The sequence below is a fragment of the Lampetra planeri genome, chromosome 1 (assembly GCF_965212315.1).
Source record: "Lampetra planeri chromosome 1, kcLamPlan1.2.h2, whole genome shotgun sequence".
Taxonomy (NCBI): Eukaryota; Metazoa; Chordata; class Hyperoartia; order Petromyzontiformes; family Petromyzontidae; genus Lampetra; species Lampetra planeri.
This window is the reverse complement of record NC_136107.1, coordinates 5,109,413-5,181,501: the sequence shown is the minus strand read 5'-3', so window position 1 is coordinate 5,181,501 and position 72,089 is coordinate 5,109,413. Positions and strand designations below refer to the sequence as shown.

Genomic DNA, 72,089 nt, shown 5'->3' with positions numbered 1-72,089 from the left:
GATGGCCGCCGGTGTCGACGTCTCCCACCGCGTGGCGACCGCGCCACACTCTCCGTCTTGCCCAGCGTGGCCTCCTCGTGTTTCACTCCGTCTCAACTCCTCCTTCCCCTTCCGGTTCTCTCCCTAAATCCTCTCCCCCCACGTGACCCTAACTCCACCCACTCCCCACGTGACCCAGACTCCACCCCCCCTCAATCCTTGCTCGCATTACACATGTATTGCTATGAATTCGCAACAGTTATTGAGCCTTCCTCATGGTTGAGAAAAACTGTTGTTTTCCTGCTTTTAGTAGCTTTGGTTGAAAATAATATTCGTAACATGATCATATTCCCCCTGAAAAAGCCAGCTCACTTTATCGAAGAGCTAACTTAAGTAAGGAATACAAAATATATCAGGTAAAGGGATAACTCAATCTAGATTTGAGGTTTTCGTGACTGCAGGGATCCATACTCTTTGGTTCTTTCGGTAAAGTCACGTAGGTAGAAAACAAAATAAATTAAATCACGACGTTTCGGGCGCAACACAAGCGTCCGTCATCAGCTGGGACAACCACAGCAGGAAACAACTGCTGAAGTGGGCAGAAGGACTGCCGTAACACGAGGCTATATAGGCAAGAGACGGGGGGAGGGGCCAGGGAGGAGAGATAGAGAGGGGGGGAGAGTGGAGAGCTGCTGAGTGAAGACCAGCTAGAAGGGATTAAAGGGAATTGTTGGGGGTGGGGAGGGGAAGAGAGCGTGGCTAGGAGTCGGGAGCTGAGGAAAAGCAAAAGGAGATGCGGATATGAAGGCAACACCATAAAGCATTTCAGGTTTTACCTGTTTAATAACATCCTTCCAATGATTGTTCTGAAACAAGGCAGAACCAACTCCTCCGCCGTGGCTGACCACTGCTATAACGCTGTGGGCTCTCATGATATTGTTTTTTCCGAGACCAAGGTACTCTGCAAACCGTCAGGATACTATCAAAGGTTTGTTCATGAAGCTATCCAGATATATAAACATAGACATAACTTCAACCGAGAAGATGGATACAAGTTGAGCAATCATTTGGAAAGATGTTATTAACCAGGTAAAACCTTGTGTTGCCTTCATATCCGCATCTCCTTTTGCTTTGCCTCAGCTCCCCACTCCCAGCCCCGCTCTCTTCCCCTCCCCACCCCCCGACAATTCCCTTTAATCCCTTCTAGCTGGTCTTCACTCGGCAGCTCTCCACTCCCCCCCCCCCCTCTGTTTCTCCTCCCTGGCCCTCCCCCCCTCTCTTGCCTATATATCCTCGTGTTACGGCAGTCCTTCTGCCCACTTCAGCAGTTGTTTCCTGCTGTGGTTGTTCCACCTGATGACGGACGCTTGTGTTGTGCCCGAAACGTCGTGATTTAATTTATTTTGTTCTATACCTACGTGACTTTACCGAAAGAACCAAAGGGATAACTGTCTGACATTGCTTAATATTTTATTACTTATGGGTTAGTTCGTGCATGCCAACGTTCAGCTCTACCCTAAGACACCCAACGAAGCCAATCAAGTCAAGTTGCCACGTGGGCTACGTATAACATTAACTGACAGTTGGTCAACATTTTTGGCCAGGCACAATATTAATGTCAAGTGGTTTCTGAATCAATTCTAGGCCTCCCCTAAGTCAACTCAGCCTCGTTCAGTGTGCGCACATAAACAGTGGGGATTTCAAGGTGGCCATGCATGCTTGGTGTTGCTCGCTAACACTTGTTCCAGCAGTTCGTTATACTACAAAGATGTGGTGTTACGTGCGACAATAAAGCATCAATGTTGAAATTGCTTACAACAAGTGAGAGTTAAATGCGGCGTATTTGTGGGGGTTCAATCCCGATACAATGTCCACGAGGTGGACAAGGTATTTGAACGAGGGGGGTTAGTGAACTGGCAGAGGAAGAGCTGGTTCTGAGTTCGCCAAATGATGGAAATCATGAGCCTCTTTAGGGTGGCCAATTCATCAGCGGTGCAGCAAGCGCTTTGAGTCAAATAATGATTAGCGGAGGAATCGCGTGGTCTCATTTGAATTGAGAACGCGTGGAGAAAGACGCGTGCGTTGTTGTATGCAGAATAGATGCGGGGCTTAATTGTATCAGGTAATTAACCAATGAAACATGCCAAACTCAGCTCAAATTTCATACAATAACCGGGGAACACCTCCCACACAATGAAGATGCGGGAAGAGATAACAGCAGCAGGACACCACCCAGCTAGCAGTGGAGAGAGGAGCGATCCGCGAAGAACAGCCAAGCCGAATTCTGTAAGTATCCAGCGCTACCCTCCGTAAGTATTCGGCTTGCATCACAAGTGGCCTCTGCCTCTGGTCCTATAGTTCTGAAACTACTGTATATTTTTCGATTTAAAGCTTTCGTGACTGCAGGGATTCATCTTCTTGGTTCTTTCGGTAAAGTCACGTAGAAGGGAAATAATAAAATAATAATAATAAAACATAAAATACAATTCTCAGGACGGCTGCTTGCGTTGTGGCCGAAACGTCGTGAGAATTGTATTTTATTATGTTTAATTTTTATTCTTTTATGATTTCCCTTCGACGTGACTTTACCGAAAGAACCAAGAAGATGAACTACTGTATATGTTGATTTCCAGCACGCCAGGGTCGGAAATTAATAGTCCCCTGGTGTGGTTTCCGTGGTCGTCTGGTTGGGGAGCAGAGACGAGCGAGATCAACGGACATGTCTCGGCAGTGGGGGTCGAGAGCAAGGAGGCTGCCTCTACCGCCATCCTGCGGGGGGGGGCCCTTGCCTGAGAGCGTCCAGAAGTCAAGACTCTGCTGCCATTGTTCTGACTCGTCGTTCACAGTCCGACATTGCACCGTTTGAGCGTGGTGACTTTAATTAGGAGGGGGGAGGGGGGGCGGCCGTGTGCCGCATCCCAAGAAGACCTAAATCGTGGCGAGGTGACAAAAAATTGCCTGAGGGCACAAGCGATAGTGGTGCTGAGTGCCATCTCCGAGAGTGCAAAGCTGACGACAAGTAAGGCCACTTGGCACCCAGTGGGAATGCTGTGTATGAACGTAATTTGGCACCGTATGTAGACATTCCATGCGAAGCTGAGGTGCGGGGAAAAGGACCCATTAAACACGGTAGTGCTAACGAAATTGGTTGTTCAATTTGCCCCAGCGCGATTATGTACTGCACATTGGGTGGCGAATGGCAATGTCCCCGTTATCCGGACGGATAGCCTAAAGGGCCAACGGTGGCCAATGTAGCCTTTAATCGAAAATGTGCCAAGACCTGGGTGTGCGTGGATATGTTTGGTTACTTGCGAAATACTCTGCTGATTTCTGTACGAAGCTTTCTCTACCATGTGGAAAATGTGGAAGATGACTAGCCTTGTCTCTCCTCGCGTGGGGAAGTTGCCTCTCGCACGACTTAACCCATCGTACGAGCACGAGTGACCTGGCTTGCCAAAACAATCGTTACGCCGCCAACTGTTTTGGAAATGTGTTAGTCGACATCGCAGGTCGTGTCATGGCTCGCAGGTAGTACATCCTCTGCTTGTTGCAGAGGCTCGCGGTCTGAACCTGACCGGCTGCCCAAGTTAATACTGGGGGTGTATTACTGTTAAATCCATGCCATCGGCTTAACAGTGAATGAAATATCGTATCATTTCCAAATGAGTAGGCCATTGTATTGTTATCTGGTAAAAATTTCATGGTTTACCTGCGAATTGCTCTTTTTTTTGGATTGCAGGTGCAACTTTGCCCCCTAATTGTGAACCTTATAGTGCAGTGCTATCACGAAGGTACTATATTCCATATGTGCTCCAATAATTATTGCAAAGGAATTTACGCATGTAAATTAATGCGCAGGCAGACGCACAACAATAAGTAAACCTGCATGTCACTGATAGGCAAGCTGCTTGACACCCTGAGTAAATTCTATTCCAATAAACTGTTGCAGCCAGATGCATGGCTTGTGTGATACACCTTTCCCAGTATACGTATTGTATTTTGTCGCTCAACCATGCAACGCCTGTCGGGCAAAAGCAATCGTCCCTTCTGGCGTTGGAAGCCTTGCATTCACTGCTTACCTTGGCTCGTAAGTCACGGCTATTGAATTCGCCTTTTTTTTAAAACCTGTGATTGAGTGACTTCAAAGATTTTGAAACGATGAATATGGAAGCTTAGTGTAATGACTTTTCTCCCCATAACATAAAGCCATTTGTAGTCGGCATTGGTCTGTGTGGTGACTCTGAGATGGACTTGGTATATGTCCACTGACCGCCTACAATATGGGTTTGCAGATGGTAGTACAATAAGTCTGTCCTACCTGGACAAACATTGCAGTCCCTCCCATAAGTGATGTTCTACACTTCAGCTTTACCACCATGCAAAACTACTCTTACATAAACTGACCATGCAACCCATTGGGACGTTCCGAAAGTCTCAACTGATGCTTTTCTGGGTATATAGAAAGAAACTTTAACTGTTAAAATAAAACGTCAGTCTGCATGTGCATGCTTTCGTTGGGTTTAAAGCATGTGGTCATTCCACATTCCTAATAGTAATACGCCTATGCAAATCAACATTGGGTAAGGTTATCATTATCGACCACGGAGAGATAATGGCTCTTGGCTCGGCCAAGATTTGAACTGAAAACGTCCCAGCTGTGAGCTGAGCACTTTGGCACACGCAACCCGGTTGGATAAATCTCCAGCTCGTGTTCCACTAATGAGTGGCATCGTTCTGCATTACTCATGAATAACTTCCCAGTAACATAGCACTTTATAAGATCCTGCATTTGCATAAAATGAGATGTCAATCCCAAAAAAATCGTGGATTGTTTTATTAGACTTGCTTCTAATCTCACAGGTATCGCCACTTTCACTCATTACTAAAACATACGCATTTGTAAATTTATTTAAAGAAACGTGAGACCGAGATATCATCTTGCTCCAATAAAATGTAGCTCATGGTTATTTTCAATGGTTCTGATCATGAACAGAAATTCCACTTACTGTGGCAGTGTCATAATGCAAGGATTAATTGTTGACGTCCTAAAAATCAGTACCCAATTTATCAAACCCAAGCAATTCCATTCCTTGGGGGATTCAAGATCACAGGCTTGTGATTTATGTATCACGCACTTGCTCCACAGGATAGTTTTTGGTTCGATTAATTTTATTAAGTAAAATATTCAGGTCTCCCTTAGAATAGTCCCCTGGTCTCACTGGACTCTTGCCCTACTTTATAAATAGAGGTAATCTATTTACCTGACTTAAATGTATGTAGTGGTAAAATGTGTATCATATATATCTGTGTGCAGGCTTCTACCCCTGTGCTGATGGAATATTGACAGATGTGATCTCATTGGAATGAGAATTACTTTCAGGATACTTAATTAGTATGGCTGATATAAATTCTTGGAATGATAAAGTATAGATATAAAAAATATTACAAAATTATCTGGGGTCTAGCATCACAAACTTCGAAAAATCGACACTAATTTCCTAATTTATTAACTGCTTTATTTTCGTTCCTCGCGTTGACTGACTTATTTTGGAAAAGGCTTTTTCCTCTTACATGTTATTTGACAACCCATAATGCTGAGCAGTTTAACAATCTAGAACGGCTGCATTGTAGTTTCCACAGATTGTTTGGTCACAAGAGCATCTAAGAAACTAGCTTCTTTGCCCGTCCTAGGATGGAAGCTGTAATAGTTACGAAAAAAATGAGCAGAGTATAATTGTATTGTGTAAATTGAATGGCAGTGAATCTTGCACGAAAGGTATGTCATAAAACACTTCACTGCATTTCACTGTAGCACTGTATATAACTGACCTTAAATGTGTTCTAATTCACTGCTCTGATACTTTATTATCTTCTGATTTCGATCGCTGGGGTTCGAATAAATAGGATTGCAATACAATATCTGGAAAATCACCGAGAAATGTCTATTTAACCAAAATGTAGAAGTATAAATTAGACTTATATTTCGTCTCAAGTGCTGAAAAAAAAATTAAAGACCCCCAAATACACTTTGTTGTTGCGTAGAAATATTTATTAGATTCACTTTCCATAAAGAAACGTGAAACTTAAAGCGAATTTGCGAAAAAATTTTTATTTCTGCTCGACATTCTTAATGATGGGGGGGTGCGGCATGTGGAGTGATGTCATGCACGGGACAAACTCAATAATCATGAGCGGATGACGTCACTCCACGGGCTATAGGCTACTTTTATCAAAATTTAGAAGCAAAAATTCGACTTACCTTTTGTTTCAAGAGGCTAAAGAAATAAATGAAGACGCCAAATACATCTTCTTGGTTCTTTCGGTAAAGTCACGTAATAATAAAATAATAAAAATAAAACATAATAAAATAATTCTCACGACGTTTCGGCCACAACGCAAGCAGCCGTCCTCAGGTGAAGAACAGGTCTGTCAGAAAGACGTCTGAATGAACACCACCAGGCTTGGCAGCGTATATTTAAGCTGGGTTGGAGAGGGAAGAGTGCCTTGACAAAGGAATTTGCATATCAAGAGGAATTTAGCATATTTATGGGAAATGCAGGTAAGTGATTAGTACTACTTGTGAAATGCGTAGGAGGTGGGCGGGGGGTTTCAAAGTCCTATTATGCCCGTGCATTATGCAGGATTAGCAGCATCAAAGGGAGGGGATAGGGGTAGCATTAATAAAGGGAAGGAGTGTTAATAGTATGTAGCTGCAGTAACTAAAACCACCACGTAAACAACTAAAGTATAAACTACATAGTATCATTAGTATACTAAATATACTCTACAATAAGCTGAGTTACTAACAGTAAGTAATACATTACAATTCTACGTCGTAAAAAATATAATATGCTTCCATCTAAACTTTATTCTCTTACATCACACGAGTCTACACCGTACTATATACTGCCATAGACAAACCCAACATTAAATTATATACTGTATTGCTATAAACCACCCTAAACCTTATACATTGTAATATTATACTACGTATTATTCTACCCACCCTAATGTATATCACACTGCTGTATATTCACTATACAATTACGATACTATATATTACTTTGTACATTGTATTAAGCATATAAATTTTATACTATTTGTTATTATACACTGTACAATTGACCGTCGTGTGAAAGATACTAAGAGGAAGCAACGAAATATGTCAATGGGAGAGTAGTGAGAGGAAACTTGCAGCGGAGCAAAGAATCCATTCCCTGCAAAGAATACAATGCCAGTGAGTGGAACGTGGTCTGAAAGTCACCGTAAACGTGAACACAATCAGTTAAGATCCGAAATGGTTTATTACGTCCTTCCAATGATTGCTAAGCCAGAATCCATCTTCTCGGTTGAAATTGTCTCTGTGTTTGTATATGTGGATCGCCTCATGAACGAATCTCTCATGGTAGCCAGATGGCTTGCAGAGAACCTCTGTCTTGGAGAAGTCAATATCATGTGAGCCCACTGAATTGTAACAGTATATATATTACAATTATGGCCTTGAATTTTACTGACATAAAATTCCCCGGAATTGAATGCATACCGCTACATGAATTTGGACGTGATACAACTATTGTTTTATTACAATATATCTCTATCCCTGTAGCTCATAAGTTGCCAATTAAAATTCCACCATTATAATAACACCCAATCACTTTTCTAAATCACTTTGTCCTAAATGCAAAATCACTCTTAATTTACAAAGGAATTGGCCTTCAGGATCCACCTGATAAAGTCTCTAGATATTTTCTGGATACAAAAAAACAAAATTGTTTTTTTTAAAGTGCATTATATTGAAAAATGTGACTCGAAGTATTTTCCGAAAAGTTAAATGCCATGTTTTTATTTCCCCACTATTTAACAGACGTGTGTAGGTGCAGTGACGTACTGAATGTTTCAACTACAGTCTCGTATGACACGGATTTTCACCTTCGAAACCTACCCACTCCGGGGTCCACAGCTGTGAGCTGTTACTGGTCTTTAAATTCCCCAGGCCAGGTGTGGCTCCAAAGGGTCATGGTTGTCAAAAAAAGTTATCAAGGAAGCCGGTACAGATTTCTCCCGTGGCCCCCATCTGCGGTGGGGAATTGGCTGTAATCGATCACTCTGCTTGTTATTAATGGGGTCTGGGACAGGCGCTTAAGTGTGCATGAGTACGTATTAATCCATGCACATGTGGCCATCTCTGCATGAATGTACATGGCTGCCAAAGTGAGAGGTGCGTGTACATATTTTGATTCGCTACGCCACGTGGTCTAACAGTGCACCTAGCGACCACTCCTCTATCAAGTTGAATGGTCATGAAACACCTTTACAAATGGTTCTGACGTGAAGATACACGTATGGGCGACAGGAATGAGCCAAAAGCATATGGAGTGCTCGGTGCTTGTAAATATCCCTCACGGTACACAACGATTCACACATCCACTCCCACCCTTCTCAGAAATTCAATGAGTTATCATATTTTATTGAGTACATAAATGATTCAACCATGAATTCATTTTTGTCTAATTTTTATGTTCTCCTTTGTGGTGTTTCTCTATTTTTATGTCATTTGTATTAATTTGTCCGCTACGCGAGCCTACATATAACAGTAAATAGTAGGGAATGCATTGTAATGTTCATAATTTTCAGAAATCATTGTTGAGTTTCGCATAATAACAAATGCGTGCACATTAGAGCAAAAGCAATGTTAACGGAGTCACCGAAGCATCTTTGTATATCTATTCCTTAAACGAAGACGGATACTCTTTACCCAACATACGTTTGTGTGCCATTCTCTGCCAATTTCCAACGTATATAGAATAATCCACCTGCCTTTCTCCTTGGGCAGTGTCTGGAGTATGCACAGTTGGTGAAACGCTCGTCGTCTAAAAATAGCGACACTCCTTGCTGGAAGTAGTTTCCTTTGCGAACCCTGCAGAATATAAAAAAAAAAAATTAAATGCCAACTTGCTCTAAAGTCACAACTTGAAGTTAATCTATTTTATTTGCCAACATCAAACTATAACAAAAACAATAATAACATTGAAAATGTTCGTCCAGTTGGAATCCATCCGGTTTGATTTGTGTGGATGTGGGGAGGTAAGGGCTAGGGGAACGGGTGGGGAGGTAGGGAAAGTTGCGTGGGGTGGGTATGGGAAAGGGTGGGGGGCACCCCACTTTTTTTTCCTGGAAGTGTTTAATTCCACGGACGTCATGATACCAAACTTTTTCTGGAAGGGCGTCAGTAAATGGCAGCCAGTTTAACGATTTTGTTTTAAGTGTGTCTCTTCGAGAAACGGCAGTTACTGGCAGCGTTGGAGATAAATGAACTAAAATTATCACAGAAGAAACTAGACTACTGGTGCATCAAGATTGGAGAAGATCAGAGTACCTGGAGAAAACACACCCATGAGGGAATATCACTCTTAAATATTCAAGCTACTATATGGCTTCATGTTACACTGCTCTATTGAAACATAATGACAGGATTGTTTGCAGTAAATTTAACAAGATACAGGCGTTCTAAAAGAATGGGCATAGATTTGATAGAGACCAACCTAACATACGTTTTACGGGGCATCAAATGGAAAAAGATCATGATAAAAGGGGGAGTGCCTGAAAGGCAAGCCACAGGGTAGGCAGGGAAATTGGTCTGAGCAGGAGTGTGTACACGTGATTCAGATAAGGCACTTTCCTGCACGTTTTGATTGCACACTTCAACAGTTGTGCAGGCAAGCTTGACTGGCGAAGCCTTAGACAAGAAATATAATCTCACGGAGCATAAGAATGTAGCCTAGATTTGAAGCTTTCGTGACTACCAAAAGAACCAAAAAGTATGGATTCCTGCAAAGTCATGTAGGTAAAAAAAACGCTGTGTTCTTCCTGGTTCAGCAGTTCCACTGCTGGATTATTTTTTCCGCCTGAGGACGATCGCTTGTGTTGCGATCGAAACGTTGTGATATATATATATATTTTTTCTACCTACGTGACTTTACCGAAAGAACCAAAGAGAATGTAGCCTAGGTGGAGGAAAACATTCATTTCCATAATAAAGGTTTTTGGGTTAGATCGCGTTATTTATAAATTTGTCGCAACCCTCCACCACCCGACACGGCCAATCAGTAAAAGATGTGTCACGTTGACAAAAGACAAATAGTTCACTACTTTAGCCCATGTTTCGCTGGTAATTATATCCAGCCCTTACCTCCCCACACCCACACAAATTCTGGCAAATTGCCCGATGATGCTGGATGTAATTACCAGTGAAACGTCGTACTCAAAAATTTAAAATGTTGTGGATTCACTCTTCAACACACCGGTGGACTAAAGTAGTGAACTATTTGTCTTTTGTCAACGTGACACTTTTTTACTGATTGGCCGTGTCGGATGGTGGAGGGTTGCGACAAATTTATAAATAACGCGATCTAACCCAAAAACCTTTATTATGAATAATATTGGTCGCGAAAGCCTACGAGTTAAACTGATATTCATTTCCTTTGCAGAAATAGATATTGCATCTCAACACTTGGTTCGGCATAAAAATACTGATTCATTGATTGATTAATATGAACATTCACAAAGCGAACGCCCTGTGAAGGCATCCTACATCCTTTCTGAATTCATCAGAGTAACAAAAGGCTGAGAATATTGCTTCATTTATAAATCCCAGCAGCTCTGCTCTATTGCAAAGGACATATGGGGAGTGGTTTCGATACCCTCGTTGGATAAGTGCAGAAAGCTTTCTGAGTCTGCAGAAAGCTTTCTGAGTCTGCAGAAAGCTTTCTGAGTCTGCAGAAAGCTTTCTGAGTCTGCAGAAAGCTTTCTGAGTCTGCAGAAAGCTTTCTGAGTCTGCAGAAAGATGGGCAGTGCTGTATGCATTACTTTGGAAGATATCCTCGTGAAGGTTGAATTGCATATTCCAAAACAACTCGTTATATAATAAACTGACCAAATAATGTCCATAATGTATCCATTAAGTTACATAGCAATTAAGTGTAATATACATAAACACAATGTGTCTACTTTATAAATCATTGCCCGTAATGTTTGTTCTGTAATGTAATCGCAGTTTGAGCTGGACTGCGTATGTATGTTGAACTTCTTTCGTGCCGTGTGCGTAACCAACCCTGCTAATCGGAGGTGCGGGGGAAGGACAAAAATTAAACACAAAAAGCAGTTTTTAAAGAAGTGAGTGTTCATTTTAGATTTAAAAGTGCAAAGCTCCAGTGGCTTCCTAATAAACAGACTCTTGACGACTACATGTACAGAAAATAAGTATAACCCGTAAAAACAAAGTTTTTCACTATAAATCCTTTATATGCGTGGCAGCGAACTTAATAGAAAGGATTTAAAAATATATTCGCCTGTGGAGGACGCGGGGATCGATTCCGCGACCTTTGGCATGGGAAGCGAGGGCGCTACCAACTGCGCTACTCCACCACGGCCTGTGGAGGGGTTACGCTCTGGGCTCTTATACTGTGAGGTTCAGCCAAAGCGATGAATGAGTTCTATTTGAATATATGTAAAATATTTTTTTTGCCTAAAAGTGTAAAATTTTGGGAATTTTTTTTTCACGAACATTAATTGTCTGGCACAACGAGTCTGTGTGGAAAATGTCAGCTCGATTGGATCACGGGAAGTGGGTTAAAAAACGAGCGAAAGATTTGCACGCAAGCAAGCAAGCAAGCGAACTTAATATAAAGGATTTAAAAAGACAAGTTTCATACAACCATGACAGGATGTTTGATTTACGAGAATTTGGTTTAGTATCACATTGCCAGCTTTGAAGGGTCGTTGGTGACCTCACATTAGCCCAGAGTTCATTGCTATCAATTTAAATTAGCCAAGCATCTCCCAAATCAAACAGTGGCGAATCGCACATGTCTGACAACCCTGTACCGCTGCTAGAAATTCCACATTCTCTTGGCAGGGGGCCAGTCATGCTGTAGGATGACTACAGTTGACTCCCCACGAAATGTGACTACAGAGGAATGACGGGCTAAGCTGACCTCCAGAAGGGATTTGAACGATTACACTGTGTATCAACATTTTTTTTGTTCCTGGGTAGTAAGTGTTATTTTCTAATAGCTTATGCTTCAAGTACAGAAAATGGATATTATTCCCCATAAACTTTGCTTTTGTGACCAGGACAGTGATGTTTAGAAATTTACCTATTTTCCAGAACATTCCAGATAGATTCAGTGTTGAGTAAACTTGGAGGAACTTCTAGAACATTCTAGAACTTCGCAGTAATATAAATAGCAGAATAAATACAGGAGCATTAATCCCACCGGTTAAGTTTAGTTCCAGCTGCCGAAGTGGATACATATCTGCATTTTTCTGAGATGGCATCAAGAGGCTGCAAGCATCCGGCAGACGCATTTTGCTATGTCTGCGGCTAATTTATCAAGACCAGAGAAAAAGTACTCTGTGGAAGCATCTGCAAAGATGTGTGAGGCCTACAAGGCATATTTCGGCATGCCTGTCGGGGATTAAGACAAACCCTGGGCACCTCATTTCACCTGCGAGCAATGCAAAAAAACTCTGGAAGGTAAGATGGACAATTGTTGTTCGGAATTTTACGTTATAAAATGTGTTACAATTTAAAAAATTGGTAAGTTTTCAATTTGAATTTTTTTGCGATTTTCAATGTTATTAAAAATATATATATATGAAAAATGTTGCGAGAATCTCTTACATATTAGTCATGGGTGAGATAAATGTATTTTTGAAGGATGGTACAGAGGGGAAAAGAGAGCCATGAAGTTCGCTATTCCACGAATTTGGTGGGAACCCACTGACCACTCAAGCAACTGATATTGCTGCATGGTGTACCCTTCCAAACGTCGGACTGGCAAGAATGCGCCTGCTATTACGTATCCCGACCTTCCTTCATCCATCGCCCCGGTGCCACACTGCCATGAGCTCCCCGTACCCACTCCTCCGGGGAGAAAGCAGCCATCTTTAGAAGAGAGCAGCAAGTCGGATGACAATTTCAGAGGTGGAGCTGAGCAGAGAAACCCATACTACCCCAAACAAAAAGACCTCAACAACTTGATCAGAGATCTTGGTCTCACCAAGTACAATGCCGAGCGTTTGACGTCTAGGCTCTATCAGTGGAACTTGTTGGATGAAAGTGTGCAAGTCGCAGATCAGAGGAAGTGTCACCAACCTTTTTGGAGCTTCTTCACCCGTCAAGATGGGCTCTGCTTCTGCCACAATGTGACCAGTCTGTTCGAGGCAATCGAAATCGCTTGTCACCAGAATGAGTGGCGCCTATTAATTGACAGCTCATCCAGGAGCTGCTCCATAATGGTAACAACTACCCATCTCTTCCCCAGGCTCACTCGGTGCACCTCAAAGAGGATTACAACAGCACCAAGACCTTGCTGGATGCCTTGAAGTATGATGAGTACGGTTGGGAGGTCATCGGAAACTTAAAAATGGTGGCATTCCTGATGGGTCTCCAAGGCGGTTTTACCAAGTTTCCCTGCTATCTTTGCCTTTGGGACAGCAGGGACACCAATGTGCACTACCACAGGTAGGACTGGCCACAGCGGACCGAGTTCTCTGTGGGGAGGAACAACGTCAAGTGGGAGCCACTGGTGGACCCCCGGAAGGTGCTGATGCCACCACTGCACATAAAAATTGGGCCTTATGAAACAATTTGTCAGAGCTGTAGATAAGGAGACGGCAACCTTCAAGTATCTTCAAGACTTCTTTCTTAAGCTGTCTGAGGCAAAGCTCAAAGCCGGTGTCTTCGTCGGACCACAGATAAAGAAGATCCTGGAGTACAATTAATTCCCCAAGAAGCTCACTAGTAAGGAAAAAGCAGCTTGGAACAGCTTTGTCCCAGTGGTTTGTGGATTCCTGGGCAATCACAAGGTCGAAAACTATGTGGAGCTGGTTGAGACTGGTGAAAAACTGCAGCACAATAGGCTGTAGAATGTCCCTCAAAGACCATATCCTTGATTCTCATCTTGATAAATTCAAGGAGAACATGGGAGCGTACTTGGAGGAGCAAGGCGAGCGCTTCTACCAGGATATACTGGACTTTGAACGCCGCTACCAAGGACAGTATAACGAGAACATGATGGGAGACTACATTTGTGGGCTGATTCGTGAAAGTGATTTACAGTATAATCGTAAATCTCGAAAAACTACTCGCTTCTAAATCTGTTGTAGTCCTTTTTGTATTACTGTATAAAAACATGTTAATTTTGATTCATATGTTTTTTTCTGACGTTACGTGAACGAAAATACACATTCGCCCGTTTTCTCATTGAAAATAGGTAAATTTCAAATATCACTGTCCTGGTTACAAAAGCAAAGTTTGTTGGGAATACTAGCCATTTTATATACTTTTTATACATAAGCAATTACGAAATAATACTTACTACCCAGGAACAAAAATTGTGTTACATAGTGTTATCCTTTGAATTGTGAGTCCGGAATATTAACCACAGCACCACCTGGCCGGATAATATTGACTAATTGACATCCTTCCAAATAACCTGTTTGCTTGCGTGTGGTAGTGGATATATTGCTGAGCACGCGTACTCAACCATTGTCTGGTTGCCTGTCCTGCGGGAGCACCGAGCACTCTATGCGTTTGGTTTAGACCTGTATATTTCCCGAACCATTTTGTACATGGCCTTTCGGTGTGTGGGAGAGCACACTGTTAATCACTGTTAGAGCCATTACTGGTTAGACGTGGTGTCCTTTTATAATAATCATTTATGTGCCACAAGTGAGGAAAAAAATCAAACCTCTGGTAACAGTAGATTAATGGCATTGAAATAAAAGAGGGCGTCTGTATTGATTAATGAATAAAATACGAATTGGGAACACGATGACACCTCCTTGTCCCCCATGCACTAAAGAACGTAACATTTTAATCGATATACAGTATACTGTGCACTACATCCTAAGCCTAATTTAATTCACCGTTAGTGTTTGATTCATTGGTTAGCATATATTTGAGTGACTCTTTTCAGGAAAGGTTAAATTATTTACAGGAAAGTAAACATTTGTGAAATGTGGTGAAAAAGCACACACATATAAACAAAACATTAGTAGATTCTATTTTAGCGGATTATGGAGATGTTGAAATGTTCATAAAGTCAAGTGTATCATTAATATTATCCTTTATATTTTACAAGTGAGACATTTCACTGCAGCAAGGAGTAGTTGTCGGTGAAACTTCCCTGCATTTGTGACGTGCTTAAGTGTTAGGCATCACTGAGATGAGGTGGTGGTGGATGGAATACGGTAGACGACAATGTACACATACACAGCGCCATTGATATTACACCGTTTAGAAAGTGTGTGGTTTATGCTTTGAAGTTTCTGCTGTAAGCGTCGGTAGGTTGATGACATTTCACCTAATTGGGCTTAATACTCGAGTTGTGTGTGGCTGAAACAACTTCCACTCTTGCAGACATCACTGAATAATATATTCGTAGACGTCCTCCCTATGTATCTAGAATAAATGCTGGTAGGCCCTATGGTAATAAAACTGGTTAATTGAGCGTAGGCTTGCGTAATAAAGCGTTTAGTATGAGCATGCTCGGAGTTAATACATCAAATAGAGTAAAACACAGTTCTTTGGACCTCCTTAACATCACACTTTTAAGGCAATCAGCAAATGTGTTTTTCATTAACTGCACGATTTGTATTACAGATTTGGCTTCTGTCTGGTGATAATGAATAATAAGATGAATTTAAAATGCATGTCAAACAATTGTGAGGCATGAGTCACACGTAGGGAAATAATTCAGCCTTGCTCTGTGTTATTATTACAACCGTGACCAGGTCGGCTGTATGGAGGTGAAATAATACATTTTGCAATTCTTTCTCCTTATTTTCCACAGTTCTTCACATCTGGTGCAAGCAATGAATAAAATATGGAAACAAAAGCAACGGACGGCACAAATGCGACTTACGTCAAGCTACCAGCGAGAAACATGGGGTACACCAAAGGTGCAACGCCTTGTCATGCTGGAGCAACGAAAACAACTGGTGCAAAGTGCCGCTGGCAAAAACACTCATTAATTGAATTAAAATAATATTTTAAGTATTGAGTGTGGACAATTGCGTAGTGATCACAATTAGGAGGTGCCAAACATCTTGTCAAACATCCTCGTCAACAAGAGGCTCAGACGAATGTCTGTGACGTCCTCTACCACAGGATAATGCAAAATTGGATAATTGTGAGGAAAAATCTATTATTTTAATATTCTAGTCGGTGAAGGTTTCATAGTTGTATAAAAAGAACATGTGATTATTTTGTTATTAAATGTTTCCTCCAGTTTTAACTTTGAAAAGACTTTATTCAAATACTGCCTTTTCACCAATGCGGTGTTGCATGCTTTATGTCTGATGTATACACATCCAACATGTATTATTTTATTGCAGCTCATTGCAAGTGATTTGGTCCTGAAGCCAACCTACCTCTACCCTTAATGACCCCTGCCACCACAACCGCCCCTTTCACAACCCTCGCCACTACCCCTAAACCAGCAACAACCTAAATGGAAATGGGGAGGGGCCTGGTGGAGGCTAAAAAGGAAGAGGCGGAGCCTAAAGAGGAAAAGGTGGGGCTTAAAAAGGAAAGGTGCAGAGCTTAAAAATTAAGAGATTGGGCATGGGTAGGAAGGGCTGGGACCTAATTAGAAAGGGTTGGGACCTATTGGCAAAAGGGAGCAGGTTAAAGAGGAAGTGGTGTGGCCTATAAAGGTTGAACTTCCCTGTTTTTGAGGTAATCGTGCATAGAAATAAATACGTGCAGCAGGAAGCATAGTTTTAGTGCCGTAGATGCAGACATAGGCTGGAAAAATGGCACATTGGGGGTTCACAACATATACAGTGAATTGTCTGACACGTTTTTTTTGGGTGTATTCATGCATATGCATCAAAGGAATTATGGTTGCAACCTCCGTGCTAAATCGTAAAGATAATGAGCAGTGATATTCTCGGTGACCATTTTGCTTCACGATTACACTATCATGCTAGAATTTGCGCTTTCAGATATATGCATTTGTCTTCTGTGGTAAATAATACAATCGTTAATAATCCCAACACATGAAAATGCTAAACTGTGCTCAATGGTGATTTTTTTTAAGCGATATAAGAAGTGCATTTTCCTTTTAAAATGCTTATTTTTATATTTGAGTCGAGCTATTGGAATCATAAACCGACAGTGTCCGTATGACATTTACATCTGGTCAAGGAATGTTTCCTCAAACATTATAGACCTAAATTTCGATTTAAAGCTTTAGTGACTGCAGGGATTCATATTCTTGGTTCTTTCGGTAAAGTCAAGTAGAAGGGAAATAAAAAAACAGAATATAAAAACATTCTCACGACGTTTCGGCAGCCGTCCTCAGGTGAAGATATAGAGCTGTCTTTCCGACAGCTCTGTTTCTTCACCCGAGGACGGCTGCTTGCGTTGTGGCCGAAACATCGTGAATTTTATTGTTTTATATTTATTATTTTATTATTTCCCTTCTACGTGACTTTACCGAAAGAACCAATAATATTATAGACCTACTTTTTAAAATTACAGGCCTCTCATCCACACGAGGCAGTGTACCCTTTTAGTTCCTGTAAAAGTGGTGTTCCTAGCATGAAAGCTCTCCCTAATTTATTTCTCACACATGGAAAATTACAAGGTGATAAACTCAATGTAACGTAATTTATGTTTGTGCAGTCATTGGTGACAGAGCGAAGACCATTAAGTTGAATACACTTGAGAACTTGTCTTTAATGAGACGGCTGAAGTGTCATTTCAAATCCTGGTTTGAGTCATCCTTGATGTGAACCCAGAGGGCTGCCTGATCACCCTCCTTTTAAAACGTTTACAGTCACGGTCATGGACTCTTTGACTTCGAATTGGAGGCGCAATGAACACATCCACTAGACCAGGGGTCGGCAACCAAAATAACAAGAAGAGCCATTTCTTTCCAATTCGGTACAAAATTCAGTATTTCAAGAGCCGCAATGCATCTGAGTACATACTGTACATACGTACATATCGTCAAGAAGCAGCCCGTAAAGAGCCGCATGCGGCTCCGGAGCCGTAGGTTGCCGACCCCTGCACTAGACGAAGGAAAGCCTCCAACGTTTTTTACTGCCTGCAATGTTGCTTTACCAACAGCAGACGCATCCCGGGTTCCAATTGATATGGAATTAAAGTATTCCCTAGTATATTCAACCTTAAAGCCATTTTGCACGTATAATACAACATAATGCAATGATATGTGGATATTCAAAAAACGTTTAAATATAATTAATAGCAATAGATATGCTTCTGAGCAATTCACCTGGGATGTGCCACAATATTGTCAAGCTTGAAAGCTAAGCAGAGTTGAGCCTGCGTAGTGCTTGGATGAGTAACCATCGATAAAACATGTGCGAAAGGCTACTGTGGGGCTGCGTTTAGGGCAGCTGAGGGCAGTGCAGAAAAATCCATTGGTGTACTGTACACCACCAACCTGCACTGTCAAGCATGGTAAAATAACCCCCATGACGGACACGGTGTGGCAAAGCCCTCCACTTACGTTGGACTGACATTAGACGGCATGAATTGTATACAGTATATAAGACTATCTCACGTTGCTGTACGTATAGGAAGAGGGACATACTGCAATGTCAATCGTTTCATCTTCACTGCAATTTCAACCATTGCAGTGAAGATGCAAATTAAGCACGTGGTACAATCTTAAACCTGGACTTGAACAGAGTTGGGGGCGGGGGGGTGTCAGCAATGTGGACAACCAGGGAGAGGGTGGGATTGCTAAACAGTGGGAGCAGCAAAGTAGAATGAGCAATCTCCCATTGAGCAGAAGTTGAACTTGGGTATCATATTGACAGAAGGTTGTTGAAGTTGTATGGCACAGGGAATAAGTGGAGAGAGGGTCCGTATAAGGGGAGTTACATCTTGGAGTAGATTTGGCATTTGTTTGGGAGGAGTTTAATGAATCTGAAGTGTTGCATGCTAGGATTCAATTTCTGGAAATAATTCTGGCTGCAGCATTCCCAATTTTTTTTTTATACATCCAACCTTTACACGTTGACATTGTTCCATTGAAACGTGAAGTAAAACGCATGCTTTATTCAAACAAGCAGGTTCACAAAATTGCTTTGATTGCCATCAAGGTCGCACCACCCACACACACTACCCACAGGACAATGATAGATTGTTACGACCATATCTGTAAACAAAGCATGTTCTTCTATAGGTCCTTGCTGAGATGGGAACAATTCTGTCAAGAGATGCATGTTCTAATGCTGATAACATCGTCTGGAGAAAAATAGTGAGGATGGTCTGAAATAATTCCCTTTCAAAATAAATGAATGGCAGGTAATGAACATGTGTGGCTTGTTCGCTACCGAGGGCGATGTTATTGCGACTGTTACTAATGTCTTCAGTGTTTCCAGTCGAAATAGGCACGAGTTCGTATGTGTCAAGAGGGTCGGCAGGGTTGGTTCAAGGTTAATGTGCAATTTCAAGCATCCCCGGTACCTAGAAGGGGGCGTAAACAGTGCCTTGTTCATTCCTTAAATATCTTGAAAATCAATATTTTAAATATGACCATGTGCTGTCCAGGAGGATTACGGGAATAAAGAAATAAATAACAGAGGCTCCCACAATGTTTATATGGGTCGTGCATATAATATCAGACGGCACAGGTAAAAAAAATTAACAGGCCACATGTTGCTGATGAGATTCAGCAAAGTTAAAACCATACCAAGGCCTGTCTAAAATGTTGGTATGGAGCGTCTATTGATCAATGGGTTATTATTTAATTTTGGCAACGAGAAATAAAAGCTTTGCCTGATTTATTATTGCAATGTGCTAGTTTTCTCAATGTCAGTCAAACGGGGTCTCCCTTCTCAAATTTGTTTTGGACATTGTTCATCTTCATTGGCAGTGCTGAATCCATTGTGAAAATTCGATATTTCTATATCTGGAGCCCAGTTTCTCCTTAAGATGACCTCGATTGACCTCCATAAAAGTTGTACTTATTGTATTGCCCCTGGATGGTTGCGCACCTGTATTTGCTTCTGCCTCGGATTTGAACTCGCAAATGTACAATCGCATCGAGAGCCCAAACCGCTGCACCATACAGCTGGATATTGTAATACTGTTAATTCATTATTTTACCAGGACGTACAATTTCAATACTCCTTTTGCGGATGTTCCTTTATTGGGATAGTTAGCTCATTCCTAGTCTCAAAACGGTGTTAGACCAGAGGACGCCAAAAGGTGTGCATCACAAAGACAACGCACTATCAGAGTAATGCGAGCTCGGGGTGAGCATCTACATCATGGGACCTCCTTTGCCAGTCCTCTGGTCTAACACCGTTTTGAGACTAGGCTCAAAAGAAAGCTGTCTCTGGTGTAGACCAAACAGTTTCAAAGTCAGTGCATAGATTATCAGTGTTTTTTTGTTTGCATTCTGATCACAAGTATTGTGGTTAATGCAGACATGATTGCATTCTGACCACAAGTATTGTGGTTAATGCAGACATAATCCCTTGTAAGAGGTTTTAGTTTGGTGTTTTCACATCTCAACACCTGTTTTGTTTCCAGAAAAAAAGGGGTAAAACCTATTCTCAAAACGTATTACTTTGGTGCAGATTAAGTGGTATCATGGTAAGGGAAATAAGCAGTGATTTCAGCATGAAGAGGTGGACCCCTACCATGGGAATGTGGAAAATCCACTTGGGTCAAAGCCGTCAATGAACATTAGTGTTGCTCCATCGCTCGTTTTGAGCAGGATGACATTTGACTTTCCAATGGTGAAGAGACAGAAAGCTGAGGCTTTTACTCGATGCTTTGAGCCGTCACATTGTTGTGGCTGTGCAATATGCATCCCGGTGATTGACCGCTTTATTATCTCAAGTTACAAGCAAGAAAGTATACTCATCTATAAACTTTTGACGGTGCTCATTTGGCTGTGCCTATTGGGAAATGGAGCCTTCTTAGCTACCAAACGTACACATTTTTTGGGCACTTGAAATGTTGCAATTCCATTACAATAGTTGTAATATACAATTAGGTTGTTAAATGTAGCACTTTGACATTGCTCTGGTCAAATTTAAAATTTACCGCTAATTTAAAGTCAAATTGACATTGGTTATATGTAATTTAATATGTGCCTAATCAAGAGGAATTCCGTTTCTCTTAACTGCTCAATATTCACAATTTAACAATCTGCAATTGCTGAATACCCCACAAATATAAATGTTTTTTACATTTTTGACAAAATAATATGGTACGATAACTGTGAGAAAAGTTCACAAGGGACTTAGATGCCGTCCAGAATGATGAACATGTATTCGTATTCAAGAAGCACGTTGATCGTTTCACAATGTGAATTTCAACTGTTGACGCGACATGAATAATCTTCAAGATCTCGAAATGAAACTAAATTATAGCACAAAAGAACGATGTGAGGATTATTTTGTATTTTACAGAGGTGGATTCCTCTGAATTACTGAGAGAAAACAATTACTCACCCTGGTTGAAGCTTTAATTTTTCTACATTGTATGTATGTTAAACTTCTTTCTAATCATATGTAGCCAACCGGGCTAATTTGCAGGTGTGGGAGAAGGGCGGCAATAATACTTGAATTTGGTTCAATCATGTTCCAACGCTTTCCTTCCCTTTCTCCCTTCTCCTCTTAATCATCTCCTCTCTTGCTCTTATACTGTGCACATCCCTATTGCTTCCCACAACCTCTTGTATACCTCTGTAGAACTCCTTTCACTTTCCCCCCAATAATTCCGCTGTCTTACGTTGGTATATTCAGGTGTGTGGCACTTGCAAAGCATTTTATGTGCAATTATAACGTTTCACATTCAACGAAGTCCATCCTCTATGGTGGATAAAATATCTGGCCTATGCCACAAACAACAAAACGTTAACACATTTGTCAATGACATCTCCCTAAAAATATATATGATAAGCAACATGTTATGGGTATTCGTGGGTAAACTGAACACACCAATGGATGGGGAATATCCACCACTGGCCCAGGGCCACAAAGGGATTAGTGCTGTTCCAGAGCTTGTTTGAGAATGTAAATAACTCTGACTTTAACTTGAGTGCATAAAAACATTATCCACATGATCAGTTATTTATGTAAAACTAGCTTTCACACCGAAACACTGATCTTTTAATTAACATTTATGATTCATTTTGTTTTAGCCTGGTCACAATCCATCTAAAGCAACTGTACAGTATAATGTTTTTTTATATTAATTAAAATATCACTCCCTGAGGCACTCCGACAGGAAGCATAAACCTGTTTCTACTGTCTCTTGTCTCTGCTCGGCTTCAGAGTTAATCTACAGAGCATGGCTCTATTTAAAGTTACCTTGTAATATTAATGCGGTTCATTTTGTTCAGATCAATCCTCATTGATTGATTATGGGTATTAACTGAGTGCGAAAGAATGTCTGTATTGCAGCGACTTTGATATGGGGTTGAGATGGGGCCATTCAAAATTATATACTCAATTGCAAGTTAATGAGGACCATGTAGCAAGAAGCAAAGCATGTAAGTTGATGTGAAATACTTTTTTAAGGAATTGGCCCAACAACCCAAATAGGACCCATTGAAACCCTCGCATGCATTATGTCCACTGAGGTGTATTGCAATTGCATATATGCTAAAAATGACTTGTGAAATTAATTGACACAACACATTTGAGGGGTTCTTTAACTCTGAACTTAACTTTTTTTTTAAGCGATGCATGAAAGGGTTAAAATAAGTTCAGGAAACCCATCCTAAGTCGATAGGAATTACCTTGTATAGCTTGAAAAAATCTATAAATATTAAAATAGTTTTTTTTATACCATTTATATTGTGTAGACACTTGACCAAGGATAACTTAATTTGTGTGGAAATGTAATTCATTGCTTTAAACTTGCCCAACAATATTTGAAACATATTTTACAAATAGTTGAAAAATATTGTTGGGATATTTTGAAATATTTAGAAAAGATAAGTTTTCTTAAGAAGGCAAGTCTAAAAATCACTAAGGAAAAAATTGTCACTGCCTGAGAAAATAATGAAAATGGCAACGAATAGTTCCTCTCGTGGCTGTGTATTTGGCCAGCAGGCACAGTAGTCTACGAATTTGAGTTCGCAACTGAAATGGTTGTTTTTTTCAACCCATCCCATTGGAGCAGATTAAATTAGTATCACTTTCTGGGAACTCAACCGTAGTTTTCTGATGCAGAATCTGGCCCTGCCACCAAAATGTGGATTTTCTACCAGTGGCTCAGGGCTGCCACCAGAGGTGAGCAAATTCCCATGGGTCATTTGAGCAAAGAGACATTCTAACACTTCCCGGTTAATTTGGAACAGATCATATCAATGCATGGCACTCTCTTCCCTGCACTTGGAAAAAAAAGTAAGCTGATTAATATAGAGATAGTCAGGTCATATTGAGAAAATTATATCTTTGAATAAAATTCAAAGTCACGTGTGAATAAAAGGGGGTAAACTGCAAATTATTGCGTGTTAATTATGTTGTATTCTATTAACAAATTAGGACTGCAGAGTCATGACCATGCGAATTGTATCAATATGTTCAGTGTATTATGAGTAGAAGATTAATGAGAATGCGAACCTCATCAAGATTAGTTTAAGGTTAATCGGCAATTGTTACGTACACGCTGATAATATGCGTCTTACTGACACCTGCCAAAAACAAGTGGGATTTTTAAACTGAGCAGACAGGGTTAATAAGATGTGCAGCCTGAAGCTGAAACCGACAATGTTGATTAATTGTGCTGGATGACAATGGAATAGCAGTGTGTTATTTAAAAACACGGCTTGTAAAGTCATAATGATTAATAGAAATCAACGTAAATTGCATTGCTCTGCATAAAAAGATTGTAAAACGTAACTATGCAAATATTTTTCAATACTGGATGAATATATTCATGGTCAAAAATAATATTGGAGTAGCATATAGAGATTAAATTGGTCTGAGAGGACGTTATCCCGGCGAGATTGAGCAATGAAATGAGTGCATTTTCGGGGATTAAAACTTTTCAGAATCATGAAAGATGGTGCCAGCTTGAGGAGGCCTTCTACCAGCAGTGGATTGATCATCGCTGCTGATGATGATAAATGGTAAAATAGATGTCTTAATGATGATCATAACATTCTTAAGTGTTTTTAATTCAGACTTAAAACGACATTTACTTATTTTTATAATGTGTGCGTATATCCCTCCGCAAACTAGCGTGACATGTTGCATGGGTATTCTGCAGGTATTCTTATTTTCCCCACATGCAAGACATCATGGGGAAATTGGGCATACTTCCCAAGGGGCCGTCTGAAAAATGTTAATTGAAACTCAGTGAGGTTTTCTTGGCCATATAAACCGGTAATATTGCTTTTGAATGTTGATGTTTATGCTCTCACAAAATTGGGTTAAACATCACAGCAGTCATTCTCTCATGCACAGCTTGATTGCTAGTGCATGGGCAACTTGCTCAATTTACCAAACAGCAAAATCTTTAACACGTAGGCTTTCGCGACCAATATTATCCATAATAGACGTGTTTTGGGTTAGATCGCGTAAATATATAAATGTGTCATTAAAATCCGCCACCACCCGACACAGCCAACTAGTAAGAGTTGTCACGATAAAACAGAACATGCCAATTCGTCACTTGTACAGCACACCGGTGTGTTGGAGAGCCAAGCCACAACATTTACAAACTGAGTACGCCGTTTCGCCAGAAATTACAACTAGTTTAATCAGGCGACAGCCAGATTTGTGGAGAAGTCTTACTGTTTCGTTCCTTATACAGTGAGGGAAAAAAGTATTTGATCTTCTTGGTTCTTTCGGTAAAGTCACGTAGAAGGGAAATAATAAAGTAATGAAAATAAAACATATGTTTTATTTTTTTATTATTTAATATGTTTTATTTTTATTATTTTATTATTTCCCTTCTACTTGACTTTACCGAAAGAACCAAGAAGATGAATCCCTGCAGTCACGAAAGCTTTAAATCGAAAGTATTTGATCCCCTGCTGATTTTGTACGTTTGCCCACTGACAAAGAAATTATCAGTCTATAATTCTAATGGTAGGTTTATTTGAACAGTGAGAGACTGAATAACAACAACAAAATCCAGACAAACGCATGTCAAAAATGTTATAAATTGATGTGTGTAGTGTTGCTCCCAAGACAACGTCTGCGACTCAGTTGGACTCACTACAACGGCATGCATTTAAATAATGTATTATTTGTTGATTCGCTTCCACGCAGCACTAAGACGGTAGCTATCCGAAGGGTAAAAGTTATTTTTATTTCCATCAATTTCGATAGATTCTCTAATTAATCTTGGCCAGCAGCAGCTAGTTTTGCACAAAACTTCAACATTATCAAAATCAATTGAGTGTCCTTGTTGGCACGCGTGTTCTGCTACTGCTGACAGTTGTATTTGGGATAATTTAATATGTCTCTGATGTTCTTTGAGTATCGTGCTGATAATTCGTCCTATTTGCCAAACATAACATTTACCACACGTGCAGTTAATCCTGTACACACCTTCTGTTGATAGCTTTGGTAATACATATTTTGTACTAGATATTAAATTCTGTATTTTATGTACCGTGCCAAATCTGACTGGAATGTTTTGTTTTTCCAAACATCTGGCTAGTTTATCAGTTACTCCCGCAATGTACGGTATTTTGATCGTTTTAATTACTTGGGCAGTTTCAATGCTCTTGTTATTTGATTTGGTATTCAATGCCCTGTTGATTTGTGCATCATTGTAACCGTTCATTTGCACTGAACGGTTACAATGACACTTTCTTAGCTCGATGAATGAGCGTCTTGATGAGAGCAGATTTATGTGCGGGGTGATGGTGTGACTCTGCATTCAGATAGGTGTCAGTATGCGTTTTCTTTCAGTAAACACTGCCTGTTATTTTATCATTTCTACCCCGTCTGAGCAGAATATCCAGAAATGGCAGAGTTCTGTCAGCTTCCATTTCCATGGTGAACTGGATGGATGGGTTTTGCGAGTTGAGATGATGGTTTTAGCGTGCTTGAAGCTATTGCTTTTGTTTCAAAATCTTCCATGTACAAATTCTCTATCACAAGAGACAAAGGAGAGCCCATTGCTGCTCCTTCTTTTTGTTTATAGAAGTCACCTTGTCACAAGAAGTAGGTGTTCTATAGACAGTGTTCAGCTAGTCTTGGGATATATTTGGCTAAACCTTATTTCCTTACCAGAGTGTCGAGTAATTAAAATGAACTCATTGACCAGAACCCTCGTGAACAGAAAGGTCACGTAAAAACTTACGAGAATATTAGGATTAAGCTTTAATTATATTTACGAGATATTCAGAGTTTTTGATGAACGAATAGGTCCTACCGATGTAGGACTGTATTTGTTTCGTTACGTATTGTGCTAATTTGTACGTGGCAGAGCCTAATGTACTAACTATGGGTCTTAATGGGACATCAGGTTTGTGAATTTTTGGTAGCCCATAAAGTCTTGGTGTTTTTGATGCCCTTGGTTTGATCAGGTGTTGCTCTTCCTTGGGAATTGATGACGTGGGTATGATTGCCATTGTTTTACGTTCCAAGGTGCTGGTTGGGTTTGTTAATTTTAAGGTACCTTCATCGAGTAAATATTTTATTTTATTATCATAGTCTTCACGGGGCATCACAACAGTCGATCAGCCCTTATCAGCAGCAAGAATTTGGATATCTTTATTTGCTCTTAAGGCTTTTGCTTCACTGAAGTTAATATTTGTTTTTGGCACTTTGCTGTTCTCAATAATTTTGGCAACGTCATGCCTAGTCATCTCAGCTTGATTATGAGGGAGATGTATAACTGCTGATTCCACTTCAGCAATTATCTCATCGACAGGAATTGTACGTGGGGCAACAGCAAAGTTAAGACAGGACTGAAACCATATCGCTGGATAATTCAACGTTAGTGAAGTTGATAACCGTTTTGTTCATGAAATGTAAATTTTTAGTTGAGATTTGTTAGTTAGTTAGTCTAGCAAATTTGTTCATTTGGGTAGTGTTAGTTTTGTTAATTACATTATCAGCTGATTGCTGTGTAATTATGTCGGTTACATTCCAGTGATCTGTAGAGACACTGTTACTCATTTTTACGTGGAAGGACATTAGTGATATAGAAGTGTGACTAAGTTCACTTCTATTGTGCTGTATTCCCTCTTTAAGAAACAACTCACTAGCTTTATGTAGTATTTGATTAACTTTAAGTGACTTAATGTGATGAGTTACTATAACTGCTTGTGGAATTACCTTTGAATCTCTGCATCTTTTGAGGAACGCCAGTGAAGACAACAGCTTCATCCATTTAATTCGGAGTTTCTCCAGTTTTCTGGTTTGAAGAAAAGTATCCTCCCCAAAAATGTTGTCACCTCAATCCAGTGTTGGACAATCTGTTCAACTCCTCAAGTTTAATTATAAAGTTGTTTAAGTCATTATGGAAAGTGGTAGCCTCCTTGCACGTGTTCCAGAATAGTTAAAGCTGTTATTTGTTTGCAAAATAATTAATATATTTCTGCGGTAATTAACATGGATAAATACATTGTCAGAAAAATGAAATAAGTCCTGTTTAAGTTTTTTTTTGTAAGTGAATGCATAGAGTTCCAAGTTTTGGGTTTAGACAACCATAAAATAATATTCAGAATTCAATTGTATTTTTTAAATCTAGATTCAAATCATATTTCGTGATTGTTATTCTATATTTTCTCTCATAGTACATTAAACACTAAATTATTACACAATAATCAAGGGTTAGCAAAATGTACAGCCTGGATGTTTATCTTGCAAATTCCCACTATTAGCACACAATCATATAGAGACCAGTGCGAAGGGTAACATGCAAGGCAGCCTCACTGACTCTTAATACTTTTTTTATCAAGAGGGTTAGTCCCAGATCGGTATGTTTGGCCAATTCTATAGAGTATTTTGCATTTTGGAGAAAGCTGGAGTGCCTGGAGATATCCCACAAATGTAATTTATGTTATTTAATGATAATAAAAGTATTTATCCAGGAAAGCTTCACTGAGTCTCATGACTTACTCATGAGAGATCTGCATTTCGACAATTTATTTTTTAAATTAGTGTTTTTTTATATGAGGGAAAACCACTAATACATTTACAGAGACAATTTAGCAACACACTTGCTGTATTACCATCTACTAACCACATCGTAACCCTTCCTATTGGATGTCTCAGATATGTGATATCTGCAAGATTCCCAACCCTGTCTCCAAAGTGCTAGATTAACGGCGCGCATCACAAACATGGTATTTGTCAACATACATTTTCAATACAATTATTTTCCTTCTGTTTTTTTGGCAAACGTAATTTTACCCATTAGATATACATTCATATTAATAACGACAAAGAGGCCCATTTGAGCTTTTCATTACTGTTTTGCTCAGTGCTGTTTAGCAATCAACTATAAAGAGTGGCATAATGCATGAGGGGGTGGTGTGTGACCAGAACCACATCAGGCCACCTTTATCTCTCCAGTGCTGACGTTAACACACCAAGCCAGGCACACGTCCGCGCAGGCGGCGTTCAGTGCCGCGGTCGACCTCGCACCGCGTCCTTCGCCTACTCGCGGGTTTTTTCTGCGTCCGCGTCAACTCAGGACGGGTTTTCCCGTGATGGCGTGGAGGAGGCCGTGATGGCGTGAAGAAGGCCGTGAGGGCGGGGAGGAGGCCGTGATGGCGGGGAGGAGGCCGTGATGGCGGGGAGGAGGCCGTGATGGCGTGGAGGAGGCCGTGATGGCGTGGAGGAGGCCATGATGGCGTGGAGGAGGCCGTGATGGCGTGGAGGAGGCCGTGATGGCGTGGAGGAGGCCGTGATGGCGTGGAGGAGGCCGTGATGGCGGGGAGGAGGCCGTGATGGCGTGGAGGAGGCCGTGATGGCGGGGAGGATGCCGTGATACACTCACTCATCTTACACTGACTCACTTACACATCATACACTGACTCACTCATTATACGCTGACTCACTCACACATCATACACTCACTCACACAACCTCTGACCCATTCACTCATCATACACTGATTCACTCATCATACACTCACTCATCATTTGCTGACTCACACATCATACACTCACTCACACTACCACTGACTCACTCACACATCATACACTGGGAGTGTCATGCTGCCAGCTATGGCTGCAAGTTTGGTCGTACATGTTATGTATATCGTTTAGTATTAAATTCGAATCACAGTTCCTATGATTACTATTGTTACATTGCTTTTATAGCTTTATTTTGGTGTTTTCGAAAACTTATGGTTAAGCCATGTTTATTGCGGAAGTGCGGAGTTGGCCTGATAACTTTAATTTAAATTGTCTTATGATTGTTATTATTTGACTTGCATCACACTGGGATTTTTGCACACAGCGTTGTAATACGTCTCTTTTTTCTGGAAGATTTGCTGGTTTATCCAGGATGTTTCTGTTCCGCGTCGTCGCTTTAAGATGTTCTCTGTTCATATTTTGTTTGTTGCGGTTGCACCCGACTCAAGAGCCGCATGGCTCACAGGGCTATACCTAATAAATGAAACTTGAAGACTTAGTCGACCTAGGAGGTGGGCCTGGAACAAGTTCCAACATGGCTGAAAATTAACTCAGGTAGCTGAGTTTCTAGCACACTAAACACCATTGGTCCCAAACTATTCGGTTACATGTATAATAACAGCCATAGAGGGTTCACGTGGGGATTGGCTTGCCGGTCCTGCTTGTAGCCAATAAGGGTTGAGATAGGGACCATGGCCCAGGCGTGATCACGACAGGTCATCGGGAGTGATTGGCCTAGCCATTCGGGGCCCCAGCTAATGGGGAGCCGGATGAGGGGCGTGGTCCCGGGATTGACAGGGAACCATCGAGAATGGTCGAAGCTGTCCATGAACGATTGGCTGGGGGAACCACGTGACGAAGGTATTAAGAGCGAGTGAGAGAGAACGATCGGGAGCAGACTGAAGCTGACAAGAGCAGGGTCACGCGCGGACGGGGGCTCGGGGTGCCACGTGCGCGGTGGGGACTTAGTGCGTAGTCTGTCCTCTCTCCGTTGTCTGCCAGCAACGGAGAGTGAGGGAGCAAAGTGTATTGTGGAGTGGAAATAAAAGGACTGATTCCGAAGCCGTCTCACGAAGGATTATTACACTGGTGTCAGAAGTAATTCTACGACTGTTTGGACGATCGTCAAGATGTCTAAGCACCTCAGAAAAAAGAACCTGCCCGTGCCTCTATCGGAGGAAGAGGTCGAGACGGATGAAGATGAGCTGTTGGGAGCTACAGCCCTGGTGCCGCCGGCTGATGACGCTCGCCTCGACGCCTCTCAGCGTCGACCGGGGGAGGATGCGACCACCGCAGGACCGAGAGACGAATGGCGGCTGATGGCGGAGCAGAATGAGTCGTTGCGCGCAATTCTGCTAAGCCTGGTGACCGTGGTGGGGTCCTCACCAGCCGTGGGTCGCCAGATCGCCGATCAGCTGGACGCCGCGGGAAGGGGTCCTGCTATGGAAGCGGGATCCGCCATTGCTCCTGCCACGCGGGAGGACGCCGTCGTCTTGGGTGGGGCGGCTGCGCCGGAGTCGTCGGCCGCCATTTTGGGCGCGCCTCCCACCACGCGGCCGCCGGACGCCATTTTGTCTGCACCGAGCGGAGAGCGGGAATGGCAGCCGGAGACGCCCGCGGCACGCGCCTGCCACCGCGGACATCGCCTTCCACAAATAAAAGAATTTATCGCCGGGGGCGATTGGAGTGCTTTTACGTGGCGCTTCGAGTCAGCTTTTAGATCTGTCAACTGGACGGAGGAAGAAGCGCTGGGAGCGCTACCTACGCTGCTCGATGATGTGTCTCTGGGAGTCTTCCGCTCCATCCTGGCGTCCAAGAAGAAGACACTGCGGGATGCGTTCACAGAGATGGCGGAATTTTACGACCCGCCGACATCGGCCACCAGAAAATGAATGTCACGTCGCCGGGCACCGGAGGAATCGCCGTTGGCCTATCGGGGGGCGTTGATGGTGATGGCCATGGCCGCCTACCCCGACGCAACGGCCGAGCATTTGGATCCACTCATCCTTTCCCGCATGCTGGAGTTGTCTCAGGAGCTCAACATCTCTCTACCAGTGTGCGGCCACGAACCGCTTTCATCGCGGTGGGTGGCGCGCTGCCTGGACGCTAAGTTTAATATCAAGCGTTGGGACCAGATGGCGCGTGGACGGGGAAATCCGAGATCGACGGGCCGCCTCTGGGGTGGTCTCCGCGACTGGTTGTCCATTGCTCCGACGACTCGGGCGACGACGACATGCTGGCTGCTGCTGTCCCGCATAGGATTCCGGGACGGCGGCTGCGCGACCAGCGGGGCGACTACACGGGCCGACCGCGTGCGAGGGCCGGGTCGTCCGACCACCGGCCGACGTCGGCCGATTGTTTTAAGTGCGGCAGACGGGGCCACTTCGCCCGTGACTGCCGCTGCCGACCTCTGCTGTCGCCTCCTCCGCCAAGGGGACCTCCATCTCCTCTACCTGCTGCGGAGCTGCAACAACCTCGAGCGAGTCAGCACAAATCGGACACTCGGCAGGTCGTGTCACATCACTCATCCACTCGCACTCATTCTTACACTCCTAAGGATAATTTTACTTCTCCTGCTCCATTGACACGCTCTGCTACACAGTGGAAGAAATTGGCTCGCAGGATTGTGGCTGCGGCGTCGGGCTCGTCGACGGTACGTGGTACCATCGACGGCGTTGACGTCCGTATCTTGGTGGACACGGGCGCATCGGCTACCATCATTTCGGATGTAATTTTTCATTTGTTGTCCATTCCTGCGTCGAGAATACGCAAGGTTAATGATGCGTGTGTTGCCGCCAATGGGGGGAGCATGGGTATCTGCGGACAGGTGGATGTGAGCATTGCTATCAGAAATATTACCGCCGCAGGACCTGTGTTAATTTCTCGCTCGCTAGCTGTTCCATGCTTGTTGGGTACGGATTTCCTGCGCCGGATGCCGTTACGAATACGGGTCGACCAGGACTGTTTGGAAATGCCGGGGGGTCGTAGGATGGCGTTCCTGCCTTCCCTGCTGGCCAACGCGCCTACAGGTAACGCAGTTAGTTACTGCTGTAGTTGCGGCTACGGTGGAGGTTCCATCGGGAGCGCAAATGCTTATTCCGCTACGTTACCGAAAACCACTTCAAATGGAAAGGGGTGCGAAAGGCGTGCTATTATCCCCATCGAATTCTGTATCAAAATCTTTTTCTTTGGCGGCGGCACAAATGATCGTGCGCCCAGGTCAGGCACCTTTCATACAGGTCTTGAATGGGGGACCTGATCGCGTTGTTGTTCCGGAGGGATCGGTGCTGGCTCACGCCACTACCGATTTCGCCTCTTGTGAAAAACCGCAGCGCGCTCGGATGCCCGCGGATGGGCCTCCGCATGATCGTTCACAAGAACGCTGGATCGCGGATTTATGCGGAGAGAATTCTTCCTTGTCAAATGAACATAGGAACGCCTTGCGTTCGCTGTTGCTGCAGTACGCTGATGTGTTCAGCAGAAATTATTTGGACCTCGGCCGCACATCGCTTTTGTCGCACCATATTGAAACCGGTGCGGCGCCTCCTGTCTGTATGCACCCTCACCGCATGAGCCCGGCGGAAAGGGAACACGTGCGTGGGGCGGTTGATGAATTGCTGGCGGCGGATATTATCTCGCCATCCAACAGCTCTTGGGGCGCGCCCGTCGTTTTGGTTAAGAAAAAAGATGGTGGTACGAGGTTTTGCGTTGATTTCCGCCGGTTGAACAAAATCTCGGTAGCGGACGCGTACCCCTTACCGAGGATGGATGACTCATTGGATGCTTTATCGGGTCCTCGGGCTTCTGGCAGCTTCCCCTCGATGACGAGTCAAAAGCCAAAACGGCATTCCGCACGCCGCAAGGCCTCTTTGAATTTAATCGGTTGCCGATGGACCTGAACGCGGCTCCGGCCACGTTTCAGCGGCTCATGGAATTGGTGTTGGCGGGACTGCAGTGGGAAACGTGCCTCATATATCTGGACGATATAATTGTCTTTAGCCGCACTTTCGAGGAACATCTCCAACGCCTTGAGACAGTTTTTCAAAGAATGTGTGCGGCTGACCTTAAGTTTAAACCGAGGAAATGCCACCTCCTGCAACACTCCGTCCGTTACCTGGGTCATATTGTCAGTTCGGACGGTGTATCCACTGACCCTCTGAAAACGAAGTGTGTACGTGAGTGGCCCACACCCACCTCAGTGGGTGATGTTCGGCGGTTTATTGGATTCGCTTCCTATTATCGCCGCTTCGTTAAGAACTTTGCGATGTTGGCAAAACCATTACACGTTCTAAGTGGCAAAAATCAAAGGTTTAAATGGGGTGCAGAGGAAGAAAGTTCCTTTATGGCACTTCGGGACCACCTCGCCACGGCGCCTACGTTAGATTACCCAGATTTTTCACAGCCGTTCATCCTTGATACGGATGCTAGTGATATCGGCATTGGGGCCGTTTTGTCGCAACGTAAGGACGGGGTTGAGAGGGTGGTGGCGTATGGCAGCAGGGTTCTGTCCCCTGCGGAAACGCGATATTGTGTGACAAGGCGGGAACTTTTGGCAATTGTCCATTTTGTTCGATTGTACCGACCGTACCTGTATGGATGGAAATTCCTGGTCCGCACTGATCATGTGGCTTTGCAATATTCCCTCAAATTGGATCAGCCATCAGGCCAATTGGCCCGGTGGTTGGAATCGTTACAGGAATTTTCCTTCGATATAACATACCGAAAGGGGGCCCGTCATGCGAACGCTGATGCGCTCTCAAGGCTGCCGCCCGTTCCTCCGTGCACTTACCTGACGGGCACGCACCGCTGCGCCGCACCGCCCACGTCGCCCTGCCCGGTTATGGGGGCGATAGCGAATGAGGACGACGCAGGGGCGAAAGCGAAGGAGGAGGACCAGCAGGTGTCGGTGGACACCGATGATACCTTACGGCTGCCGCACGCGGTCTGGTTGCGCGAGCAGGAGGCCGATGCCTCGCTGTCTCCGCTACGTAAATTGGTTGGGAAACAGAAATCGCAATTGGCGGGCTGGAAGTGGCAGATGTTCTGGGGTAAGTCGGGATTGCTAATGTGTACCGACGGGGTGTCTGACCGACCACGCTTGGTGGTGCCTACTTCGCTTCGCTACGACCTGCTCCGTGCTCTGCACGCTGATAAGTTGATGCACCTCGGCGTCCAAAAGACTGTGGCCGCGATGCAAAAGGATTTTTTCTGGGCCGGTATGACGGCGGACATCAATGATTTTGTCCGCTCGTGCCATGATTGTGCGAAGAGGAAGCCGCCTCGGAACCACTATGTACCACCGTTGCGTTCCATTGAAGTGTCCCGTATCAACGAATTAGTGGCTCTCGACATACTGGGGCCATTTCCCCCGTCGGCTAGGGGCAATAAATACCTTCTGGTCGGGGTGGAATATTTTTCTCGATGGCCGATGGCCTGGCCTCTGCCCGACCAAACGGCAGCGTCCATCACCGACGCTTTCTTGAACGGGTGTGTCATGGACAAGGGGGCACCTGAAAGGCTGCTCACACATCAAGGCCGGAATTTCTCCTCTAAATTGCTTAGGGAAGTTTGTGACGCGCTAGGTACAAAGAAAGTTCGCACCTCCCCATACCATCCACAAACAGATGGTATGGTGGAACGATTCAACCGTACCCTTTCCGCTATGCTTTGTCACACGGTCAGTGAAAAGCAAACCGATTGGGACCTGCACATACCAGGCGTCTTGGCGGCATACCGCATGGATCCGCACACGTAATGTATGGCCGTGAAAATGTTCCACCCATCGATGTGCAACTGGGTACGCCGAGTAAACAACCGTCCCGCTCCCTGCCTGACCACGTGCGTGACTCGCTTGAACGAGTAACGGAAACGCGAGAGGCTGCCCGGTGTGCGACGGCCCGTGCTCAGGCAAGGAACGAACGGTACGCGCGTCGATCGCATACTCGCATGCCTTGGTCAGTGGGAGACCTGGCGTGGCTCCACTGCCCCCAGGTACCGGCGGGCACATCCCCTAAACTGCACAGGCCATGGCGGGGGCCTGTGACGCTCGTAGATGTTCGGAACTCGCAAAGTATCCGCGTTCAATACGGAAAATCGTCGGTGGTATGTTCATTCCTCGCGACTTAAACCCTATTTTGACGCGCGTGTCGGTCCTTCATCCCCAATAGCTGACCTGCCGGGTTCTGCTGGGCCGACTACGCCGCTTGACACGCCCGTTGATTCCAGGGGGGACCGTGTTGTGCCTCTGGCAGATGAACAGGTTCTGAGGGCTGAGGAAGCCCCCGCTGCCCCCCCTCCAACGGGGCCCGCCCTGGACGTGACCAAGCACCAACAACCGACTTCTTCTTCGAGCCTGCCACCTCCTGTCCATCCGGAAGCAAAGCGACCTTGCGCTGGGAGGGGAGAGGGTCCCGCGTCGCGTACGCGGTCGAAATCTCTTCCGTTTCGTTAACGTTTGATCGTTTCGCTAATTTCCCTGTCGTTACTGCGCTGCAGGGGCGCCCTAATGTATGTTGTGATTTTTTTGTTTGTTATTAAGGGTGACTGTTTTAAATGTTGTTAGGCGCAGGAACGCCGGTTCACCCTCGAATTGTTAAACGCACCTTGGTGCCCTAATAAGATGTTGCGGAATTGGTTCTTCACCCTTTTCCCAGCCGAGACGGCTAAATTTTTTCACCGGGGGGGGGGGTGATGTAATAACAGCCATAGAGGGTTCACGTGGGGATTGGCTTGCCGGTCCTGCTTGTAGCCAATAAGGGTTGAGATAGGGACCATGGCCCAGGCGTGATCACGACAGGTCATCGGGAGTGATTGGCCTAGCCATTCGGGTCCCCAGCTAATGGGGAGCCGGATGAGGGGCGTGGTCCCGGGATTGACAGGGAACCATCGAGAATGGTCGAAGCTGTCCATGAACGATTGGCTGGGGGAACCACGTGACGAAGGTATTAAGAGCGAGTGAGAGAGAACGATCGGGAGCAGACTGAAGCTGACAAGAGCAGGGTCACGCGTGGACAGGGGCTCGGGGTGCCACGTGCGCGGTGGGGACTTAGTGCGTAGTCTGTCCTCTCTCCGTTGTCTGCCAGCAACGGAGAGTGAGTGAGCAAAGTGTATTGTGGAGTGGAAATAAAAGGACTGATTCCGAAGCCGTCTCACGAAGGATTATTACACATGTATACGTTCTAAAACATTCTCTGCAACTCTGTTTTCTTATGAAAACTGCAAAACCCTAAAATTCTACGAATGTTGCTGGATGGTTTGGTCTTTACATCCACCAGCAATAGACATTTTTGAATGGGGTTCTTTCAGGACACAAACTCAATTGTATTGGCACACCTCAGGGGCTCCATTTATTTTATTCTTCCTCCTTTTATCTGTGTAGATCCATCACCTGATGCCATAAAGACTGTAGTGGTTACGAGCACACATGACAAAGGGTACTTTTGTATTTTACCAAAGCTGTTAGCTGTGCTGTCAGGTAGCTTCACCTTAATATCATCAATTCTCAAATAATTATATGCTTTCGTTTCTTTCTCTTATTGCTTTTATGTGACAGAAACACAGCCCTTTTATAATTGAAGCGGTCACATTTTCTAATGTAAGGAATCTGTAAATACATAAAGTCACTTTAGATATGCCGCTGGGAACCTTTTAGAGATGTCTATCTATTTGTGATTTTTTTTTTGTACGGGTCTACTTGTTCATTTGGCTGGTGGCAGTTCTGTTGTTAATGCATTTGATTAACAAATGTAAGGTGGATAATTATCTTGGCCAGGGGTTGACCCATCCCTTTGGGCTCGATAAAATGAATGAAATCTTCTTGGTTCTTTCGGTAAAGTCACGTAGAAGGGAAGTAATAAAATTGTGGTAACGCTTATGACTCGTTCACACCGGAGTTGGAGGCACACTTGTTTATTTAACACCACACGTTGTGACATACACACTGAGGGGGTATCGGCCCCCTCACCCGTCTATCTGAGGACACACCTCTAGGCTAACCCTAGCCTGCCTCTGAGTCCTCCTCTAATGGGCTAGGGGAGGCTATCTTGGCCCGACACTGGTCAGTCGGGCCCGGTACCCAGAGTCCAGACCAGCACTGGCTCTGGCTCTGGTACCACGCCACTGGCTCGAGCCTGCGCGGTCCTGATAAGGACGGCGTGCCAGGGGGAGACCAGGGCTCTATCTAGGACGTCTTCCGTCTTCTCTTCTTAGCTAACACAACACTCCCGAGCCCTTCGATACATTCCCCTTTTATACCCAACCCCTCCCTGAGGGGTGGGGCCCCGGGGGATCATAATGACCGAATCGACCCCCCAGGGTGTCTGGCGCGGACGTCGCAGAGGGCACCTGCTCGTGCACACATGTAGCCCCGCCTACTGTGTTTGTTTACCATAGGCTGCCATGCATAACGGGCTCTCTCTCTAACACCCCTACATCACTCCCCCCCGCATAGCATGCAGCCGTGCCGGCTGCCAACATACAAAAATTTGACAATAAAGGTGCCTTCACCCCCTGACCGCGCGTGTGCCTCACTATTTTTGAACAATAACAGGAACCAGAACAAGAACGCAACAGCAAGGTGAGAAACAACCCGTCGCACCCCCCCGAATAAATACGAATTCCGTAAAAAAACAGCCTATATACAATCAGCAGGGAACCCACCACGCACACACAACACACGGTGAACCCAACATATGTACATCCGAGGAGCGAGGAACACACCACCCACACAACACCCAATAAACACAACAGCTATGTACACATTTCGCCGGCCTCACAACAGTTTGCGCATTTTAGCGCGCGTCCTTGCAGCGGGCCCCTCACACGGGGTAACCCCGCGTGGCGGACCATCAGGTGGCGAATGTCCGTCTTGGGGTGAGCATTCATCCGACTCCGCGTGACCCTTGGCATCCGCAGGCGGGGTGATCGGGCGTGAGCCCGTCACTCCTGATGCTCCTGAAGGTGGCACAGCCGGCAAGGCATTAGGTGAGAGCGACGGAGACGGACCCAGCGAGTCGGCCGACCCCCCACACGTTTGGCCACGCGCGTGTGAAGTGGGATTGTGTACCGCCGCGAAGGGTTTTAACCTAGAGGGGTGCACGAACCATCTCCGCTTCCCCCACTTTATGCGCACGCACTGCGGACGTAACACCTCCACCACTTCCACAGGGCCCCGCCACGGCCGCACCAGTTTAGAGGAGGTCGCCAGTGGCACCTGGGGGCAGTGCAACCATGCCTTGTCCCCCGGCTTCCACTGCAGTATGTGCGCTCGACTCAATCTGAGGCGCTCATTCGCCTTCTGACGGAGGTCAGAGTTTTGCATTGCAGCATCCCGTGCCTCGGTCAATTTGTCCAGATTAAATTTAACATGGTCAGCCAGATTAGTTTTTCCCTGCGGCACGGGGATCCGCAACTGGGCACGAACAGGCGGGTCTGGTTCTCGGCCGTACATGAGGTAAAAGGGAGAAAACCCCGTAGCTGCATGGGGTGCCATCCGGTACGCCGCCAAGACCCCCTGAATTTGTAGGTCCCAATCCGTTTGCGAGTCCGAAACTTGTTGTGATAACATGGACGAGATGGTGCGATGCAAACGTTCGACCATCCCGTCAGTTTGTGGGTGATATGGGGAGGTCCGAATTTTCTTTGTGCCCAGGAGATCGCAGACTTGTCGGAGTAGTTTACCGGAAAAATTCCTGCCCTGGTCGGTCAGCAACCTCTCCGGAGCACCCTTGTCCAGGACATAACCCTGAACAAAGGCCTCCACGATGGCTGCTGCCGACTGGTTGGCCAGAGGCCAGGCCATAGGCCAGCGTGTAAAATACTCGACACCAGTCAACAAATATCTATTCCCCCTGGGGGTGGCGGGGAATGGTCCCAAAATGTCCAGAGCGACCAGCTCGTTTATCCTGGACACCTTGATCGATTGCAAAGGCGGGTTAGACTCCCGTGCCGGCGGTTTGCGTTGTGCACATTGAGGGCATGATCCCAACAAATCCCCAACATCCCTCGTCATGCCAGGCCAATAAAAATCAAGTTGCAACAAGGCGAGAGTCTTTTGGGTCCCCAGGTGTAGGAGGCGCTCATGAGCGGCCCATACCACCCTACCCCGCAACCCAGTAGGGACCACCAGCCGATGTCGACGTGACTTCCCGTCCCAATGCATCAGCAGACCTTGGCACATTTCCCATGCGTCGGAACCACCTCTTTTCCCCCCCCCCCCGCACCGCCAACGCGACGTCGCCACCCGAGGAGGGAGACATCCTCCATCTGGAGGCGCCCCCATTCAATGACGGGCAACCCCAACAGGGAATCTTTGCCCTGTTGTTCGATCGAATTAGGGACCACTGCATCGTCGTCGTTGGTGGCCGCCAAGACAGGTACCGATGTGTCCCCTGGAGGCCTGCAACGTCCAGACCCCAGGAGGCATGCACACTCGGAGGCGGTTGGCAAGCGTGACAGAGCGTCCGCGTTGGTGTGGCGAACGCCCTTACGGTATGTGGTTTGGAAATCGTAATCCTGGAGGACCTCCAACCATCGGGACAATTGTCCCGATGGCTGTTGAACCCTCAGGGCGTACTGCAGTGCCGCATGATCTGTGCGGACGGTGAAATGCCGACCGTACAGATATGGGCGATACTGTTGGACGAAATGGACAATTGCCAACAGTTCCCTACGGGTGACACAATATCGTTGCTCCGCTGGAGACAACACCCGACTGCCGTACGCAACCACACGTTCCACGCCGTCAACCACCTGGGAGAGCACGCCCCCAATACCCGTGTTGCTCGCATCGGTGTCGAGCAAGAACGGTTTTGAAAAATCAGGGTAAATCAGGGGGGGAGCGTTTACCAAAGCATCCCGAAGGGAGCAAAAAGCAGCTTCCTCCTCCTGACCCCAGCAGAACCGAACCCCTTTAGATGTTAAAGCATGTAGGGGTTTGGCGATAGTCGCAAAATTAGCGACGAAGCGTCTATAATACGACGCAAACCCAATGAAACTCCTAACCTCTCCCACTGAGGTGGGAGTCGGCCAGGAGCTAACACACTGCGTTTTGGCGGGATCGGTAGAAATACCTGAGCGCCCCACGATGTGCCCCAAATAACGCACCGACTCGCGTAACAAATGGCATTTTTGGGGCTTAAATTTCAAATTAGCAGCCCGCATCTTTAGGAAAACTGCCCGCAACCTCTGGAGATGTTCCTCAAAAGTTTTGCCAAAGACAATGACGTCATCCAAATAAATCAGGCACGACTCCCATTGCAATCCAGCCAAAACCAATTCCATCAACCGCTGGAAAGTTGCCGGCGCTGAGTGTAAGCCCATCGGCAACCGGTTGAATTGAAACAGGCCGTGCGGAGTACGGAAAGCAGTTTTAGGCTTTGAATCATCGTCCAGAGGAAGCTGCCAGAATCCCGAAAGTAAGTCCAATGTGGAGAAGAATCGCGCTCCCGCCAAGGCGTCAAGCGATTCGTCCATCCGTGGGAGCGGGTATGCGTCGGCAACCGTAATTTTATTAAGGTGCCGAAAGTCAACGCAAAACCGCAACGAACCGTCCTGCTTCTTAACCAGGACGATCGGCGCTCCCCAAGGGCTGTTGGAGGGAGAAATGATGTCGGCGGCTAGCATGTCATCAACAGCCGATTTGACATGGTCCTTTTCGGCGGGACTCAACCGAAAAGGATTCTGGCGTATTGGCGCGCTGTCACCCGTATCAATATGGTGACGCAGCAGATGAGTGCAGCCCAAATCGTATTTATCCCGACTGAAAACGTCGGAAAATTCCCTCAGTAGTGTCTTAAGACGTTGGCGCTCTAAATTTGACAGGTCCGTCGATCCCGCGCAAAGCGCCTCGAGCCACCCTTCATCGCTGTCCGAATGTGGTCGCGGTGCAGGGACAGCGCCGACATGACTCGCGACGGGTTCCTCACAGGGCACCGGCGTTGCGTGAGCAAGCACGGTCCCCTGTGGGACCACCACCGTCTGCGAGCCCACATTGAGGACCGCGATGAAGGGTTCTCCTTCCCCTCTCACTATGGTCTGGGCCGGGAGTAAATTAGGTCCACTGACCCCGGCCCTAGACGGTCCCAGCAGAACCCCTTGAGCCCCAATGCCCTTAGCGAAGGGCCGCCGAAGTTTCAAAGGAATTAACATTTGCGCCCCCGGAGGAACGCGCACCGTTCTATCTACGAACGCCGGCACCGTCGCGAACGCCGTCCGGCTCGTAGCGGGGGATGGCAGAAACGCCATGCGTCGGCCCGATGGGAGCTCAATGCATCCCTGGTCGATTAATATCCTAATCGGCATTTTGGCCAGGAAATCCGTCCCCAGCAGGCACGGAACCGCCAGCGAGGAGGAAACAAAAATCGGCCCAGATAATTTAATATCCCCGACACAAATTTGGGCTCGAATCTGTCCGATGATGCCAAGTGAACCCCCGTTAGCAGCAAAGAATGGCACATTAACAGGCATCAAAGGACGGCTCTGGACAGGGAGAATGTTATAAATCAACTCCGAAATAATGGTCGCCGATGCTCCTGTATCGACCAGGATGCGCACCTCCACCCCATCGATGTGACCCACAACGGCCGACGACCCCGACGACGCGGCTACAACCCGATGGGCCAACACGGACCACTGGCTGGGTTCAATGTGAGTACCCAGAGCGGTGCGTGTTGGTGCCATGGTACGCGATATTGGCCCCCCCTTCGCTGCGGTGTTTGAGTGTGCGACGGGCGTGTGCGTGGGCCAAACGTGAGGGGTGCCGCGACTCGCCGGATTATGATGGTGGAGCTTGTGACGAGGGCCAGTGTCCCGTTGAGGCGTCGTCCCGCGCTGCCGAGGAGAGCGGCACCCCGAGGCGACGTGGCCCCGGATGCCGCAGTTGTAGCAGCGTGGAAGCGCTGGTGGCGACGATGGACGTTGTAGATGGCTCGAACCGGCCCGGTCCTCCCGCGCTCCCGCTCCGTGCTGCCGTCGATGGTTGACGGCGCAAACCTCTTCCGCCGGGAGGGTGGCCGCAGCGACGGCGCGCCCGCTCGCCGCCTTGCTGGCCTTCCGTCGTTGAGAGGACAGGTTTGCGTGGAGGAGACGGGCCGCTTGGAGGGAGCACATTTCTGCATCGTCCTGTGCGACAATGACGATGTCTAAGTCGTCCGCCAGCAAAAGTATCTTCTCTGTCACCATGGCGTCGATCCCTTCGTCGTCCATTCGTGGAAAGGCTTCCTTCGCCAGCGCCAGGAGGCTTGTACGGTACGCCAGGGGCGACTCCTTCGCCCCCCGCTGGCGATCGTAAAAGAGTTGACGACAGTCCGATGGTGGCCCATACACAGCGGACAGCACTTGCATCGCCTTCCGCAGCGTGGAACGCCTCTCCTTCGCTGCCGATGTTAGTGTGGCGAGGGCGTCGCTGTCGAGGAGTGCTGGCAGTGCTCGGAGAGCCTCGGCGTCTGTCCACTGTGCCATCTCCTGGTGAGCGAGGAAGCGCCGCTGGAAGCCGCCCCAGTCGCCCTCCTCGCCCACAAATTCTTTGAGCGGCGGCAGTCGCTGATGTAAGGCAGCGGCTGCAGAGGACGATCGCGCTCCCTCGTCTCCCTCACTTGACTCAGCGTCGGCCCGAAGCAGCGATGGCATCGCCGGTCGCACCCGTGGTGACGCGGCAGGTACTGTACTCCCGCCGTTGGACGCGATGCTTAGAGCGGCCACGCCCTCAACAGCAGCTGCGGCGATGGCGGGAGATTCAAAATGTTGCTCCGTTGAAATGGCGGGAAGGCGCTGTGGTCGTTGGCTGCTGTCGCCTCGTGGCGGTCCCGCAGCCCCCAGCCGCGTGATGTTATCGAGCATGGCGGCTGCGGCGTACAGCAGCTCGGCCAGCTTCGCGTGCGCCTGTCTCAGCCCCTCCGTCGACGGCTCCCCTTCCTCCAGCTGCTGTGGCGTGGATGCACCCAGCCCCGGCTGCTCGATGGCATCTTCAGCCGTCTCGGGCTCTCCAACTGCAGCGGTGTCCTCCGCCCCTGGTACTCCGACTCGAGTCGTCCGGCGTGTATCCATGTTCGTACTTTGTTTCACTTCTGACGCCAGATGTGGTAACGCTTATGACTCGTTCACACCGGAGTTGGAGGCACACTTGTTTATTTAACACCACACGTTGTGACATACACACTGAGGGGGTATCGGCCCCCTCACCCGTCTATCTGAGGACACACCTCTAGGCTAACCCTAGCCTGCCTCTGAGTCCTCCTCTAATGGGCTAGGGGAGGCTATCTTGGCCCGACACTGGTCAGTCGGGCCCGGTACCCAGAGTCCAGACCAGCACTGGCTCTGGCTCTGGTACCACGCCACTGGCTCGAGCCTGCGCGGTCCTGATAAGGACGGCGTGCCAGGGGGAGACCAGGGCTCTATCTAGGACCTCTTCCGTCTTCTCTTCTTAGCTAACACAACACTCCCGAGCCCTTCGATACATTCCCCTTTTATACCCAACCCCTCCCTGAGGGGTGGGGCCCCGGGGGATCATAATGACCGAATCGACCCCCCAGGGTGTCTGGCGCGGACGTCGCAGAGGGCACCTGCTCGTGCACACATGTAGCCCCGCCTACTGTGTTTGTTTACCATAGGCTGCCATGCATAACGGGCTCTCTCTCTAACACCCCTACAAAATAATAAAAATAAAACATAATAAAACAATTCTCACGACGTTTCGGCTACAACGCAAGCAGCCGTCTTCAGGTGAAGAATGAGACACTGCCAAGCTAGAGGCTTATATATAAGCTGAGTTGGAGGTGGAAGAAGAAGAGAGCCTTAACAAAAGAATGTGCATATCAAGAGGAATTTAGCATATTCATGGGAAATGCGTAGGAGGTGGGCGGGGGGGTTTCAAAGTCATTTTATGCCCATGCATTATGCAGGATCAGCAGCACCAAAGGTAGGGGGGGGTAGCATTAACAAAGGGAGGGCATGTTAATAGTATGTAGAAGCAATGAAACATGTGAATGGGAAAACGGTGGCAGAAGATCCACCGTTTTCCCATTCACCGTTTTCCCATTCACATGTTTCATTGCTTTTACATACTATTAACATGCCCTCCCTTTGTTAATGCTACCCCCCCTACCTTTGGTGCTGCTGATCCTGCATAATGCATGGGCATAATATGACTTTGAAACCCCCCCGCCCACCTCCTACGCATTTCCCATGAATATGCTAAATTCCTCTTGATATGCACATTCTTTTGTTAAGGCTCTCTTCTTCTTCCACCTCCAACTCAGCTTATATATATATAAGCTCCTAGCTTGGCAGTGTCTCATTCTTCACCTGAAGACGGCTGCTTGCGTTGTAGCCGAAACGTCGTGAGAATTGTTTTATTATGTTTTATTTTTATTATTTTATTACTTCCCTTCTACGTGACTTTACCGAAAGAACCAAGAAGATGAATCCCTGCAGTCACGAAAGCTTTAAATCGAAATAAAATGAATGAAACTTTCTAGGAATGCAACAGTGGTCGTCCTATGAAAATACTGGCCCTGCCATAGAAATGTAGAATGCCAGATACTGCCCTAGAGCCTCTGATGGATAAGAGTGCAGTCTTTCATTGGCTTGTTTAAGCAGGAAGTCAATTTTACTATGATCTGAAATAATATATGATGGTTCATCAGCTGATTTTAGAATAGCAAGCGTGCACATAATTCAACACATGAACTATAAATTATAAGTCTTCAGCCATTCTCAATCCACGAATGGATGAAGGCCTTCCCATGTCAAGTTGGGCATGATGGTAGTTTATAACCATACTTAAACCATGCTGGCTAGTGTGTGATGTAAAGCGGGGGGGGGGGGGGGGGGTGCGGAACCGGTTCAGAATCGCTCGATGTTCGTCCTGCCAAGTGCAGAGTGCCCACATTAATCGCACCACTATTGTCTTTCGGATGTGCTTCTGCGGCCGTCTGGATCTATGCACTTTTAAATCATCCAGATTTAAAATTCATTTCTTTACAACTCCTTTTTCTGTTTAGTTTGTTGTCCTTCCCTCGCACCTCCGATTAGAACGGTTGGCTATGTACGGTGAGAAAGAAGTTCAACATACATGCATACTCCACCACAAGCTCAAATGTAACTACTTACTGTATGACTACTTAGTGTACATAAATGTTTATGCACAAGGAAGCAGCGATATTGCATAACGACGTGTACATTATTTCTGCAACGGCTAACATTCACCTGTTTATCCCATAATCAACTGATTATGGGATTCATTATACAACAAAGTATTTGTGAGGACTAAAGGCGTTAAACAATATAGTACTTGCACATTATATTGCGAATAAAGCCTTAGCGGGTGCTGGGTTTCATTAGATGCTTCAAATAATGATCTTTGGTTATCAGAAGATATTAAAACAATCTCCACGGGCACTGTGTGTGTACAACAGTGCCTAAAATAAGTGTGAGGTCTATGGTGAGGGGGCAGGAATTGTCTCTGCTTCTTTCTCAATGTGGAGGAGGATTTTGTCGGTTTTGAAATTTATTTTATTGTGCAGTGTAAGAGAGAAAGAGCGATGTGCAGGGGAGAGAGGAATTTCGCAGCCCGCGACTCGAATGATGACATCCTTCAGACAGCTGATTCATATTTTGCTTTTTGTTATAACCATCATATGCCTATTAAGTTATCAGAGGCACGTGATGAGGTGACAAATGGAATTCTAACATTTTTACAGTCATGAGGGCATCACATAATGTATTACTATAATGAGCCAAGATTGTGTCACTGCGTAACGTCACTCCACGTCGGCCAGCCCCCATAATTAATAATCATGAGCAGGTGACGTCACTCCATATCGATCAGCCCCCCACATTATTAATCATGAAGAGGTGACGTTACTCCACATGGGGGGGGCAAGGCGCCTCCTTCCCCCTCCTCAGCGTCAACTTACACCCCTCACGACAAAGGCAGAACCCTCACGTCACGCGATCTCCGTAACGCTGTTGAGACATAGTAGTAATAAGGACGTCATGATGAACAAGGGATTCTAACCTTTAAATGAAATAAGTCTGTCACCGCAGCCTTACAAATTGCACACGAATGGATGCAATGAATATGACGTCGCGGTCTGTTTTTCGCCTGCAAATTTCAGATTTACTGAAATACACTCGTCCTTGGACGGGCAAAAGGCTAGTGTGAGATAACAGCTCCAGAAGATGATGCCACACCACACAACTACATTTAGAATCACTTTCATAGGCCTCTATCAAGCAAGACAAGATGTCACTCCATAATTTTCTGTAAAGATAGTTTGTTACATTGATAGTGAACATATTACTCAACGGAACTGGGCTGGGCCAAATTATGCAGTGAAACAAGTTTTGTTATTTCATGAAACATTGGTGACCATGCTGAGATTATCAATGCACTACACCCAAGAACCGAATTTAATCACAGTTACTGCCAACTCGGAAATCTGACCTCTGAGCCACCCACCTACATATTTATTAAAATTATCTTTAATTTGGGGTGTTTTGAGAGCTGAATTGTAAGCTGGCCGACTTTATCCAATAACTCTTGAACTGTTGAAGTCAAAATCCTACTCAGGGCTAACTCAGCCCATTATACTTTGGGGGTTGATTAACTGAAATGAGCATTGCCGAGTGTGGAATTATCAATGTGGCGTATGGTCTTCAATAGAGTTGAGAACCACCCCAATATTTATTTGAGCTGGAGACATTTGCGAAATCATAAAATATATCTTCTCCTCAGACTTAAAAATATCGCAATTCCACACTTACAATTTTAGAACATAACCAACATTTATTTCATATCCACAACATTTTCTTGTTAGATCGCGTAAATACAATTGTGCCATTAAACCTGCCACCACCCGACACAGCCAATTTTAGTTCATATTTTTATAAGAATAATGGACAAAAAGACATCTTCACCATTTCCATCACCACTTCCTTCAATTCAAAAGGTTGTTTGTGCCTCGCCACTCAAATGACCGTCGGGCAGCACTCACCTCTCTTGGTGGCTGTGAACCGGGAGTGGAAATGCTACATTTTTGCGCCAGGGACAAGCCTCTGCAATGCAATCACTATTGACTTCCCACAAGTGTTGCTCATTTTATTGACCAAGTCAAACCCATGACCATGACTTGAACTCAGGAAAACACATATCAGAGCTAAAGTATTGGGCAATGGCCCTTTCGCAGAGCTGAGGAGGTATTTTTTGTCAATATCTGTCAATGCTTTCTCTGCTATATATATTTTGTACGTGATATTTTCTGGACCATGGAATTGTTCGTGACAACGGTGGTGAGGTATTTTCAATCTGTACCTATACACCGCTGTGCATGGATTCGATTTTTATTTAGTTTTCGTAAAATACAACAAATATCCACGTCATTGAATAGAAATGAACACTAAAGTCACAGCTATATTTTTCATTATATTTATTGTGGTCAGTGTGTACAAGAACCACCCCAGGCAACAAATGCAATTACGTACAGCATTCACCACTAAATGACGGTGGCGTCACAGTAGCATTCTATGTTGACTTGGTGCTCTTTACTACCACACGCATTAAAGGCTTATTGACAGATGGTCAAAGGACAAACCCATGTGCTATGGTTGGGTTTTCAGGCCAAAGTGGGCCAATTTGTACACCAACTGAGACCTCCACAACCCCACTTGCTGCCTAAACACCGCCTGGGTCTTTGTTTACTCAGCGCATTACTCCTCCACCGCCTGTTGTTATTGGAGGGCAGCCACCACTATCAACCCAGTGGCATCCTTCACAATCATCTTCTACAGATGCCGGTCCTTAAACTGCCAGTGCCAGCCGGTGGTAAATCCACTAGCCCAGCAACAAGTCCACTTGGACTTCACAAACATGACACCACTCTCTCTCTCTGCCTTGTATTATGTTTGTCCATTCCCCGCAGCAGCTGCTGGATTATGCAAGCAAATGGGAAAGTGTGATCGTTAACCTCAGATCAGGATGTAAACACATGACCTTAAAACTGCGAGTGCTCTGCCAGAACACCAACCAGCTGGTATATTAATTTGGTTATTACAATTAATTTAATTGGGTGGAGCAGTGGTGCATTGGTTCACGCATTGTGCTGTGGACCTGACAACCTGCGTTTAGTTTCTAGACATAGTTAACATCAGTGGTGAGTGACGTCTGAATCAGTCCAACCCCCCCCCCCAAACCCTTTCATGACCTCAGGGTCACAACATTTAAATGAGCATTTCTGCATATCCATGACTCTTGGTAATATTCATTTAATGAAACACGTCTGCAAACTGTCCCAAGTACTACTATTTTGCTGTTACTCTTGCTTTGAGGAAGCCATGCACCCTGAGAAAATGAGCCTTCTAAACCAGCTGCGGTGTTGTCCAATGCCACTTGGTCTGCGCAGGTATCGACATGGCCGTGCGCTCAGCAGGTGCTTCCTGACGGGGTGCGGCACGGTGCTGGCGCGCTCATGGCTCTCATCAGAGCCGCTTGCACCAAGCACCTCCACGTCTTCGTCAGGGCCATGGACGTACAGCTGGAAGCAAAGAAGAGAAGCAAAGGGTCACCCTGATGGATTTAACTTCATTTACTCTTTGCAAAATGCACGTGTTCCTAATTTCACAATTCATACTGTTAAGAAAAGCAAGGGGTTTGGGCAGCACACGTTGCTAGAAGGGATGATGACCGGTGGTCAAGATTAGTGATGAGGTGGCAGCCAAGGAATGGAATGCATCCAAGTCGACATCCACCAGGGAAGTGGAGCGATGAAATCCGCGTGTGTGCCGGTGCTGGGTGGATTGTTGCATCACGGAACTATCAGCGATATTGATGACTTGGGGAGCCTTTATCCAGTAGTGGATTGATTTTTGCTGAAGATGATTAATATTTACAATGTTATGGGTGGCATCTGCATGAACGCGCATACATCATGTCTAGCACTGGCAATTCTAATAATCGAACCAAGGTATATAAAAAGGAATATGAATAACGAGCATATACATTAATAGCCTATTCTTTGGGTCTTTCGGTAAAGCCACGTAGATAGAAAAATAATCAAAATAATAACAATATCACTAAGTTTCGATCGCAACACAAGCAATGGTCTTCAAGTGTACCTGTTCCTGAGGCTTCTGGTAAGTGCAGTTATGCTCTGCATCTTGCATTTCTTGCTGCTTGAAAAGCTTGGATTGCTGCTTGACTTCAGAAGTAATATCATGACGAGGTTCGGTGCAACCATCCCAGTGGCTTTTAGCAATTTTCGTGCTGCATTTACAACTGTCAATCACATAATCTTCCAGGCTGTCTGTTGCCGTGCTTCTAGTTAAGGGTTTAAATAAGTTGTCCAAGCTGGCCTCAGCTTGTGAAAACTCCTCATCGGTTTGCTGGAGGACTGCATCTATATCTGCTACCGTATCAATGATCCATTTGTGGAAGTGAGCGACAGCCCGGTCAAAGCTGTCCAATGTGTCCTATGGAGAAAAAAAATATTTTTAACGTGTTGATAAATTACATGTCATTTGCAATCAGGCTTGAGTGTCATTACCTGATCTGAACATGTTATAATATTAACAATAACCCTTACAGTATCAACATTCCTTGAGCATCCAGTCATGTCAATGTATGTACATAAAAATCTTCATGTTATAATTTTATTTTGTAATTCGACGTTATATTGTTAATGGTGCTGTCAGCATCATGTCATTGGACAATTATGCAATTATTACACTATGTAACACAATTTTTGTTCCTGGGTACTAAGTGTTATTTTTTTATTGCTTATGCCCAAAAAGTATAGAAAATGGCTATTATTCCCCAAAAACGTTGCTTTATTGACCAGGACTTTATGTGAACGAAAGACACAAATGCACACGTTTTCTCATTTAAAATAGGTACATTTCAAAATATCACTGTCCTGGTCACAAAAGCAAAGTTTGTCGGGAATAATAGACATATTCTGTACTTTTGAGGCATAAGCAATTCGGAAATAACACTACCCAGGAACAAAAAATGAATAACAAAGTGACTTAACATGTTGAAATGCGTGGCAGCCAAATGTTCGAAACGCATGTTAATTCTAAATGTGGAGGGGAAACCCGGAGGACCCGGATAAATCCATGCGACCACGGGGAGAGACGTGCAAACTTCAAATAGACAGGCGTCAGGGGTCCGGATCGAATCCCACGCACGCCTCGATACCAGGCGAGGCAGTTAGCATCTCGCCACCGCAGCGCCCCAGCTTGGAAGAGGTGGGAGTGCCCACACTCAACCTCACCACACGCAACCTGCAGATTGCCCGTGGTGGACTTTTACTGCTGGGTGGACAGAGGCGGGGGAGATTTAAGAAGCTTGCTCATTGTTTCAACTGCCGCGCAAACTGGCGACCTCTGGATTGCAAATCCAGTGGGCTAACCATCACACATCGCCATTAACAAAAACAACGATGTTTTTTTATAAATATAAAACGCCGTTAACGACGGAGCGATTTACATCACCGCGAGCTGGCATTTAGGTCTGTCAGTAGAGGACAGTGAAACAAATTGAGTAACTTTCGGGCTACTTTCGAATTTGAACAAATTAGGACTCCTGTCGGCACGAAAAATTGCCTTCCCTTGCCCATCACGTCTGGGGGGGATATTTAAAGTCCACTGTGAAGCCGACTGCCGCGCGTATTATTACATTATCGTCGTCGACGTCGCTGGATTCGAACCGAAAACCGCTACCAACAGACGGGCCCACGCTCGCTCTGCCAGAGTCGGTCGGTGGCCACTCACCTCCGCGGTTGTCTCAGTCCTCCTGGGAGAGAACTTGAGCTCAAACGCCGCCGTAGTCTTCACGTTGCGTTCTCCCATTGTGATTTTAGCGAGAGACTTAACCCTTGTTAAGAAGTCACGAGACGCACCTTTTTGCGTGCAATTATTTTCAAATCACCCGTGCGTTCGTGGTCACGTCACAAGGATAACTATAAGAGGGCGACGTGGCTTCCCCTCCTGTCACACATTTACACGCATTATATAACCACAGTGCTTATGTAAATGACCACACTGCACTGAACGGTGGTTTTAGTTGAGCCCTAACCACAGTTAACCACAGTTCGTGGCCGTAATCCCAATGACCTGCTTGTCCTTACGTCGGGTCCTCACCCGAGCGATCAATAAGTTACCCAAACAACTCTCTCTCTCGAAAGAGCGCAACTTAATTGAATGCAACCGCTTTGTCCATCCGCGCGAGCAGATGCGCAACAAGGAAATTACAATTGAGGAATGTCGCCACAAATCGCTGCGCCGATGGCTTTAAAGTCAACTCCGTTTCTAGCAACCACCGAGTAAAAATTCCAACGTTTGGCAAAACTCTGGCGTGTGGTTGGAACCGTTGGACCAACGTTGATCCCAATTAAGTTGCACGTTCCATGGGCAGTTGCGCAACTGCCCACAACTGGTTATAGGCATCAACATAAGGAGCGATTCAGTTGCATGCAACGGAAATACAGCAGCAGAACACTTAATTATAGCCCAGTCGCAGGTGGCTCTTCACGCAGCGCTATCGCAGGGTGACTCACACCTGCCCTTACTTTAAAACATAGCCAAACTCACGCGTAATGATTACACCGACCTTTCAGTTCATGTAGAACAACCTCGATATGCAGAATATACATCCGTCTGTTAATCAACCATTGTAGACTGCTTGCGAATGTGTTATCCGGAGCTTTGAGATGCTGATATACACTTATATATATTTTTTCGCCCAATGAAGGTAAATCTTATTTATTAACATTTTTTTACCCATTTGTAGACCAGTGTTGCGTAGGGATGGCTCCCACTGGGGGCTCGCCTTAGTTCAGACTGTCGCAGAGCAAAGCAATGGTTGACATGATATGCTGTAGAGGCATTTAAACGCCAACAAATACGAATCGTCATACTGTACTGTTCAATCGTTAAACTGTCTTAGTCCTCTCGGCTCTTCTGGGCAAACTCTGCTTCCTGGATTTTGATTGGTCACAATGCCTTTATCTCTGCGATTAAAAATGCAGTATATATTTGGTGCACCAGCACAAACAATAATAATAACACAAACTCAACACGGGCGTCAATAGCACTATGTCCTTCAAAGCAAAATATATAATATGCGACGTTTCGGGCAATTGGCCTTCTTCATAGCACGGCTTGCACCACGTGCTCAGGAACTCCCTTTGGCACCGTCCAGCGCTGTGATAGCGCCAAACCGAAATCCAGAGAGCAAAAATGGCAAGGCTCCAAGTCGTACCACAAAGTACGACAAAGGGGCGGGGGGCCGCTCCCCACTCGCGCTCTCCCCCAACGCCCCCCCCCCACTCGGCCCTCTCGCGCATCACCACCCACGGGCCGGACTCCCAGAGCCCACTCCCTGCCCCTCCCTATGCGCTGGCTGGCACGTGGGCTGCGGCCAATCAAAACGCGCACTAGTCGATGGAGTGCGCGAGAGTGGGGGGCGGTTGTGAGTTTGGGGTGTGGCCGGGGGGGTCGCTTTGTGAGACTTTGCCATACGGTGCGTCCTCGCTTAACGCGTGTTCACACAACGTGCGTTCGCAATGACGCGGTTCTTCCATTAGGGAGCACTTTTCGCACAACACGAAACGCGTACCGTTACAACAAAGAATGCTTACCCCGTTATAATGTGGTTTCTAAACGATCGACGACAAACTACTTTTATGAGTTGCGTGGTTGAGCGCTACAGTATGCGTAATGATATAACGCGGCAGCGTTGCCTCTGTTATTTGTCCCACCATGTTACTGTGTGTGTACATCGTATCTCGCCAAACGTTATCGTTACATCGTTGATGGTGAAATTGTTTTTCGCTAAATGCATGTTTCACTTAACACGGCACTTTTCAGGAACACATCTACCATGTTAAACGAGGGCTTCCGGTACTTTGCGGTAATTAGTAGGACCAACAGGGCAACTCTAGTGGAAAACTAATTTCTTTGGAACTGCTTTTTGTATTCAGTTTGTTGTCCTTCCCGCACATCTCTGATTAGCACGGTTGGCTACGTACGGTGCAAAAGAAGTTCAACATACATAGTGAAAGCTGAGTGGCAGAGGACGATCGACGAATAGATGGGCCGATAGAGCAGAGCAGACCCGAAAATACGGGGAAATTACATGGTTGGACACTTCAGCAACAGATGAGTCTATGTTTATCGCCAACACGTGACCGCTATCGGATGGTAGTGGATATATCGTCCTCGGTGAAGGGGCTAGATGGGAAATGCGAGACGGCTGTAGGCAGCAACATGACAAACATTGCGTATAGCAGCATCCTTATTGCAGCCCTCACGCACAAAGCCCACGTATTCTCACTTCACATGAATGTCCACGCGGAGAGGTAGAGGTAAATGAGTTACCGCTTTGCGTGACTCGCCCCCACCATGTGAACGCGGATTTTTCACCACTGGTCCAAGGCTGTACATGGGAGATGAGCACCGCCTCAATTACTACGCGAGCTGGAAACAGTGACTGTACACGTGCATAAAACGGCATCGTTTATCTGGCTTCAACTTCCATTCTAACATGCGCTGCAAGCAGACTTCTGGGAAATCAAGTGACCCGTATCTTTCGTGGTGAACAGGGTTGCTCGGGAAATCCTAATTCTCATTGCCACTCGTAAGAGCTGTTTAACTAAACGTCTATCAGAGTGATGGACATTTTGTCCGTTGTTGGTATATCGGATCATCTTCCGAGGATTGATAAAATATGGTACAGCCCTGTGGAAAATCGACATCGGTTCCCCTTGTGATAGAGCATCATAATAGGAATGTGGAGTTTCCACTACTGGCTCATGCATGGATTTTGAATAAAGAACCATTCTTGAGCCACTTTACTGCATACTACATAGCTGTACATGCACACGCTTATGAAGATCGTTCATCTGATAATTCACCCAGGTGGTGAATCCCAAACAAAGACATGGCACTCTTCATTTAACGCAGGTACTTTGAATTGCTAATCTTTCAGGAGCTGCCGTTTCTGCCACTCGTGGGTTCCGTGGCAGTGAGAATGTCGCAGTCAAAACAACGTCGCTTTTAAGAGGCACAGATGGCTCATGGCCTACTAAGGATGCCAGCCCGCACCCGAGCTAAAACTCGTATATGCACAAGGGAAAACCCATGCTTGGGTCATCCGTCCCCTGCTTATGTGAGTGCCAGAGCTGAAGTGTTCCAATAGCAGCTTACCCCCTTGCAGACGTGTGGCTATGATGATACAGCAATGCCTCTGCTGTGCAGCACAGACGGAAATGGGTGGCTCTCTCGGGGCTCAATCCCTGTTGGAGGCAACTAGCTGACTACGCTCAATTGCTTTGACCTGAATTTCTTGATTCGAATCCAGGTTTCAGCCATCTCCGATTAGACCATATTTTCACGTGTAATGAGTTGATGTTTCAGCACGCTCGCCAGTGACTGCACAAAATATAGGATGGACATTTGTTTTTAATTCAGCAGTGACACAGTGGCTGGTAAACTGAACCATGAAAGTGGCCACCTGAATTCGATTCCCAGCCACGGCTAATATCAGTGGTGAAACTAGTCCCCCCCACCCACTTCACTAACCTGCACTGACCAGGTTGGTCAAGTATGGTGCAACGACTTATATGACCAACATGACCCTTGATCCAGGCCTGTAAACTATTACTCCAGCTTTGAGAATTACATTAAACAAACACAGGTTACAGATAATGTGTCGGCTGAGAGAAGACTGTTGAAGTGACCACGGTACAATACAATTCACGCTACATTTTCTATACTGCATCTGTATAGCAGCTGTGAGACACACGACGCTGTACAGAACATACTGTACAGACATATAGTGGGACATGCATCACTGAGAAAAATGAGGCACATTCACGCTGTATATAACTTTTTTTATTTACCAGGTAAGGCCCACTGAACTATTTCGCTCTTTTTCACAAGCGACCTGGCCACAAACGATAGCTCAATTGAGTGGCTTGTCACGTGGAAGTGTATTGTAGCCAAATACTCTAAACACATGTTTATAAATGTGGAGGGGAAGCATTCTTTTTCGAAGCTAAATCAGATTTTTTTTTGTTAAAAAAAAAACTGTCTCCGATCAACCATGGACAACAACGTTCGTCTTACCTTGCACCACTCTCAATCGAGGGAAAACACCATTTGAAGATGTTATTACTAATTCTGCAATTAAAAGATCTCGAAAAGTTAATCTCCGGTGTTAATTTCTCTAAACTTAACACGTTCCTTCGGAGTGGGCAGGTAGGAACTTGGTTGGGCAGCGCATTCATGCGATCCGTGTCACGCGGTACAAGCTGCGTGGGGCGGCGCGTCACGTGGTGCTGAGCCGCCTGAAGCGCTCTATGAAATACAAATCGAGGGCGTGGCTATGCACGGCAGACAGACAAATAATCCCTGGTGGGCAGTGTGGAACTGTTGTTCCTACCTGTATTATGTGAACTCTTATCGACGACAACTTTGATTGCAGTGCTGTTCATTGCTGACCCTATGACATGTTGGTCTTCCGGATCTGTGCTCAGCAACCATAACGAATGAAAACAAGCCACGCATATTCCTTCGAGTAAAATTGTCCACTGGCAAAATATCACCTCGTGGAGATGCCGGGGATTGAACCCGGGACCTCACATGCTAAGCGTGCGCTCTACCACTGAGCTACATCCCCATGGTGGTTCTATCTGGGCGCAGTTCCACCTCGGTACGGGGTGAAACTTCGTCATCAGCTTCCTCTCCCTCGTCACCCCACTCACTCTCCTGTTGGCCCTGGGCCCTGAACCCGTCGAGTCTGCACAGAGTCCAAGCAAAATTTATTTTTTTGAAACAAAAATAAATAACAAGAATACATGTGGATGGATCCTATAATGTTTTCCAAATATATTAATTCTTGGAAATATTGATTGGTCCACACCAGAGACAGCTTTCTTTTGAGCCTCGTCTCAAAACGGTGTTAGACCAGAGGACGCCAAAAGGCGTACAGCACAAAGACAAGCATTGATTGTGGACCAATCAGTTTCAAAGACAATGCATATATTATCAGTATTTGCATTCTGACCACAAGTATTGTGGTTAATACAGACATGATTCCTTGTAAAATGTTTAAGTTTGGTGTTTTAACATCTTTACACCTGTTTTGTTGCCAGAAAAAAGGGGAAAACCTATTCTCAGCACACATGGATTTTCAGATATTGAGGAATCAACTTTGGTAAAACAAAAGTACGTGAAACTAAACAGGACATCCATTTAATATCCTAGTGTCAGGCAAAAAAGCACAATACATTTCTGTAGTATGCCCTAACATGTCAATCAACTCCAATATTTGAGAGGCATCAGTGTCACTTGTCTTTGCTTCACTCTGCTATATATCAAAGTCAAAAGTTCGTGTATCCTAGCTCAATAGAGCAGTGGGTTAATGGTCATCTCCATTTATGTCAGTGGTGGACATTTCCTTTTATGGCTCCCATCTCTTTATAGGACATCCACTGTAGAATTTTCACAAAGTGGCGCTCGTAATATTCAGTAACAATGCTTATGAAGGTAAAATAACAAGCCAAGCACTCTAACCACTGTGCTACCCTTTGGGAAGCTGTTATTGGCCCGAAAAACACTGCAGCAGAATGCTGTGTCGGCAGTAATTAAACCCACACATTCTTGGTCAAAAGCCAGGATAGCAGCTCATAATCTTGACAGTCGCCTTCCATTCTCACCATGGGCAATGTGGCTTAATAAAGCTTGTCACCAATACGCCATCAAACACAATGTACAATGCAGGCATGCATCATTAAGAGTTGTATTACGCTGTCATTCATAAATAAGAAAATACACTGAATTGACTTACGTGTGTGTAATGGAGTGAGCCAGCAATTTTCCTATTTGGTAATGGAGCTGAAACATTCTTTCCACCAAGCAAATATGTCTAGCATCCACTATTATTGATTTGAAGCTATGTGACTTTACCGAAAGAACCAAAGAGTATCCACTATTATTTAATGGTGCGTTCAAGGTGAATGCTGTAATTCGTATTTTTTGTTGACACCCACTGGGCATCATATGCTTGAACAATGTGTCCAGTAATTTTTTTACACAAAATAACACTTGGAGTTGATAGGGCCCCATAGGCCCGATACATAATTAATGTTCTCTAAACAGTTTACTTTGGGTATACATTGTATATCACCAGTGTATCAACACTGAACACCAGGACTGAAACGAATGTGTAGGTGTATTATTTATGGTCTGGCTTGGCAGATGAATCGGATGCTTGACTCACCAGTGGAAGGTTACAAGTTAAAATGCTGGCCAGGGGAAATCTCAGCCAAACATCCCTCCAGGGTTTTTAAAGATGATTACCACTTTATGGGAAATCACAAGTGATTGACCTTTGGAAAGACTGGTGCTGCACAGCGAATGAGAAATTTCTGCCAGTGATTGATGTTTACATTCAGAGGAGATGAACTCCATCCAATGCCCATTTGAACAGGGAGACATTTCAACTTTAATAAATACGTTTCCTCAGTTAAGTACTGGTTGCACCATCTTTGGCAATACAAATACACTCACAGTAACACACAGGCGGGCTATTAAAAAACGACACCCATTAACATTAATCGGGATGACTATCAAGCAATAAACTCACATCAGTTTTTAATCCTGTGGTAACAATATTCAGCAATGGCTATCAGTGGAAAAGAACATCAAAGCACTTAACTATGAAGCTATATAATTCGTTTCTCTGAAATGCATGAGTATGAATGCATCCAATTATACATTCAAATAATTTCTGTCAACAAATCTACATATTGATAATACGGTATGGTCGTCATCAAAGCTTTATGTATGTGTAATGACTCTCGGACACTATCCTACAGTACTTAGCTATGACTAGCATACAGTACGGAGCTAGAATAACAACAGATACTTGGGCTAGGATAACTACAGATGCTTTGGCTAGGACAGCACCCAAGCAACTACCGCATGGAGACAGCGACGACACGGAGACAGCGACGGCCCGAAGACGACGGCGGCGTTGAACCAGTCCATCCCAATCCTAGGGCAGCCCCGAGCTCTCTCAGACTCTGCCTTTTATTCCCCCCTGGTGTGGCCTCGCCCCGCCCCCGGCCACGCCCCGCCCCCGGCCACGCCCCGCCCCCGGCCACGCCCCGCCCCCGGCCACGCCCTCATGGTTCCCTCCTGTAATTATCCCTCGTGACCACCTGGCCACGCACTGTCCCTATCCCTTCATTATCTCCACCCACGCACCGTCTCTCTCTTTCCGCACTGTCCCTACTTATGTAATAAAAACAATGCGAGAACATTTAGTATGCCATGAGAGAATATATTTTTTATATAGGTGACTCACATGACGTCGGAGTGGGTCAGTGACTCACGTAAAGGAGCGTGGAGGGCCTGGATGATTTGTGGGAAGCAAAGTGTTATAAATGAGCCAGAGGCGTACCTCGGTCTGAATTATGCTGAGCTGTGTCGAGTTGTGTCCCCATGAATCGTTAGTATGTGTGGCCTCATCCTCTCCGATTCAGTTTTTCCCACCTCTCGCTGCACACTCCTACCACCCCTGGCTCTCTAGCCACTATGGCCGAGTGAGTGACCAAGGGAGAACACAGCTTCATTATCACAGTGAGCCTACGCATCATACGGAGCACATAAAACAACATGTACATCACACCCAGAACCAATACTATTTTGGCTTCGCGGCATTTCTCCATAGCTGCACCAGCCATTTGAAACTCTCTCCCACTGTTACGGCTCTCATCTGGGTCACGTTGACATACAAGGGACTTTGAGCTCTGGTTCCACGCCTCTGATTTCTCGATGAAACATTGCGTCTGATTTGAGAAATATGCGTGTACGTGTTATAAATTGTTTATTGTTATTACACTATGTAACACAATTTTTGTTCCTGGGTAGTAAGTGTTATTTCCTAATTGCTTATGCTAAAAGGTATAGAAAATGGCTAGTATTCCCCACAATCTTTGCTATTGTGACCAGGACAGTGATATTTAGAAATTTACCTACTTTCAATGAGAAAACAGGTGAATTTGTGTCTTTTCGTTCACATAAAGTCAGAAAAAAACAAAATATGCATCAAAATTCACATGTATTTAAACTAAAGTAATACAAAAGTTACTACAAAAGATTTGGAAGTGAGTGTTTTTCGAAATTTATGATTATACTTTAAATCACTTTCATGAATCAGCCCCCAAATGTAGTCTCCCATCGTGTTCTCGCTATACTGTCCTTGGTAGCAGCGTTCAAAGTCCAGTATATCCTGGTGGAAGCGCTCGCATTGCTTCTCCGAGTACGCTCCCATGTTCTCCTTGAATGTATCAATATTTTATCAAGGATATGGACTTTGAGGGACATCCTACAGCCCATTTTGCGTAGTTCTTCACCAGTCTCAACCAGCTCTACATAGTTTTCGACCTTGTGATTGCCCAGGAAGCCACGAACCACTGCAACAAAGCTGTCCCAAGCTGCTTTCTCCTTAATAGTGAGCTTCTTGGGGAATGCATTGCACTCCAGGATCTTTTTTATTTGTAGTCTGACAAAAACTCCGGCTTTGACCTTTGCCTCAGACAGCTTAGGAAAGCTGTCTTGAAGGTACTTGAAGGCTGCCGACTCCTTATCTACAGCTCTGACAAATTGTTTCATAAGGCCCAATTTGATGTGCAGTGTTGGCATCAGCACCTTCCGGGGGTCCACCAGTGGCTACCACTTGATGTTGTTCCTCCCCACAGAGAACTCGGTCCGCTGTGGCCAGTCCCGCCTGTGGCAGTGCACCTTAGTGTCCCCGCTGTCCAAAAGGCAAAGATAGCAGGGAAACTTGGTAAAACCGCCTTGGAGACCCATCAGGAATGCCACCATTTTTAAGTTTCCGATGACCTCCCAACCGTACTCATCATACTTCAAGGCATCCAGCAAGGTCTTGATGCTGTTGTAATCCTCTTTGAGGTGCACTGAATGAGCCAGGGAAAGAGACGGGTACTTGTTACCATTATCGAGCAGCACGGCTTTGAGGCTCCTGGATGAGCTGTCAATGAAGAGGCGCTACTTATTCTGGATACAGGCGATTCCGATTGCCTCGAACAGACTGGTCACATTGTTGCAGAAGCAAAGCCCATCTTGACGGGTGAAAAAGCTGCAAAAAGGTTGGTGACGCTTCCTCTGATCTGCGACTTGTACACTTTCATCCAACAAGTTCGACTGTTTGAACCTAGACGTCAAAAGCTCGGAATTGGACTTGGTGAGACCAAGATCTCTGATCAAGTCGTTGAGGTATTTTTGGTTGGGGTAGTATGAGTTTCTTTGCTCAGCTCCACCTCTGAAATTGTCATCTGGATCTACAACGTCTTCCTCGCTCTCTGACTTGCTGCTCTCTTCTAAAGACAGCTGCTCTCTCTCCGGAGGAGTGGGTACGGGGAGCTCATGGTAGTGTGGCACCGGGGCGATGGATGAAGGAAGGTCCGAATACGTGATAGCAGGTGCATTCTTGCCAGTCCGACGTTTGGAAGGGTCCACCATGCAGAAGTGGCAGTTGCTTGAGTGGTCAGTGGGTTCCCTCCAAATTCTTGGGCTAGCGAACCTTATGGCTCTCTTTCACCCTCTCTACCATCCTACAAAAATATATTTTTCAATAACATTGAACATTGTAAAACATTAAAAAAATTAAAACTTAAAAAAAATATATTTTAACAAATTTCTTCCATAAAATTCCAAGCAACAATTGTCCATCTTACCTTCCTGAGTTTTTTTGCATTGATCGCAGGTAAAATGAGGTGCCCAGGGTTTGTCTTGATCCCCGAAAGACATGCCGAAATATGCCTTGTTGGCCTCACACATCGTAGCAGATGCTTCCACAGAATACTTTCTTGCTCTTGTCTTGATAAATTGGCCGCAGACATCGCAAAATGCGTCTGCCGGATGCTTGCAGCCTCATGATGCCATCTCAGAAAAATGCAGATATGTATCCACTTAGGAAGCTGGAACTAAACTCCTGTATTTATACTACTATTTATATTACTGGAAAGTTCTAGAATGTTCTAGAAGTTACTCCAAGTTTACTCAACACTGAATCAATCTGGAATGTTCTGGAAAATAGGTAAATTTCAAAATATCAATGTCCTGGTCACAAAAGCAAAGATTTTGGGGAATAATAGCCATTTTCGGTACTTTTGGGGCATAAGCAATTAGGAAATAACACTTACTACCCAGGAACCAAAAATAAATTTGTTACACAGTTATCAGCAGCAGCATTGCTCAACCCATTACTGGATGAAGGCCTCCCCAAGCTGTCGACACCTTTTACGATCCTGCAATGTAACAATCCACCCAGCACCTGCGCATGAACTGATTTCATCGCTCCATCTGCTCGTTGGACGTGCTCTTGGCAGCTGCCACTCCATTATTATTCTTGACCATCGGTCATCGCCCCCTCTCGCGATGGTGTACTGCTCAAACCCCCTTTACTTTTCTTAATGGTTTCAATAATGTAATTAACCTGCGTATGTTCTCTCATCCACATTTTTTACCTTCACTGGGCAGGAATCTGGTGAAGTGGAGGTGGTGAAGTGAAATGTAGGAAAAAAGGGACATTTCAAATGGTCAGCTGAGCTATATAGGAAATGCCCGTGATCTGTCCCAGCAGTGATGTCACTTCATTCTACGGCAGGATGTTAGGTTCTGTTGATGTAAGGAGTTCTGGATTGTGTTGAGCTCTGCATAATGGAATACATAACTTGTTAAAATGTAAGCGGTCCCAAATACTGTAGTAATGTAAGTATTTTAAATTAAAGAACAACGTTAATGTTTCCAGCCTTTTTGTGGACACACGATTCACTCAGCAATCAATAAATGCAAAAATATAATGCATTACGAAGATGGTGTGCATTTTTATTCAACGTTCACACCGTGGGATGTCGTTGAGGATTTGTTTGAAACAGTATAGTGGCTAGTGTAATAACTAGCACAGATTAACACTTGAAATGAGCACAGAGCTTTATTTATGAGGGAAATATAAGGAATACAAATACTATAAGTTTAGTTTACGAAGAATATACATGCAAATAATATTCCATATTGGGGCGCCGCGGTGGCGAGATGTTAACTACCTCCCCTGGTATACAGGAGGCTGTGGGTTTTCATCCCCACCCCGACGCCTGTATATGTGAAGTTTGTATGCGCTCCCTGTGGTCGTGTGGATTTTTCTTCGGGTCCTCCAGTTTTCCTCTCCACATTTATAAACATGCTTTTAGAGTATTTGGCTCCTATACATTTCCACATGATAAGCCAATTTGTTGAGCCATAATTTGTGGCCAGGTCGCTTCTGAAAGAGAGCCATATTGCTCAGTGGGAATTACCTGGTAATATAAAAAAAATGCTTTAAAGTTTAGTAAGTTGCCTGCGCAGCGTGGAGTAGTAGAGCTCCGTCTAGCGGAGCCCCTTCTGCTAGCAGTTGTGTGACCAATAAATATCATTATACGAAAACATATGGTTTCAGTTATGTAACCTTTTTGCAATATTGTATTATATGTGTAGGTTAATAAACGTTCTCACTAATACCCGCCATCTGCCACTAAGTGACGGTGACGTCACCACGGCGCATGTGTCAGGCTAGGTGCACTTTGAGGTTATCACGTGAAGTGTCTAAGGCTCACTGACAGGTTTCAGGACAGACCCAGGGGTGCCATGGGTTGGCTGACTGAGATGACTGGTAGAGGCACCACCTGTACCCCCTACTGTGCCAACTTGCTGTATTTTAGCCGCCCGGCACTCTGCTCGGTGTTGTGAGCGTCGCTCCTCTGCCCTACGTTGTTGCTGGAGGACGATTGCCTCCAACTGCCCAGTAGTGTCCTTCACGAGACTTCTCCATAGAGGCCGATCTTGACACCGCTGGTACTAGTCGTCGGCAAGTCCAATCAGCTCCACATCCTCCCGTACCCTATCAGTCCATCTCGTCTAGCCCGTGTCGTGCCCGATTAGCCCCCTCTATGCAGCCAAACAGAAGCTGTTTGGGCATGTGGTGGCTGGGCATGCGGGCTACATGACTCAGCCAACACAGCCTTGCCTGGAGCTCATTGATGGGAATGTGTCCATATCTTTGACAGATTTGTGAACTCCTCACACAATCCAGCCTGGTTAAACCCAGGATGCATCGGAGGCATGCCAGCCTGAATATTTCTAACCGGCGCAGATGTTCCAATAGAGGGGTTCATGTTTGACAAAAGCAATAGCTTCAAGCACACTAAAACTCTCTGCTTGGTTTAAATATGTGGATGACACATAGGTGGTCTGGTCACACGACAAAGATACACTTAACGAATTTCTAAATCATCTCAACTAGCAAAACCCATCCATCCAGTTCATCGTGGAAGTGGAATTTGACAGAACTCTCCCATTTCTGGATATTCTGCTCGAGCGTGGCCGAAATTGTAAAATAACACACGGCGTTTACCGAAAGAAAACGCACACTAATGCCTATCTGAATGCATAGTCACACAATTACCTCGCACAGAAATCCTCTCTCATCAAGATGCTCATACATCCGACTCAGAAAATGTCAGATGATAATAGTCTGAGAAGTGAAATTAAACACGTTAAAGCAGTGCTGCAATTGAATTGTTACAATGATGCACAAATCAACAGGGCACTGAATGCGAAAACCAAATCAAATAACACTAGAGTTGAAACTGACCAAGTAATTACAACGCTTAAAATACCGTAAATTGTGGGAGTAACTGATACACTAGCCAGATTTTTAGAAAAACAAAACATCCGAGTCAGATTTGGAATGGTACATAAAATACAAAAACTAATATCTGGTACTAAATATGTATTACCGAAGCTGTCAACAGAAGGTGTGTACCGGATTAATTGCACTTATGGAAAATGCTATGTTGGGCAGACAGGACAAATGATCAGCACGACACTAAAAGAACACCAAAGGAATATTAAAAACTCCCAAATACAACTGTCAGCAGTGGCATAACACACGTGCTAATAAGGACACTCAATTGATTTTGATAAAGTTTTGTGCAAAACTAGTTCCTACTGACCAATACTAATTAGAGAGTATATCAAAAGTGAGAGAAATACATTTTAAATTAACCGTCCGGATAGCTACAGGCTTAGTGCTTCTTGGAAGCAAATCATCAAATGATACTTTGTATTAAATGCATGCCTATACAGGTCACCATACATCAATGGGGATTACCTCTACACAGAAAATAACAGGTACTGCTATTTTAGTGCACACAAGCGTCAGGAGGTACGAGACAATGTGCATGCATAATATGAATGCATAATCAGTTTAACAGCCCTGGCCTTATAATTGTATCATAGGCCTTGACCAGGTCAATAAAGCAGAGATCTAGGTCTTGTTGGATTCACTACACCTCTGCTTTAGCAAACTCAGACATACAAGTCCACATGTAATGAACAAATTGAGATATCTTGACTTAAAGCTTTCGTGACTGCAGGAATTCCTATTCATAGGTTCAAACCTATCTATGTGACTTTACGGAAAGACCCAAAGAAAATAGAAATGGAGATACTTAACGCAGGGCGTATGACTGCAGAAGTAACAGCTTTATCCTATTTTTCGTCACGCTGTCACCACGCATGTTGTTGATAAAAGAAAAATACATTTTATGACATTTCTTTGACAGCAAGATGCTGAATTACCCCTTGACACCTGCCTAGTCTGCCTGGAGGGGCATGCAACTCATCAGTAGAGGTCTGATATGTGGCAGTTCAAGGCAACTGAAATGTATCATTCTGTCAACAATTTCATTGGTGATGACAGTGTGATGGAGGTGTATCATTAACCGACAGGGAATTCCAAGTTGAAGGTGTTGATTTGAGATATAATCTTAATCATTGGGGAAATCACCATCTCCATCATGTCATAGGTAGCACAGTGAGACTTGGCACTGAAAAGGCACAGGGCGTACATTAAAGAATAACTGGATGGACGCATTGGGGAGGGAATTGCATCAAAGTGGAGAGAACATGTTTACATCTTGGCACACACCATTGTACAATGATTTTTTTTCCAAGAAGTACATCAACAATTAGTTTCATTCACTTTAAAACATTTATTTCGTTTTAAAAAAGAAATGAACATTCAGGACTAGTTTTGCTTGAGATGTTAAGCCATTTTCCTGGCAAAAATGTAAGAGGATACCAGAGAACCCAGAGAAAACATACATCTATGAGGGTATAAACATAAAACAAATATGTACAGATAAGTTAGATACAGTACTCTTTTCTGTTGGCTACGTACAGTGCGAAAAGAGTTCAACATACATATGTACCACTCTTACGAATACACTAAATAATTTTTTTATCATGATGATTACTGGATAGTCGAATGGTTGGCGCATGTGCTACTAAGCCAGTTTGCATATGGTTGACATTTTATTCCCTGAAGCTGCTCAGTAATTTGTATCAGATTGCCAATTCGTCTTATTATCTACACGGTGCACCACATTAAATGATTCACAAGACATTTCCATTGTTTTATTTATATCAATGTTTCACAATGATATAATCTCGTAATACGTGGTATGGGAAACCCATCATGTTGTGAATTTGCAAAAACAGCGCAAATAAGTGCTTTAAAAAAGCAAGTGTAAAAATCTAACTTTTTCACGTGGTTAACTCCATGACACCCTTCCTCGGCATGGCAATTGCAGTAATCTTGTACGAGCCAAAGACCACGAATAAATAAATCACTCAGTAAACACATATCAACACTGCATTTACTAATGATATGTAATTCACTTTTGAAAACTGTACACTTATCTGTATTTATATCAATGTAAACTTTGATAAGGATCAGGAGAAGGCAGTAAGCATTGTATGAAAAAACCACGAGCTTTCATCGGGGCAGACTAAGAAAAGTTGTTATTGGTTTTGACATGTTCATCGAGGCAATATTTGAAACCACATTTTAATTTGTCAAAAACCTTTACGTGTCTAACCTGGCTGTTTTTTCATGTAAATGTTTTAGTAATATTTAAACATGATCAGGATATGCCTACAATTTATACTTGCTCACTGTGAGCATATTTGCAATTAAGGCATGGTGTGAGAGTTTAAAATGAAGTGATGTTGTTATTCTTGCCAGAGCTGTCACCACTGTTTTACAGGGTGAGAAAATCCACCTGCTAAGCGATAATTACAAAGTTTGCCAGACGTGCACAGGTTTAACGACCTGGCCACTCCTATATAACTCTGCATAACAGGTCTGCAGATTTAACCGGGATGCCGTTGTAACCCGTGACGCCGTCCCTCCCTGTACGCAGCATTAAGTGAGTGAATGTCGTTGCCACTGCTCAAAGGTGACACAGGTTGACACCTTCAAACCAGTGGGAATGCTGCTTCACTACTCAGTGTAAGAGTGGCTCAATATATTTGGTTTGTAGAAATAATTATTGAAAGTTTCTGTGGTCGATCACATTGAATAAAAGGACGGGTCTAACGCCCAATCAACATTGCACGTTGGTTTCAGGCTTACAAGCCAATATTAATGACTTAAAGCTGAAACTGATATAGGCACAAACATCCTAGAAAACCACAACCAATGCTTTGATTGAACAAACCCCTCTTTGTTAGAAAAGACAACCCAAAAGCAAGTGTACATCCTTGTGTTGGATATATTCACACTGAGCCATTTTCTCTCATGTGGAAGGTGACATTTACTTTCAAAGTTTTTTCTTCTTCCTATTTTCAAATCTGGCTCCTGACTTGATTGACAATAAATGGAACATTTTTGACGGTATATATATCGCATTAAGTGATCCCATAAAACACTGCACATCACAATTTCAATATTGAGTTGTAACTAAGACTTTTGCCTGAAAGTACAGTACATGAAAGGAGAGTCCAGTATCAGTGTCAAAATACGGTAACAGTTCGCAATTATAACGCTATGTCAATCCATTGCCAGATGACGACCTCCCCATGCCCTGTTGCTCATGCGGGTTGTTTGATCATACTTCACGGTGCTGGTCAGTGCGGGACCAATTTAGATATTCAGGTTGTCAGGTTTATAGTGTGGTATTCAGGTTGTCAGGTTTATAGTGTGGTGCGTGAACCACACGGCTCTGCGGTATCACGGGTTCAATATGATGTGCAAACTTTCTAAGTAGCAGTTCTTTTAGCACATTTTGGATGGCCTGACCAATGTACCTAACTATTTGTTAGTCTACAAAAGAATGGTTCACCCTTTCTTCAGCAATGATTTTTTTTTTACTCATTGGTTTGATGAAACAGCATTCGAGAAAGCTACGAAGAATAAAATTACATTTACACCAATCCCAGGTTGGATCAGTGACAAAGTGGTTCGCGAACGATATCATGAACCTAACTTTGATTTCTGAATACAGCTAAAATAATTGGAGAGAGATATTTGAACTGGTTCTGGTGTATCCCTTCAAACCACACTGAGCAGAGTGGTGTAGTGTGATCAAACAGAGGACCCAATTGTGAACTGTATAATGTGAGACGGTGTAGTGAGGCATTCTACCAGCAGTGGATTGGCAATGGACTGTATATTATTATATGTTGTGCGAGTGCACCAGGGGTTAGAGAGAAGTATTGTATCTGTCAATATTGTTTGTGCAGGCCCTGCCTTAGGCCCTGCCTTAGGCCCTGCCTTAGGCCCTGCCTTAGGCCCTGCCTTAGGCCCTGCCTTAGGCCCTGCCTTAGGCCCTGCCTTAGGCCCTGCCTTAGGCCCTGCCTTAGGCCCTGCCTTAGGCCCTGCCTTAGGCCCTGCCTTAGGCCCTGCCTTAGGCCCTGCCTTAGGCCCTGCCTTAGGCCCTGCCTTAGGCCCTGCCTTAGGCCCTGCCTTAGGCCCTGCCTTAGGCCCTGCCTTAGGCCCTGCCTTAGGCCCTGCCTTAGGCCCTCGAACTTTGACGTGGGTTGTGTTCAATATGAGGGAGTAAAAAGTCAGTGTTGCTGAAATGAGCAATGTCGTAGTGCTCGTCTCCATTGACAGTCCTTAGCTGATGGTGGAAATTCCATATTCACAAGATAAGAGCCAGTCTAAATTTAGGAGGACTATTGTTCATCTTCTTACAAAGTTGTACTCTGTTTATTCATATCAGAGAAATTGTATGCTGTCAACCTACAACCAAGATTTGTACTCGTAACCTAATTGAACGCTATTACCATATTCTCTTCTAATACTCTGGGACCCTGTAATCATATTTTTTTTGTCTGACCATTTGTGCGAATTAATCTCCAACAGTGGATGTGTAAGATTTCATAATGTACTGAAGATTTAATACTTTGAATCAAGAAACCTCCATGTTCTCTTGTAGTGCATTGAGGTTACATTATAAACTAATCTGTCAATGTGCATCAGGGTCAAAATATATTTCTTTCCCACCAACATAAATTGCCCCCAAAGTAAATGTTTCCAAATGTTTCTAGCATAACAGCTTTAAAATAAATTGTTGCCTTCCTACAAAATGCATGACTTTAATACCCAAATCCACAACTCACACCCTCCCCTAACATCATACCTAATATGTTTTCTTCGGTGCAAAAATTCTGAAAATGCAATTCGCTAAAATATCCCGAAAAGAAAACCACGTTTACTGTAAAACTGGACTTTTTAGAATCAGAGGAGGTATCTCTTGATAGGTAAAATATATGATTGGGTCTTCAAATCTCGCTTCTGTCATTAGAGGAGTAACATTTGTATCTGCACTACAATATTCACTTTATTTAGCATTGGAAATATAAGCGTATACATTACATTTAGGCTAATCCAAATGTAGAGCTGAATTAAGCATATTCCTCTCGTCAGGGCACATTATGAAGATTAACTTTTTTTTACATTCACAATCACATACGCTGCAAGTGAAAATGTACCTTTAAATATTGCATGTTATTCGCTCCAGAGCATGCCCTTGTACTGTAGCCACCAGATGTATAGGCATTGATTGTGTGCTTACGTGGCCGGTCATGTGATGAGCATTCATTCCACCCCAGAGGCTATCTGTCCAGTGGTATCTCTCTGAGCGAAAGCACATACGCACTGAGATGAGCATGGCTGTGGTGGTAAGGCGGCAGTGACACATAGGTGGCCATGCACCGGATGATGCTGGATAAGCACGTTAGATTTACACGGCTGCAGGTGGATATGTAGGGGGCAAAGGGTCGCTTTAACAATGAGCACTGCAGTGAATAGTCTGAGCAGAAGCTCCGACGCAGAGGTCAAGTGCACATGGATGAAGTGCTTGAGGCTACATTAGGAAGAATTATTCCTGCTCAACGGGGGAACCTTAGTCACAGTGGTTAGAGGTATTTAGACAATGACCAAATGTATCCCTCCTATATTGAAAGTGTAAAGTTTTTTTTTAATGCGTGGTGGTCTGTTCGTCTGTTTTTATGTATCTGTAGTTTATATTTATACAAAAATGCATAAATGTTGACAACTTTCATTTAATTGGAACCTGTCTTACCCTCGGAAGTTTGACAGGACAATTTGAATTGGGTGGATTACTTTTTTACAGAAGCGCATACTATATCCTCAGGAAGGTTACAGAATTAAAGTGTGAATGACATTCTGTAATATGACATAGAACAGTCAGTTTATCTAAAAAAAAAACTGCACAATATATGCACATGAACGCAATGAATAGCCCGATTTGTAGAAAACGTGATTCATCGTCACGTGAACTTTTTTTATTTTTTATAAAGGGCAGACTTGCTGATAGCACAAATGATGCTAGGTGTAGTACTTGCAGTCTGGTAACATACTTTAACTATATATATTTTTCAGGTACCACGAACATATAATAACCACTAAAAGAAGAATTTGGGAGTAGTGACATAACGGTTTCTTTACCACACCATCAATTCAGGCAAGCCAAGATAGAATCCCGGCCATGGGGAAGAACAGTGATATTCAAATAAGCCCTGGGCTCCCCTTCATGACCCATATTGATGAGCATGCTGAGGATGTGACATAAATGTACCACCTTTGAGAGTCAGGGATATTGTTCAATCAGTACTTAATGAAGAAGATATGTTAATTTGCTCACTTATTAAAAGTGAAATATTGTACTCTGCAGCGTGGTGGGCTTCGTTATAATGTAGGTTTGTTAACTCCTTAAATTATCTTGAAATTATATTTCTCAGATGTCAAATGTCACCGACCCTATTTCAGATGTTGTTTTGTAATCTTCAAACAGTAATTCTGGTTCCAATGAGACCACACATGTCAATGCTCAATCCTTTCAGTAGCAGTAAACGATTTCACACAGATACACTTGTTACAAATGTATATATTAAAAGTGTGTTTCAATTTGACCTTCTGAGCCCCCAGTATTTCTATTTACTCATAAGAGTCCTAAATGCACCATGTACGTGTGCACATGCATTGCATGCATTGTATGTAAAGTCTCCCCTTTTGGCACTGAATGAAAATAAAACAATGGTAAATTCGACAATCGTTGGCAGTCCATCTCTGTGCATTATTCAGGAGATTCGTCAGCTGGAAAACAGCCCTTATTAAGAGCCACAAAGTTTAGCTGAGAGGCAGAGATTATTCTGGGTCCACAGAAATCCAAACTTGAGGTGCGATCGTTCAGTGTAACACTGAGTTAGCACCGCCGCTTCTGCCAGACACATTGTTTTCTCAGATCTTTCAAAAGTTTAAAGCATGGAGAGTTCTGAAGCCAAAACGTTATAGAATACAGTAAATCTCCAGCCATCAAAACCTCAGCTACCGAACGACGATATTCTAGATAAATGATGTATCAATCCACTGTAAGGTGAGATTGATGATTGTTGCATTGCTAGACCATGAGATGGCGACAGCTTGAGGGGCTTCCTTCAGCAGCAGATAGGCCATGGCTGAATGTGACGACATGTCACATCATGTGGAATATTAATGAATGTCGCAAATATCCTACATTCACGAGGGCACACGCGCATAGCCACAAATGGTATGACACACTCACATTCCCCAGGGCACGCATCCAGACAGAGGTAATTATCAGCCAATAACATAAGAGGCTTTGTAACAGTTTCTCATTGAGGATCATGCTATGACCTAAACAAATATTCTAACTGAAATTAACGTGTTATTTACGTGCTAAAATATGCACTGTAAATATAGTGTCAGACACATATGAGCACAACTACAGGATAAACAGCATAACACATGTCCAAAACAGATACACAGACACACACACAAAGGCAGGGGGGACATCTCGTATAAGAAATACAGATAAAGGAATGCCACATATTTTTTTTATATCACTCACCTTTTTTTACTGATATAAGATTTGAGATTCATGGGGGTGTTGTAAACGTCTGCCAAAATTTACCACGTGGTCTCCATCCTTTTCGATGTGTTTATATCCATGTGGAACCAGGGGTCTGCATCGGCATCACATACCCTTTTGCAAAGAGCATCCCGTTTAGCAGTGTTACTTTCTAAATGTCGCTCGCATATGAAATTCTTCAAATCGTCAAACAGACGGAAATCTGATGGTGCTTTTTCTGCGCTGTGTGGTGGGTGGTGCGACACAGTCCAGCAGCCAAGCCGTGCAATAGCCTCTAATGTTCCCTTGCTCATGTATGGTCTAGCAATATAATTTAGAGGACTTCTGCCATATGACAAACGTTCATGATATTCATGGCATTGTCATGACTATAACAAAAAAAATCATATCAGTTTAATAAAAAAAAAATTGGGATAAAAAAGATTAAACATTGCTTTTGAGATGTCCCTTATATGTATTTTTACAGAGTACTGCACCCCACGGGTGCACAGTCCTGAACCGAAAGGTTAGTGGTGTCTCTTAACAATATGAAATGGAAGTGTCAAGCTGACATGTGTCTGCCTTAATATTATTCACATTTTATTTAAAAACATGGTTATTCTACAGGTAGGAGGAGTTACAGTTTAGTCAGAGAATCCATGGTGCACATAGCTACGTTCATGATATT

The 72,089-nt window shown here is 44.7% G+C and overlaps 1 protein-coding gene, 1 long non-coding RNA gene and 1 other non-coding gene across 3 annotated transcripts; 1 reads left to right on the top strand and 2 right to left on the bottom strand.

Annotated features, from left to right (window-relative positions):
* The first annotated feature begins 2,134 nt into the window (after window positions 1–2,134).
* LOC144717672 (uncharacterized) lies at window positions 2,135–3,958 on the top strand. The gene is made up of 2 exons (XR_013585160.1): window positions 2,135–2,265; window positions 2,678–3,958. It is a non-coding gene; the product is annotated as an uncharacterized LOC144717672 (long non-coding RNA).
* A 43,548-nt stretch (window positions 3,959–47,506) lies between these two features.
* Window positions 47,507–53,534, bottom strand: LOC144723194 (uncharacterized). The gene is made up of 3 exons (XM_078601727.1): window positions 53,469–53,534; window positions 49,206–49,559; window positions 47,507–48,625 (listed from the first exon to the last, which is right to left on the bottom strand). The coding sequence occupies exons 1-3, from the start codon at window positions 53,532–53,534 to the stop codon at window positions 48,404–48,406; spliced, it is 642 nt and encodes a 213-aa protein (XP_078457853.1). The 3' UTR covers window positions 47,507–48,403.
* Window positions 53,535–55,700: 2,166 nt separating this feature from the next.
* TRNAL-UAG (transfer RNA leucine (anticodon UAG)) lies at window positions 55,701–55,770 on the bottom strand. The gene has a single exon. It is a non-coding gene; the product is annotated as a tRNA-Leu (tRNA).
* Between the last annotated feature and the right edge of the window lie 16,319 nt (window positions 55,771–72,089).

Bases quoted from the DNA above. Each gene is read 5' to 3' on its own strand.
- LOC144723194 (XM_078601727.1), bottom strand. From the start codon at position 53,534: ATGTACAGCCTTGGACCAGTGGTGAAAAATCCGCGTTCACATGGTGGG. The intron at 49,560-53,468 runs GTAACTCATTTA...TTTTCTCCATAG, and splicing joins GGGGCGAGTCACGCAAAGCG to GACACATTGGACAGCTTTGA. The intron at 48,626-49,205 runs GTACACTTGAAG...CTTTGCTTCCAG, and splicing joins ACCAGAAGCCTCAGGAACAG to CTGTACGTCCATGGCCCTGA.